Consider the following 72,089-nt stretch of genomic DNA (forward strand, 5'->3'; position numbering starts at 1 on the left):
AAAATTTGTGTCTTTCTTCTCCACTGTAACTAGCTGTAGCTCCATAAAGACTTCTTCAGGACCGACCTCCTTCCTTTGCTGGGTTCTTCAGGCCTCAGACATGGCCAGAGTTGGGTTCAGGATGTGACCCTATGACTCAACAGCTGACCTGAAATTACACTAAGAATTTTAGACTATAAAAGGGGAAGTTTAAGCAAAGTGCTTTCCTTTCTCCTTGCCTGGGAGAAGTGTATGTTTCTAGAACAATTACTGGCACATAGATTAGCAGTTTCCATTTGGTCACATTATAACCAATGATGAACAAATGGCAGGGGGTGTCCTATGCTGAATTTCACTAGGTTGTGAAATTGTCTATGTGTACAAAGTCTGCCTGTAGATGTCTGTATTTTGATGTTTGGTATTCACCAGTCAGACACTGAACATAAAAGAACTCATTATTACAGTTCCTTAAGAAATAACCCACTTTTGGGGCGCCTGGGTGGATCAGTTGGTTAAGCATCCAACTTCGGCTCAGGTCATGATCTCACGGTCCGTGAGTTCAAGCCCTGCGTCGGGCTCTGTGCTGACAGCTCAGAGCCTGGAGCCTGTTTCAGATTCTGTGTCTCCCTCTCTCTGACCCTCCCCTGTTCATGCTCTGTCTCTCTATGTCTCAAAAATAAATAAACATTAAAAAAAAAAAAAGAAATAACCCACTTTTTACCAACTCTACTCCTGGATATGACCGGCAACTCTGGGCCTGCTTGCTGCTAACCCAGCATAGTGCAGGTGGGCACTTTAAGTAAAACACACATGTGATTTGAGGCTTCCTTTAAGTGGGTCATTTTGGGTTTCCGTATAAGAGGAAGCTTGGTGGTGGTGATACATGTTTAAGGCAAAATAGGAAGAATGCCGAAGGAAAAATACTTATCTAGAATTGTGGCAGAAAGTAGTGTTTAAGGCATGCACTTTTACATTGACAAAACTCAGCAAAGAATTCACACTTACTAAGCACTTACTATGCTCCAGGTGCTAAAAGCTAAAAGCTTTCCATTGATTATTTCATTCATTTCCTCCCACTAATTCTGTGAGGTAAGCGTTCTTACAACCTCTGTTCCACTAGTCAGGAAGAAGAGTCTCAGGGAGGATAAGTGACCTGCAGAACATCACATGCCCTGAAGTTGCACGTGACAAGATTCAAATCCAGGCAGTCTGACTACGGGTCTGTGCTCCTAACCTCACCTACTATAGCAGCTTATTTAGGGTTCAAGCTCCTGATTATCGGGGGCAAAGGCATAAGGGGCATCTGGCTCTTTCACCGAGGACATGGTACAGAGCTCCGTTCGTAGACACATCTATGCCTTTACAGGTGGGGTCATGCAAATCCTTTCCTTCTCAGTCCCTGGGTTTATCACTGGACCTGGCATATTTATGAGTAAATTTGTGCTTGTAATTAGATTAAATATCCAACATTCTTCCATAAAAGCCAAGTGCAAAGTAAGCGGTCGAGGGAAACCAAGGCCAGAGATAAGGGACTTGGAAGACATTTGCTGGATCCTTCCAGGCACCAGATGTTGAGGCTGAAAATGATCATAATATGATATGCCTCAATCTACTGGGAAAAAACCTTGTTTAATCACCCATCCCTCAATAAAAATGTAAAAATAAGGCAGTACATTCTTTGAGAGCAGACCTTTTATAATTCTCCCCACACATCTTGTGGATGTCAATTAAAAAAATCTTCAGTGTAAGAACTTACGATGGCTTCTAAGTTATGTAAAATTTCTCTATTGACTTAAAATTGTTTGCTATCTACTTTCTAGAGTCCCGGTTTCTACTTAATATTAGTAGCAAGGGCTGCTCTTTGCAGTGGAAGATGGTGCCAGTGGCTCACTTTCTGGAGGGCCACATGCTCTGAGTGGCTTCTCCTCGTGGGAAGGATTTGCATCCTTTACATTTGGAGGTTGATGTTCTTCCCCATGTAAGGTGAATAGGTCATCGTGGGACTCAAACCTTAAACTCAGCATTGACACCACACTGTTTCCATGGACTAAGAAAAACACTAATGACAATATATGTTGAACCCTAAATGAAATACCTATTTTAAAATGATTATACCATGAAAAAGATTCATGAACATTTAATCCCAGAAGGGACGTTGAAAATCACCTACTGTAATCACCAGGGGCACCCAGGTGGCTCAGTTGGTTGAGCATTTGACTTCAGCTCAGGTCATGATCTCGTGGGTTCGTGAGTTTGAGCCCCACTTCGGGCTCGCTGCTCTCAGCTTGTCAGGGCAAAGCCTCTGTCCCCCTCACTCTGCCTCTCCCCTGCTTGTACTCTCCCCCCAAATAAATAAATATTAAAAAAAAAATCACCTACTGTAAGCTTATATTTTTATACTGGCAGTAAGAGCTTTTAACAAATAACTCTTTTTTAATTTATTTACTTAAGGATTTTTTTAAAACATTTATTCATTTTTGAGGGACTGAGACAGAGCACGAGTGGGGGAGGGGCAGAGAGAGAGAGGGAGACACAGAATCTGAAGCAGGTTCCAGGCTCCATGCTGTCAGCACAGAGCCCAGCATGGGGCTCAAACTTGTGAACCGTGAGATCATGACCTGAGCTGAAGTCGGACACTCAACTGACTGAGCCACCCAAATACTTTTTTTTTTTTTTTAAATGGGTGAGAACAATAAGCACCCAGAGGAATGTGATGTGCCCAAGATCCTATTGCTACTAGTAATCAACCCTGACTGCACAATGGAGTAACTGGAAGAGTTCTTTAAAAATACTGATGCTTGGGTCACACTGTAGACAGATGAATCAGAATTTCTGGGTCTCTACCCTGGGTGGTGGCACTTTTTAAAAAGCTCCCAGGTGTCTTACTCTGAAGCCAAGAGTTGAGAACCACTGAGCTAGGCAAGAACCTAGAGTAATCAAATCCACTGTAGTCTGTCATGCCTCATCCCTGAGCCCATGACAGACTTGCTTAGTGGATCATGGAATGCTTTCCTGCTGTGCCTCACCTGGCCTCCTCCTCATACTGCTCCTGGAAGCTACCACCTGCCCATCGGCATTGGGTGACAACCTGAGACCTAGCTATTTCTGGGCACTCACGGTATCTTGCTTCCTCTAAACAAAATTCTAGAAAATATCTGAAGGTATTATTCTGGTCAAACCAGGATCGTATATTCTCATAGTCCAGTGTTTTCATCTGTTTGTCCGTCAGGGCTCCGCGAGGGCATACCAGGGTGAAGGCCGTGGATTACTCAACTAAGGTTCTGCTCTAGCTCATCCTGTGGAAAGTAATTTTCCCTTTCCCTCCACACACAGATGCAGTTGGGTTGATCTAGGTTTTTAAAAAATTATTTATTTTTAATTTATTTTAGGGAGAGAGAGAGAGAGAGAGCACGAGTCGGGGGGAGGTGTAGGGGGGAGAGAGAATCCTAAGCAGGCTCTATGCTCAGTGCAGAGCCCAATGCAGGGCTTGATTCCCATGACCCTGGGACCATGACCTGAGCAGAAATCAACAGTTGGATGTTCAATCGATTGAGCCACACAGGCACCCCAGGTTGATTGAGGTTTGAATCCTACTCTGCTATTTACAACCCATATGATTTTGGGCAAGTTCTTTATGTGTCAGTTTCCTCAACCCTTAGTAAGAATAATGATGAAACTGTCTCATGGGTTCATTCTTCTTGCCTCTCTTCTGGTATTGGTCTCTAGCAAATTGAGGCCTTCTTTATCTGAACCCTCTGGGCTCCTTGATAACAGCTTGTTCTGATGAACAAATTCTTGACAAGAAAGGATTGGTGCTTAGGCCTCACTCCCTAGTACTCCAAGAGCCTATAATGGCCTTCTGAAGACAACGACTATGTTTCAACACATTTTTTTCTTGGGGACTTTGTACTCCCCTAGCCAGAGATAAGCTTCGAAATTTCCTAACAATCTGGATTATTTGAATCGATTCTATTCAAAACTGAGAGCAAAGGATGCAGACTTTTGATCCAGATGCAGGAAACAGCAGTCCAGCAGCCTGGGTCACCACTCAGGGCCATGAGAGAGTCATGCAGACACTGCCTTGTTTCTAATTGGAACCAGAGTTTCATTTAGATCCTTGAGACAGGCCAATCCCCCAGAGCTCTGATCCCTATTGTTTTTTGGTTGAAGTGTGAAGTTCCTTCCAGCCTCTGCTTTCAACACTGCTCCATTCTTGGCCAACTCTGTTCACCACGAGTTCTGGAACTCCTGTTCTATGGTAAACTCCACATGCTCTCCCTCTGCCTTCACTGAACATAGCTTTCCTGGGAATGCCTCCTTAAGGTTCTTTCATTGTCAGGGTGTGGGATATCATTCTTAACCCTCTGAGCTCAACAGGTGAGGATGTGCAGTCCTCTTGGAGGGAGGGGAAAGAGTGTGAACAAGAGCACCACACACACTCATATCCCTCAGAAAAAGTGTTTGTCAGCTTTCTCTCTCAGCTGCTTCTCCCTGTTAGTTCAATTTCTATTCCATAGGACTGTAATGGACAGGTTTCCTCATTCAACCCTACTCGCCTGGGTAGCCTCAGATCTTACTGCTGCATTCCTCCACCCACATTCACTACAAAAAATCAAACCATATCAATTTACTTGTAATTCTTCAAACACGTCAAGACAGCTTGAGAATAATCTTCTCCAAGGAGGAAGAACCTTCTTCTCTCCCAACCTGATTTAAATGCCTGTCCTCTGTAAGGACCCTGTTTACTTCTGAGAGCAGTCATGGTCTCTGTAGTAAGTGGTTCACTTGTTTCCCCCACTGACTGAAGGCTCTAAGAGGATGCATAGTGTCTTTTTGAAACCCATGTTTCTCTGACCCTAGAATCTGGGTACTTCTCCATTACAAGTACTGCACCTCTCAGTGTATGGATGGTACAACACTGGGTCCCCAAGTCCTTTTAAGAGGAACAGTATTCATACCATTTTCAACCCAAAAGGAAACATGTTATTAAATCCAACTCTTATTTTATACATGGGCCAAAGACACAGTGGCTTCCCCGTGGTGCCCCAGGAAGTTAGTGGCACAGCTGTCTCAGACAGTTCCTCATATACCAGTGAGAGATCATTCAAGACTTTAAAGAACTTGAAATCTAATCTTCAGGATGACTATAGTAAGCCACAAAAAATACAAGGTATTATATGAGAAAAAGAAAGTTTGAAAGCAGATGAAAGGGGGAGAAATCATATCTTCAGGCTGGCATGGGGTGTGGGTAAGGAGGATACAAAGGATTTGTAGAACAGCTCTCAACCTCTTTGGTCTCAAGACCCTTTTACACTCTTAAAAATTATGTGAACCCCAAAGAGCTTGTTTTTTGCGGTTATATCTATTGATATTTATATTATAAATTAAAACTGAGAACATTATTAAAAACTATTTAAAAGTAATGAACAATTATGTTATATTTTTATGAAAATAACTATATTTTACAAAACAAATATAGTTAGAAGAGTGGAAATTTGGATTAACGGATGGCTCAGTTGGTTAAGCATTTGACTCTTAATTTTGGCTCAGGTCATGATCTCACAGTCATGGGTTCAAGCCCTGTGTCGGGCTCTGCACTGATAGCGCAAAGTCTACTTGGGATTCTGTCTCCCTCTCTCTTTTTCTCAAGATAAATAAACTTAAAAAAAAAAAGTGGCATTTAATGTTTCTGCCAATCCCTTTAACTCTGACTTACTAGAAGACAGCTAGGGTCTCATATCTACCACTGCCTTCAGTCTCTTGAGATCTTGTTTTGGTTGAAGACTTAGACGAAAATTCAGCCTCATGTAGACATGTATTTGGAAAAGGGAAGAGTATTTTAAGAGCCTTTTCAGGTAACTGTGGCTCTTCTTCAATACTATATCAAAACTCGAAAAGTGCTAGTTTCTTAAAAGCCAGTTACCCTGTGGAAACGGAAATCCTATCGATGAACTTTTAGTACTCTCTTACATTAAAATCCATTGGTCTATCTTGTGTCTTATTTGTATGTATATATGTATGTATGTATGTATGTATGTATGTATGTGTGTATGTTTATCTTTGAGACAGAGAGACAGAGCATGAGGGGGGGAGGGGCAGAGAGAGAGGGAGACAGAATCCGAAGCAGGCTCCAGGCTCTGAGCTGTCAGCACAGAGCCTGACACGGAGCTCAAACCTACTGTGAGATCATGACCTGAACCAAAGTCGGAGGCTTAACTGACTGAGCCACCCAGGTGCCCCATATCTTTCATTTTAAATGCATAGTTTTGTGATATCATGCGTTGGCCATTTAGCAATGTTGATTTGCTGAATTATACAGATTTTCCAAATATTTTCACATTTCATTACATAGTATGGAAAAAAAATCACTTGTCTATATCACCACTAGTCTCATCAGGAAAGTCTTTAAGTATTCAGGATGATGTCATACAGTGCTCAATACCTTTTCCAGAATTCTTATTTTTGCTTTGAAGACTTGAATTTTATCATTGGCAACAAACACTGTCAGTTATTTTTTGGAGGTGACTCACTCAGTTAATTTTTGAGAAAACATATGCCAAATATTCGAGTCTGATTTTGCAGTGTTCTTTCACACAAAAATGAATGCGATGGAAAAAGTGGTTTGTTCAGCTCACAACTCAATTGCACCAGTGCTTTTGGTGAACTCCCCATTTAGTCACACAGTGTATTAAAAAGATACGTTCTTGAAGACCAAGATTAATAATTTTTACTGCCTTTACCAAGGACATTCTTAAGTAAAACTGGCTTTTTCTACTGCATATGCCTGTGCCACTCACTACTTTATATCATGCTCAATAAGGTGTCAGGAGGTGGGCCTACATTTGCACAGTCAGTATGAATGTCAACACAGGGAAAAGGGAAGTTAATGTCTTCGCGTTATGAAAATAGGTTTGATCGTGTGGACCCTCTCCTGAGAGTGGACAAGGCTCTGACAACTATAAAAGGTACAGACTTTGAAAAATGAGTCAGATTTTGATAGGATAAGATGAAGGAGAGTAGGAACATCAAGAGGCTGTAAAACGTGAGGCGTATCTAAGGAATAGTGGGTAGGATATATGTCTGGTTGGAAGAGGAGGGAAGCAGAGGCAGATAAGCTGAGGAGACACCCTGAAATGCCCAGATGCCTTCATGACAGTTATTTAGGTTTAAACCAGACAGGAAGAGGAGGCTAGGGTGAGTGGTTTTTTTCTTTTGTTTTGTTTCTGAAAGCTTTAGTTTCAAGTTATGTAAAAATAAAGCTTGCCATGTTTACATTTGCTAGTTATGAAATAAAAATGAAAGCATAGTTGTTTTCCTCATAAGTAATGTTAGGGAATGAAAAATAAACATGTGGTCAAACGCTTTGCTGTACAAAACATGCTGCACTATTTGATTTAGACAGTATTATTTTCAGAAGGAAAAAGAATGAGAACATTTATTAAGCACTTATTGTGAACTAAACACAATGCTAGTCACTTTTTGTATAATTTAATCCTTACAACAAGCTTATAAAAGACAGATCATTCATACAGATGAGGCAGAAAAACCCCAGAGAGTTGAGTAACTTTCCAAGGGACATGACTCAACTCTGATTTAGTAACATTTCATATTGTCACCTATTATTTCAACACATTTGGGGAGAGTTTGAAAACAAATTAACAACCACATACACATCAATATATTCATATATCCATTCAATCTTTCAAAATAGGGTATAAAATGGTGTCACAAACCCAAATAAATACATTAAATCTTTAAAAAGATGCATATTTTGCATTTTTCTTCCCTTCAAAAACTATTTTTTAAACAATAGGTAAAGCTGTATTACTAGTAGTGTGTTGGCTGACAGAAGTTTTGTTAAAATGTAGCATACGAGGGGTGCCTGGCTGGTCAGTTGGTAGAGCATGCGACTCTTGACTCTTGACCTTTTGACTCTTGATCTCAGAGTTGTGAGTTTGAGCCCCAGAGTGGGCATGGAGATTGCTTAAAAATAAAATCTTAAAAAAAAAAAAAAAAAAAAAAGTAACAACAGAGAAAAGTCAGCATTTGAAAGTTACTGCTAAGCTTTACCACAGGACTTACTGGATGCAAACACCTTTTTATTCCATATTTTAAAATATCACAGAGAAAAGGAGGGAAAGCAATTCAAAATCATAGTCTGATGCAATCTTCTTTGGCCCAAGAGAAAAAAGACGCCGAGTTCACAGACGTCAACAAGGGTGTAGACGTATACCACCATACCAACATGGCTCGTTCTTGTACTTGGACCTGCTCCTTTGAATGTCGGTGCTCCAGAAGCTCCCCGCACAGTGTGGTTGTGTTTGCAGCCTGTGTGAGGAGGCACTTTGGAACCAGTCTCCTGGTGAGCAGCACACAGAAACCTGGAGCCGGTGGAGCCCACACCTAACCTGGAGCCCAGAAGGCTGTGAAGACAGTACCATTTCCTCAGTGGTGGACTGCTGCAGTAAGAATGTCTTTCCCCTCTCATTTGAGCTGCCCTCCCATGGGAATCCCAGCACTCCCATCAGGGATCCCGCCCCTACAGTTCCTGGCTTTCCTCCACCTGTACCTCCAGGGACTCCAATGAGTCTTGTACCAATGAACATTATGGCTGCTGCTGCTCCAAAGGTCTTAGTACCCACTGTGTCTATGGTTGGAAAGCATTTGGGAGTAAGAAAGGATTATCCAGGCTTAAAGACTAAAGAAAATGATGAAAACTGTGATCCCACCACTACAGTTTTTTTGGTAACACTTCTGAGTAAGCCTTGGACATGCTTATAAGACAACTCCTTGCTAAATGTGGCTTGGTTTTGAGCTGGAAGAGAGTACAAGGTGAATCTGGAAAACTTCAAGCCTTCAGATTCTGTGAGTATAAAGAGCCTGAATCTATCCCTATGGCATTCAGGTTATGGCATGATCTGCAGATTGGATGGTAGAAGCTACTTGTTAAAGTAGATGCAAAGACAAAGGCACAACTGGATGAGTGGAAAACAAAGAAGAAAGCTTCTGATGGAAATGCCAGGCCAGAAACTCACTAACGATAAGAAGCCTCAGATGAAGAAGCAAAGAGATCAAATGGGCCTTTGGGCCTTTGAACTTTTAATACTGAATACTCCAGTGAACTCAATGCCCCCCTCACAAGAATTTGACTCTCACCCCATGAAGAAGAAAAGCAGCACATTTTCCTCAGACTTCCAGCGGCTCCACTAATCCCTTACCCACTCACCACTAAGGAGGATATAAATGCTATAGAAATGTTAGAAGACAAGAGACCTGAGATCAGTAAATTCAGACACACACACAAGAACCTGGGAGAAAGGAAAAAAGGAAATGGAGAGACAGGAAATTGACAAAAGACAGAGAGAAGGAGAGAAAGAATGTGAAGGGGAGCAAGAAAGGTGAGAGTGGGCATGAAAAAGGGAGAGAACGTGAATGAGGAGAGAATGGGCGAATGGGATAGGGACCATGACTATGATTGGGAGAGGAGCTCACATAGGAATAAGCATTGGAGTTGATCAGGAGAAAAGAGCAGAGATCCTGAAAGGGAATGGGGAGAAAGAATGTAGAGAGAGAAAGGAAGTGGGAGTGCAGGGGGAGAAGACAAGAAGCAGGACTGTGAAGAGGGTGAAGATGCAGATGAATGAAGAAAACCTGAAAACTTTGAGAGAAAGACTTCTTACCAAGAGTGCCTTAAGAATTGGGAATGCAGAGGGGCGCCTGGGTGGCGCAGTCGGTTAAGCGTCCGACTTCAGCCAGGTCACGATCTCGAGATCCGTGAGTTCGAGCCCCGCGTCAGGCTCTGGGCTGATGGCTCGGAGCCTGGAGCCTGTTTCCGATTCTGTGTCTCCCTCTCTCTCTGCCCCTCCCCCGTTCATGCTCTGTCTCTCTCTGTCCCAAAAATAAATAAAAAAACGTTGAAAAAAAAATTAAAAAAAAAAAAAAAAAAAAAAAAAAAGAATTGGGAATGCAGAGACTGGAAGAAAACCCAGGAGTATGAGAAAGAGGCTGAAAGAGAAGAGAGAAGAGAAATGGCAAAAGAAACTGAATGCCTAACGGAATTCTTGGAAGATTATGATGGTAAAGATGACGGAGTATTACAGAGGAGCTTCCTTCAGAAAAGGGTGCATGATAGGGAAAAGGAAATGGAAGCAGATGAACGGGATTGAGGAGAGAGAAGGAAGAACTAGAGGAAATCAGGAAGGGCCTTCTGGCTGAAGGGCGCCAGGATCCAGATGAAGAGCTCCAGAGGACGCAATGAGAGGGTGAGAGGGCGCAGACAAGTACAAGAAAAGCAAGAACCAGAACCAGAGGAAGGAGAAAAGCAAGAAAAAGAAGAAAAATGAGAAGAACCCATGAAAGAGGAAGAGCCAGAGCAAAAGCCTGGTCTCAAACTCACTCTGAGGCCATCAGTTCTGCCCCATCTGTTCCCTCTGCCAGTGGCAATGCAACCCCCAAAAGTCTTGGGGATGAGTCTCCCTGTGATATTATTATTGCTCATGAAGACTCCCCAGATCAACAACAACCTGAAGAACATAGGCCAAACAATAGGGCTAAGTCTTTTTTTTTTTTTTTTTTTTAATATTAATGTTTACTTATTTTTTTGTGGGGGGCAGAGAGAGAGGGAGATACAGAATCCAAAGCAGGTTCCAGGCTCTGAGTGGCCAGCACAGAGCCCCACGTGGGGCTCAAACTCACAAACCATGAGATAATGAAATGAGCTGAAGTCGGATGCCTACCCAGCTGAGCCAGACAGGTACCCATGAGTAGGGCTAAGTCTTTTTTTTCTTTTTTTTAACGTTTATTTATTTTGGAGACAGAGAGAGACAGAGCATGAACGGGGGAGGGTCACAGAGAGAGGGAGACACAGAATCTGAAACAGGCTCCAGGCTCTGAGCTGTCAGCACAGAGCCCGACGCGGGGCTCGAACTCACGGACCGCGAGATCATGACCTGAGCCGAAGTCGGTCGCTCAACCGACTGAGCCACCCAGGCGCCCCTAGTAGGGCTAAGTCTTAAATGGGGTACTTCCAACAGTCCTGGTCAGTCTAATTCTGTGAAGGGAGAGAAACTCCCCACAGATGGTGTCTTAAACAAATTTGAGGATGAAGTCAGTGATGATATACTATGAAAAAGGAAACTTGGATTACCGTGAGGATGACAAAATGCTGCCCAAAGGCACGGTAAACACTGAAGAAAAGCACAAATGTGTAAGAGTCTCACTGAGAAGATCCTTACAACCAAACCTGAGCTCTCTGCGTATCTCCCAGGTTGGTCTATTGTGGATTCTCTATTGACAGAAGGACAGATTAGACCATTGATTAATAAGAAAATCATAGAAGGGGCATCTGGGTGGTTCACTCAGTTGAGTGTCTGGCTCTTGGTTTCACCCCAGGTCATGATCCCAGTGTTGTAAGATCGAGTCCCGTGTCGGGCTCCTTGCTGAGCATGGAGCCTGCTTAAGATTCTCCCTTTCCCTCTGCCTCTCTCCCCTGATCACTCTTTCTCTCTTAAAAATAAATAAATAAATAAATAAATGAAAATCATAGAATACATAGATGAAAAAGGAGCTACATGAGTTGTTTTTGTCTGTTCCAAGGTTATGGCTCACAGTTTACCTCTAAGTATTTTCGATGATGTTGCCATGGCACTTGATAAAGAAACAGGAAGTTTTTATATCAAAACGTGGAGATTACTGATATATGAAACAAAAAAATTGGTCTTGTGAAGTGAGACTCTTTTTCACATTAGAAAAAAAATACCACTGCTCTTTTTATCATACATGTACACACACACACTTAAACTTATGGCATGTTTCTCTTCTCCAATGTAAATAAATAAATTCTCTGCTCAACTGGATGGTTTGAAACTCTTGTTATCATTTTAAAAGAAATTACCGAAATTATTTCAAATTAATCCTCATATGAATATTTTACTATAAAATAAAACAACTAAATACAGAATAAAGCTATTTATTATTTATAGGCAGGATTTATTATTTATTTATTACTCTAGGCAGGATAAGGATCTGAGAGTATAATACAGCTCAAGGAAAGTAGCTACCTAGCTTGACAAAAAATAGGTAATTGCTAAAGTAGAAAATGAGAAATAATGAAAACAAATAGGTAAAACATCTTGAAAGTTTTATAGACTTTGCATTTTAAAATTATAACTTATCAGAAACTATACTTTTCTTATGCATTGTTACTAAAATAGTTGCATTTTGGCTTAAATTATTTATCCATCAGTATACAAACATAATATTCTTTCTACATTTTAGATTACAGATTGTACAACTGCCAACAACAATGTGAGCTCATATATACATTTCTGACATTGGGGAATTATGTTATGGAATGCCAAACATGAGCAACGTATCTAGGATATAGAATAGGTATGAAACAATAAAAAAGAAAAAAAATTTCAAATTAATGATTTAGTAAATTTGCACATTTGAATATAAAGAAAACGTCATCATTATGACCAATGGTTTCTCAATCAAATCCTCTTGTTTCTCATATAATTACACACAGATAAAATTTTAGGGAGTAAAAACTTTTTATTCAAAAATAAAGTAAGTAAGGTCTGTATACATTGTCAATACAAAAATGTAAGCATCTGCCACTATGAGTTCACTATGTGTTCCGTTGCAATGCTAGACCTACTAGAGTAAGTTTTACAGGTAAGCAAATGTGTCACGGCTAGGAAAAGGATTTTAATGGCTGATCTTTCTTCTTACTTGAATCAGGTGACTGGAATGGATTCAGCTTAAGACTAAGCAATCACAACTTTGCTTCAATTACTCTTTTTCAGCATACCTTGTGTCATACATTTGATTGATATCTTAGACACATGCAATAAAGAGCTTATGGTAGATTGCAAAGCCCCCAAAATTTCTTGATGGTGCTGGGAACTGATAGTTTTTAGGTAACTGACTTCCTGAATGGGCTGCTATTGTAGGGTTTCTCAAGTCTCAGTGATGTAAAGGAGAAGCCTAACAGATCACCTGTTGATTCAATTATGCTTTACCTCTCTTTCATGCACTCCTGTAGTAAATAATATATTAACCTGATCCTACCAAAAAATCAACAGGCTGCTTGAGAAAATATCTTACTTGATGTTCACTTGATGGAATTTTAGGCACTGAAGGCTAGAAAATACTTGGAAAAAATCTAACAATGATCTATCTGTATTAGGATTTTTCCTTGTGATTTTAGGTGCATCGAAAAAAATTTTTTTTATATATAAATGGATTATTTGTTAAAAGAGCAAACTAAGTAACTTTTGATATCTAAATCAACAAAAGAAGAAATAAGTTAAAACTAGTAATACATATTTATCATTATTATGCATATCACTGTGAGTTGTTGGGGTAAGGTCAGATATAGGCAGTGTTTTCATTTACAGCATACCAGTACTCCTAAAAATCCTTCAGTGAGCCACTGATCACATGGTTTCTGCCATGTATAAATTATGATCTTTGGCAACAATAGATTTGACCGGAGGGGATGATGTATACACCCCTCAGTGACCTCTCTACACTGGCTGGCTTTATCCCCTTTAAATATTATACGTGAGGAATATTTAGCAAATGTATTAGCAGTGACTAATACTGCAGTTGCTAATGAATGGCTATATGTTTGTATAAAACATCATAATTAAACTTCCATTTAACAGGAGATAGGTTAGCAAAGAATTTGGATGAACTGCTATCTTATTTACTAAGTAAAATGCCCATATATCGAAAAGAAATAATTCCAAAATTATTGGACACATTATCTTCTCAAGTCCATTTGGTCTTTGAAAATCTATGCTGTATAGCCATTAAATGAAATTTCCTGTCTTTTTCCAAAGGGCATGATACTGCTATGTACCTTTACCTAAATATGATGATGATTAGTGGAGATTGCTCTCACGGATACATTTGTTTAAACACAAAAAGTTTGTATTCTTAATGTTTACCACAAACCCAACGAAGCTGATGATCGGTCTGAAGGTCAGTCAGTTCTTCAATAGTTCTCCAGCTGCACTGGCAGGCATATGCCCGTGTTCCTTTCTTCTTTACCAACTTTGTTCTTAATTTGTGGAATTCTGGCATGTTGTTCCTATTAATAAAAAATGAAGATTTTAGCATAGTGGCTTTGTCTTATCAGAGATGACATGATATGAGAAGAGAGTAGGAGGGATGGTGGTTCATCTCCTACCTCAAATACTCACCTATACCATATATATATATATTTTTTCAACGTTTTTTTATTTATTTTTGGGACAGAGAGAGACAGAGCATGAACGGGGGAGGGGCAGAGAGAGAGGGAGACACAGAATCGGAAACAGGCTCCAGGCTCCGAGCCATCAGCCCAGAGCCTGACGCGGGGCTCGAACTCACGGAGTGCGAGATCGTGACCTGGCTGAAGTCGGACGCTTAACCGACTGCGCCACCCAGGCGCCCCTACCATATTTTTAAAAGCCTGCAATATAGTCAGTGGAAGGCATATAAGAGGCATAAAGACAATAGGCTTCTGATGGGTTAACTATAGCAATTTCTCATTAATAGAGAAAAAGTGCCTGTTCTTTCTATTTGTTGAACTAATACTGTATCTTTCATTTATCAGCAAGATATACTATTAGCAACAGAATAAATGTCTATGCTGCATTAATGTTTATTCATTTTTGAGAGAGACAGAGAGACAGAGCATGAGCTGGGGGAGGAGCAGAGAGAGAGGGAGACACAGAACCTGAAGCAGGCTCCAGGCTCTGAGCTGTCAGCACAGAGCCTGACATGGGGCTCGAACTCACGAATTGTGAGATCATGACCTGAGCCAAAGTCGCATGCTTAACTGACTGAGCCATCCAGGAACCCCTGTCAGTAATGTTAAAACAATTAAATCAATGGGCAGGACCATTAGAAAAAATGATAACTATCTGACTTGATGCTACTATAAAAAAAAAGTTAATTTAAGTTTAATTAACTGAAAATCAATTATGGTTTTCATGATAATCAATGTATTAAATTTATGTAACAGAAAAAAAGGAAAAATTCAAAATGAAGTGATGAAAAAGTACAAAGCAAAATTATGAAACACAGTATAAATATTAAAAAAAGAGACAAAAAGTGCTATTACTTTTGAGGTCACTGCAATGGAAGGCAGGCTACAAAGTGCCCTCTGGTGGCCAGTGGGCACCATACTCAGTACTGTATTGTACTAAACCCAGGCATAATTTAGGTTTGAATCTAACAAAATCTCAGAGATTTTCCTGGCCAACTTTGTTTTCAGGAAACTGACACTTTGACTAGGTAAGTGTTACAGCAAACTAGGGGAAGAAATGAATACTCTAAGTTTTATCAGAAAGGAAAAAACTCCACAAAACTGTGTTTAATGAAAACTAAGTGGTTAAATGAAGAAAAAAAAGTTTTTTATTCAAGCTGCAATATATTGTGACAAATTTAACATTTGATACTTGACTGAATCCTTAATTGGAGATTTTATGAGCAGGAATCATGAATAGCCAGGAAACTAATTAATGTATTCCGAATTTTTTTTAAGGAAGCACGTATCTTAAAAGCTTAGAGGGGTCCCTGCGGGGGGGGCTCAGTCAGTTAAGCATTCGACTTTGGCTCAGGTCGTGATCTCATGGTTTGCGAGTTTGAGCCCTACGTTGGGCTCTCTGCTGTCAGCACAGAGCCTGCTTTGGATCCTCTGTCTCCTTCTCTCTCTGCTCCTCCTCCACTTGTTCTCTCTCTCTGTTTCTCAAAGTAAACAAAAAAAAGCTTAGAAATATAATTTTCTGTAAAGAAAATGATTTAGTAGAAAAACAAAAGCATTTTATTTAGCTATTATGGCAGGATGATCAAATAGAGCTTATACTTCTCTTTGAAAATTCCAGAACTTGTCAAAGCTAGAATACACTATTTCTCTCATCTATAAAATAAGGACAATAAAACAAACCAAGGTACAGACTGATACCACTATAAATGGTTCCCTGTGTTCTGTCAGGCAATTAACGGCATCCTGCAAACGTTTTAACTTGCCTTCTTTGGTGACCACCTACTTGTGCTTTTCTTCAGCTGTGATTCCCTACCCTCCTCAAGTGTTTCATCTTCCCTCCAGTCCTTTACTTTCTGTAGATCACATCCTCATTCAGACAGCTAGGTCATCAAATGTGAAAAATCTTCCATTTCCTAGCTTTCCCCCTGAATACATCACTATTTTACCTCCCTCTACTCAGTCACAGAGGGCTCATCCCAGCATTGATACTACATGCATTCTATTATTCTACACTAGTTTTATAAAAATTCATGGTTTATACTGGTGACATATGGGAGTTACTGACCACTCATTACATTAACCGGAAATTAGTATAGAGCAGAGGATTGAGAAAAGTCAGAAATGGCAAAATGGATCTGAAATCACAAGCTAACTTTTCCAACTCTAGAATTAACAAGTGGGCTAACCTGATCTGGGATTTGGGGACTTTACTAGGCTTTATTTGGGTTGGGAAATGTGAAACCTCTCAAATTGTAATTTTTCCATGTACCTGTATATTTGAAGTTTTGTGGAGCGGATTCAAAGTTTTCATAAGATTTTGAAAGCGGTTTGATGTGAGACAGTTTAAAAATAATTCAAGTAGATAAGATTCCTATGGATTTACGTGAGAATGGCTGCCAAAAGAGGTGCAGAAGAAACTCTCACCTTTTTCCTTCTCTTCACTACTGGAGACAGCTGCAATATATTCTGATTACTTGTATCAGAAAATACAATTCTTATTCAGGCCCAGGTTTGGGTGGGGGAGGGGGGGTGCAAAATGCATGCCTTTTATTAGTTTTTAGCTCTTAATTTTTATTTGAAAATGTGATGTACAATTCAGATACATTTTTATAACTTACATCATCTTAAAAATGTTAGGTATGGTGTAAGTATTCAAGAATTTACACACTGTGGGGCACCTGGGTGGCTCAGTCAGTTAAGGGTTTGACTCTTGATTTCAGCTCAGGTCATGATTTCACGGTTCATGAGTTTGAGCCCCGTATCGGGCTCTGCGCTGACAGCGAGGAGCCTGCTTGGGATTCTCTCTCTCTGCCCTTCTACCACTCACACCAGTGCACTCTCTCTCTCTCTGAAAAGAGTCTGCCACTCGCACCAGTGCACTCTCTCTCTCAAAAGTAAATAAACATAAAAAAAAAAATGTGCAAACTGCAAAATATGAGTAAGACACTATCCTGAGCACAAGGAGGAAGGCAGACGTATACGAACTAAGATTTTCAATCTTCTATTTCAGTGAGTGCTATGATAGGTACAAAGTGCTGTGGAGACACAGGAAAAAACGAAATTACTTCCAAGTTGACAGGAGTAGTGAGGGAATCATGGAAGACACGCAATGAACTGTACCCTGAGGGGCAGTTCAGGTTTAAGTAGATAAATGGTGGGATGGTGGGAAGGTGTCCCAGGACGGGAAGAGCTTGCATTGTCTGAAGAAATGGCAGTACTGAGTACTCTGACGCAGCAAAAATCTTGTGAAGGTGAGAAGTAAACTGGGGAAGGGCAAGGTGGATGACAGACAGATGGGGGCTGGCTTGTGAAGCGTCTTGCTCTGTACTAAGGAACCTGGACATGCTTCCATAAGCAGAAGACTTTTGGGCAAGAGAATGGCACACTCAGAGTTATGCTTTAATTTTCAGCAAGGAAAGGGTGGTCAGAAAGAAGAGAAGTAGGCAGAAAAATCAGTGAGGAGGTTCTTTCTACACTCCTGCCAGAAGTAACAAATCATCACATAGCCTGACAGCAGATGGAGAGATGAAATGGTCAAGAGGTGGAGGCTACATGATCTTGCCAAGTCCACCAAGAGACGTTAGAACAAAATAAGAAATAAAAAGGTATACTGGTACGTTTTTTCACAGAGGGAAGTTCTCTGGAAACATACCTGAAAAACAGATAATCGCATGATTTGTCCCACATAAAGTCGTCGTAGCTTACTACCCAGAAATCACATGCTACACAACGCAGATGGTCACAAGCTCTGTTCAGAGAAAAAGAACAGTACATTAAAGATTACTGGTAAAATTAAATAGGGAATTCTCATGATTTATTAATAGGATACACCACATATTAGAGATGACTGAGTAAACAACAGAAAAGTAAAGATTAATATGATTACATCTTATTTTTTAACTAAAGGACTGATTATTTTTCAGATAAAAATTTTCAGGTTAAATTTCTGCACAAACTTGCAAGTTTGATTTCTGTACAAACCTACATATTTTACTAAGATCTTACATACTGATACATACGCACACATGCATACTGTACAGATATAAGACAGACAAAAGGGATGTGCAGATCTTTTAGTTCAGTGGTTTTCAAATTGTGTCTGAGGGAGATCTTCACTTAGGATAACTTCTTTAAGTTGCTTCCCTTCCTATTGAAAATTCCAGGGGTGTCCCTATCACAGAATTTGCCACATTATATGGAAATAAATCTATCACCCCATAAGCTACTTAAATGCTGGGACAGTATCTTACTTGCTTCAGTTGCCCCACTATTTGGCATTAATGTATTCATTCAGTCACTTAAAAGATATTTACCCAAAGCATACTATGTACTGATAATACTCTGTCCTCATGGAGCTTAGATTCTAATGAGAGAAGAAATAAACAATACTCATAATAACTAAATAATATAGTATGTTAGAAGGTGAAAAGTGTTTCCAGTTTTTGAAATGATAAGTAGAGTAAATAAAATTGGGAGTATCGGGAGGGAGCGGATTGCAATTTTAAGTAGAGTAGTCTGCACAGGCCTCACTGAGAAGTACATCTGAGCAGGTTCTTTAAAGGGAGTGAGAGGTGGTTAAGAAAACGGGTTAAGAGAAGGTTATATTTAAGAAGCCAGGAAAAAAAGCATATTTTTATGTTGATGGTAAAGATACAGAGAAAAGAAAAACACTGATGATACAGGAGAAAGAGGGTAGAATGACTGGAATGACACTTAACAGGTACTAGGTGCTTACTGAAAATGTGAGGAATTGAAATGTCACGTTTCTCAAAACTCATACTACACAGTAAGTTTAGGAGTAAAATGACAATATGTGGAAATACTTATGAAATGCTGCTGCAAACAATTTGATTTGTATAGTGACTGTGATTTACTTTAAAAAAGACATTTCCTCCACTGTTTGAAGTATTTAAAAACTAGAATCAATGTACGGGGTGCCTGTGTGGCTCAGTTGGTTAAGTGCCATACTTCAGCTCAGGGCATGATCTCACGTCTTTGTGGGTTCGAGCCCTGAGTCAGGCTCTGTGCTGACAGCTTGGAGCCTGGAGCCTGCTTTGGATTCTGTGTCTCCCTCTCTCTCTGCCCCTCCCCCGCTCATTCATTTTCTCTCTCTCTCTCTTAAAAATAAATAAACATTAAAAAAAATTAAACAAATGTAGATACACATTTGATCATCTAAAAATTAAAAGGAAATAAAAAGAGGCTTTAAGATACCAAAAACAAAGTGAAAAGACCAGTGGTGATAGAGTGGAAGAAAATATTTTCAACACATTGCTGAATACTTAACGCTATAAAAGAGTGCTTACAAGTGACAACAACAACAAAAAACCCTTAAAAATATATTCAATCTCTCTAATACAGGCATCATAGTATAGACGTGGAGATAGACTGCCTAGCTTCAAATGTGATTCTACTATTTACTAGCTGTAGTCAAAAAACTTCATTGTGACTCAGTTTCCCACCTATAAAATGGGGGTAATAAGAATACTTCTATACCTCCTAGAATTATTATTGGGACCTAATGAGTTAATACCGGTAAAGTGCTAATAACAGTGCCTGGCATAGTGTTTGTTAAATAGTTAAAAAATAACATAATTAAAATTTAAAGCAACCACAAATAAATGTTTTAATCTAGCACTTTCAGACACTCCTGGTGGGTATGTAAATTGCTATAACCTTTTGGGAAAAATCTTAGCACTATCTTAAAATCAAAATTATTGCTAGCTGTTGCACTAGCAACCCCATTTTTGGGCACCTATTACATATAAACAAAAACATCAGTATATAAGCATTTATCAAGAATCTGTACTGAACTGCAGCACTGCTGAAGTGGCAAAAACAGGATAGCACCTGGATACCTATTAAAAAGGGAAAAGACTGAACAACATGAAATATATTTATACTATGGAATATTAGGTAGCTGGATGATAAAGAGAATTAGATTTATCTATTGACCTAGAGGGATGTCTAAAGTAAGGTGCACAGTTAACATATATGGCATGATCCTATTTTTGTAAAAACAACTGAAAAAATTTCCTATATAGGTGTTTGCAGGTTTGGAAGAACATGGAGAAAAGTGTGGAAGGTTATATACTATGCGACTAACACTGGCTGCCTCAGGGGTAGTGGGAATGGAGGGGAGAGAAGATTATTACCTTTCTCTTCATACATTTTTAAATTTCGTTTTTATTTTTTTTTTTTTAAATTTTTTTTTTTTTTCAACATTTTTTATTTATTTTTGGGACAGAGAGAGACAGAGCATGAACGGGGGAGGGGCAGAGAGAGAGGGAGACACAGAATCGGAAACAGGCTCCAGGCTCTGAGCCATCAGCCCAGAGCCTGACGCGGGGCTCGAACTCACGGACCGCGAGATCGTGACCTGGCTGAAGTCGGACGCTTAACCGACTGCGCCACCCAGGCGCCCATATTTCGTTTTTATTTTTTAAAATAAGCATTCAAGACATCTGCAATTAAAAAATAATAAAAAAACCCCATCATTATATATATTTTTCACTTCTCTCTAAAATTCAGATATGGTAACTTCAAAATTGCGAATATTTTTTGTGCTGACAATTTCTTTGAAAATAAATGCTTTACTTATAAAAATGATTACTCATAAAAAAAATAAACACTCAAAATCTATACAAGTTTCATAAACAATTCTGTATTTTCTTTCAAACTGTTAACAATTTATAGGGTTGTATTTGTACATATGGAAATTTAACACAATTACATTCGTACGTATTTGAACTTGGAGTTTGAACGTACAAGTCAGGAAATGCAAAATGATGATTCCCAAAGCTGCCGTAACTTGCTTTCTTATGCATATGTAGTTTATTACATGATTGCACAGAGTGTTAACTTTAATGCCTTAATACATATGTGCAATTTGGCTAAATTATTGCTGTTGCGGGAACTATAATTTAGAATCTCCTGACATTTTGTATGTGTAAAATCTCAACCATAATGTTAAATATAGCTTTTTAATTTAATTTAAAATTTAGTAGTTTATTCAAATCTACTCACACTACCACATTTTCCTACAAACACTGCCCTGTGAGAAAAATAAAACTAACTTGCAGCTAAGAAATCATTCTGCTGCTACGATTCACTCTATTAGATTATAATTAGTAGCAGCCTATGAAATAATCCAGTCTTACAAGTAGTTTAAAAAATAGGAGAGTAAAATTCGATCTGGCTTGAAAATAACACTTTGGTTTTATCTATACTTTACTAATGCCACCATGCTTCCTGCTACTACTCTTTCTCCTTTCCACCAACTGGGTAAAAGACTCAAATCTTTACACTCTAAATTCATTCAGCATTACTCCCAAACCAGAGCTTCAGCTAGAAATCAGACAAATAAAACATATGGAAAATTAGACTCAATTTCCTTTATGCCCTTGGCATGTAAATAAGTGCTTATTTTTAGGGCTTAAATACATTTCTCTCTCATAACTATGTACATATTAGAGCACCTCTAAAAAAAAAAGGCATGATTCTAATGAAAGATAAATTGTCAGGATTCTTCCTCCAAAATGTGGAGGGAACTCAAATACCAAGTTGTCACCATCAGCTTTGTCCTTTTGTCCAGTTAGTAAGTATAATCTTTACAATTTTAAAGATGTTCATGATGGGAATACCCAAAATACAGTCCAATATAGTCTTCTGCTTAGACTCTGGTTCTCAGTTAAATCCTGTCAGATATGCACAGTGGACTAGGAAGCCTTGACGTTTGGCAGTTGGAAAATGACAGTAGCAGCAATAGAAAAAACATCTAAGATTCATCCCTTTTGCATATATTACATGGTCTTCTGCAAACTGGTATATTAGAAAGCATCATAGGCCAAGAACACATTACATATTTGAGTCCTTGATTTGTAATAATTTTTGTGACCTTGGCAAGGCACATTACTTGGGGTGTCATTCTTGACAATGTTCTCTCTTAATTCCTCAGTTCTAGATTCTAAATAGCATAGACATGACACCTTTTCCCTACAGCTACTGTCACCACTCAGGTTACAGCTACCATCACTGTCTCTTTCCTGGAGCACCATAACTACTACCTGCTGACTGGTCTCCCTGTGTCCTCACCAGTCTTGTCCCTCCAACTTCTTATCTATGTTCCATTCAGCAGCCAAAATGACTTCCTTTAGCAATACAAATACGATTGTCACTCCATCTGCTAAAAACAAAATCCAGTCCCCCTTCCTCAAACAAAACAACTAATGGCTTCCACTGCATGTATCAATACATTTTCTAAAATCCTCCAGAGGGCTACAGGACCCCAAACAAAAATGTCCCTCAACTACCTTGCCAGCCCCATCAAGATCCATTCTCTCCCCCACTCACTATACTCCAGCTCACCTGGCTGTCCTGTGCTACTCCAAAACTCCTTCCCAGCTCAGGGATCATCTAACACCATGTGCCCTCTGGCTCTAATGGTCTCCTCTCTTTGCTAATTCATTTTTCATACTCTAGTCTGGTTAAATGTTATTTGCTTAGGGAAGCATTCTCTAACCCTTCCTATTAACTGGGTGCTAATTATCTATGCTTATAGTATCCTGCACTTTCCCTTCAAATTATGTATTATATGGAAATTAAATACTTATTTGTGGAATTACCCATTTAAAGTCTTTCTTATCTAGACTGATAACTCACTGAGGGCAGAGAAGTGTGCATTTATTTATCACTGACAACCTAGGACCTAGTAAACAGGTGGCTAATATGTGTTCAATGAATTTGACACCAGTGTCTCAACTTCCTTATTTATAAAATGGGGTTAAAAAATCTTGCTCTCTTTGCATCCTGGTTTTTTTCCTGTGGAGTTGAACCAATAAGCATATTTAGAACAGTGCTCTGGACAGCATAAACTACTTCACACATAAAATGTTTTACATGCATATGAACAGGTCTATCCTTACCCTCCTGTGGGTATAGATCTGTGTTATGAAGAGGATGGTCTATGAGGGTATCTTTGTAATGGTAAGGAAGAAAAGATCCATGAATATAAACATTTATCTATGCATATATATGCTAACAGTATGTGTTTTTTCCTTTTGTAGCTGTGCAGAAAGTAGGAAGGGGTTTGATGGATATTGGCATGCTCATGGGTCAATATTATCTAATAGGATCCTCCAGGTACAAAAATAGGCTGTTCTTTTGTCTACTTAAATTCCATCTGGAGCAAGACTCTTCTGTGCTAGAACCAAAGTACATGTAAAAAACACTATATAAAAGAAAATCTTCATGAAATATTTACTTTTTGGAAGTGAACCAGAATGTATTATCTTAGAGACCATTTGTAAAATCAGAAGACACCTGTAAGTAAACACTGATACATATTTCCTGAGATAAAATGGAAAAGTAGTAGGAAAATATAGGATTAGCAGCACTGCCATTTGAGAAAGACCCACAAATAATTGCAAACTATTACTCAAAGTATCTTAGCTATGTTTTGCACCATCGGCATACTCTAATGTACCATTGCATTTAATCCTCACGATATCTCCATGGAGTATGTTCAGTTTTTACAGGTGAGGAAAATGAAGTTTTAGAAGATAGATCCCTTCTCTCAAGGCTTCCCATCTCGCAAGTGGCACAGTGAAGGATCTGAACTCAGGCATTCTGCCATCAGGGCCCTTTCTCTTCATGCTCTGCAGGGGTCATCATTTGCTTCTTTACCAGTTCCTCTCCTGGATAGGGTTGTATGTATGTATGTATGTATGTATGTATGTATGTATGTATGTATGTATTATTTTTGGCATCTAGTATTTAGCATAAGGGCTGGGACCTGCTGGGCATTTTAAGAATACCATATAAAGAAAAGAAAAAAGAAGCTCAAATAGAATGAGAAAAAAATTTGTAGATAAGCAAAGACAGCAAGGACATACATTAGAAAGGACAGTCATTCTAGAAAAAGGAATAAATATGAAAAACATTCAGAGGCAGAAAAATGTAAGTGGAAAGTAGAGGATAACAAATGTTCTGGTAGAAGTGAAGTATCCTAACCTGGCTTTCACTGGAGGTGAAGCCAGGAAGAACACGATCTGGCAAAGCAAATAATGACTCTAGAGTTAATGTGAGATGAATGGTAGCTTTCATTTTCCCTCTGAACAGGGGAGATGTGCTCAAAAGAGTATGTTAGGGATATTATCCTTCATGTTATATATGGGCGAAGCTAGAGAAGAAGGAGTGGGTGGTAACGGGGAAACTACTGCAGTTCCTAGGTGATCTGAGAGAAGCTGGGGTTGGAGGGAGTGTGGTCTGGAAACACGGAGACAAGTCCCAGTGGCTCCACATGGGTAAGTAAGGACTGCCAGCAAGCAGACTGTACTCTTCTGTGAGGGCCAGCTTGTGTTTCTAATTCTTTGAATAGATGGCCCTCAACGCACAATGATTCAAGTGCTATTAATTGTTATTTACAGCCTTTACAGCAGACAGCACCCTGGGGGACTTCTAGTAGCCCATCTGAGCCATTCTGCTGCCTGGTGTTTCCAATACAGGGTTCCCCACACTCCCAACCTCCCTTCAGTCCCATGGCCTTTCTTTCTAGGCTTCCTAGGATCTAGGCCAGCACCATTACAAACCCTCCTACAATGACGTTTTAGATCCCACTTCTATTATTCAATATAACCATTATTCCTCCTAAAATGTGGTCAACATGCAATTATATATCTCATTCTTTTTTTTCTTAAAAAATTAACAGAAAGTAGAAAAGTGTTTTAGAAATGACTAGACAAAATATAATAATCTAGACAAACAGGCCTCTGCAAAAACAGAATCAACAGTCTCAGGACAACAGAAAGATATGCTTAAACCAATTTGTTTCCCTACATTATGACAATGATGATGGACTATGCTAGCAGTAATGGGGTGGGTGGTATCAGGACCATAAGACTGTCCTGAAAGAAGTAATGAATGAGACAGTGGGTGTAAGGGGTGGGGAAGAGACAAAGAAAGGAGGGTTTCTGCTTTTTAAGCATGTAATATCAAGCGACTATGTTTGAGAACTTTCTGGGTACTGAAGACCCAGCTTTCTTATGCTGTTTGGCCAAGATAGTGGGTAACACATCATGTAGCTGCACGGCCACATTTGCCTGTCTCATCCACTGGCTTCTACTGCCCAGAAGGCAAAAATGGCAAGGCGGAAGCTCTCTCTTGGTGTCCTGTGGAAAGCAGACTTGGATGGGAGTGAACCGGGCACTTCAAGTGGGGCTTAGAAATGGGCATCAACACAATGAACAGCACACACCCAACATCACAGCTTTCAACAGCTATCGCCCAGAATAACAAACATTTCAGTACAGTGTTCTTAACCTAATAAAATACACCTCTCATTACAAAACAGTTGGATGCCAAGATGAGAAGAGCTACATTTTAAGGACAGGGTATCAACTGGGAAAAACCTACTTAAGAAAGATAATCTATTTCTGACCTCCTACCTCTGTGAAGTATTTGTTCCAATTCCACATGGAGCAGTGCTTCCACCAAGGTACACTGGGCTGCAGCTAGACATGTTCAATAGATGGGAGAAAAAATTACAATAAAAAAACATGAGAAGTGAGTTTGGCCTCATTGACTCTATATACTTGTAATCAAATAGTATATTTTCCTGATCAGGCTAACTTTCAAAGAAGAGGTATTTATTCCAGGATCATTGTGTTATTGGATATAACCTGTACATTCCGGAACACTCAAGGAGTTAAAATGAGTCACAGAAAAATGTGTTTGCCAAATAATATAAGGGACAAAGTAAACACTGAAGAATATAACAGAACATTAATTTTGAGGAACTGTTCACACTTATTTTTTTTTTCATGTGGCAGAAAATTATTTACAATGCAATAATCTTCCATTCAAGTTCTTTTACACTGTGGGGTCACAGACCGTAAGAACACCGAAGATATTGCTATTGGTCTTTCTCTTGAAAACCAACCAGTGCTTTGTTGTTCAATGTCACTGTTGTTTAAATGCTTACAAAATCTACTAGACTATGCTCATAGTGTTTGCTCACTAGTGTGTATAATTCACTAAAGCAATCTCAACTTACCTTTTACCAAGGCCTTGAATGGGAGCTCTGACAGATGTGTTACCTGAAGATTTAGATTTTAATTTCTGTTAAAAAAACAAAACAATAAAGGCCAAGGGTAACTTGAAGAATTCTAACATAAAATCTAATATTCTTTATTTTATAACAAGAATATTTTTTAAATGACTTAAATAAAAATTTTGTATAATTTTAAAGTTACTGAAATAAAAACAATGATCAAAACCTTTTAAAGGCAAAAGGGAAGTAGACCTCCCTAAGGAATTTGTAAATTACTCAGCTTTTAGTCTAGGAAACTGATATACTGCCATTATTAGCATGCTAAGATTTAGAGTCACTTTATAACTCTTCAGTTAATACTAAGTTCAATGATTTAATATGAAGGACCTGCTATTTAAAACTTCATCCTGGAAAAATTCAATTGAGGAGGAAAAAAACCTCAGACTCATTTTTAAAGGCTGTAAATGGTACTCACCTGAACTGAAAATAAACTAACCAAACTCCTGGGTAACTTCAGAAATATTAATTTTGATCAAATGGAATGGTACCAACCAATAGACATTCAAGGAAATTGTAGAACTACCTAGTTACAACCATACAGTAGTTCCTATATGGTTACATAACATCATCATTATTAGCAAGCATTTATTAAGTGTTAACTGGTATATGGTACCAAACAACATAAACCAACCACATACCAGGACCACCGCCAAGGAAAGGAAGTAAGATGGAGAAAATGCAATTTAAACTATGCAGAGACATGCCTTTATTTTACCTAGTAGGTGAGGAAATTTAACGGAGGCAGAAGTATTTTGTTTCACTATTTCTTTTTTATTTGATGTTAAACAGAACTGGAAAAGTTTTTGATGCGTGCCTAAAAGATAAAAACGTGGATGAGTCTTTTTTTTTTTATTTGGGGGAACATGTTTCATGTACCATCCAGGCTTGCACGCACAGTATTTGTTGTTCTCGGGCTTTCTTGTGTGGGTCTGAGAGCAGTTCAGAAATTCAATAGGAGTGAGCAATGGGGGAGGAAGCAGTGCTCTCTTCTCTGGAAGATGAGCTGCTAAGAATAAGGTGGGCACAGATACCTCTTCAAAGACACCTCTCTTCCTCACCCAATCCATGTTTTACATAGATCTGCTCTCCTCCAGAAGTTTATTTAGTTTTTTCCCCTCACGATCTGGAGAACTGGATACAATAACTAAAAAAAGGGAGTATCAGAAAAAATGCAAAGAAGTTCATCTACCCACAATTGTAGAAATTATTATTTCAATTCAGTGTATTTTAAAGCCAAAGCAGAGAAGTATTTCCGTCTCCTTCTGAACTGTCTTGAATTAAAGAGATAGTACCTCACATACAGATACATGCCCTATGGTACTTAGTAACAAATTGTTCAGATGATCCTTGAATAACAAGAACATCATGCAGTTTTATCCTACTATTGATTAAATTAGCATTGCTATTTGGCATTTATGATGCATTCTTGTTTGCAGAGTACTCATCATTCTTACTATGTTGATATGTTAATCAACTAGGTCATCAGCCTATTAATTTACCATCTGCTTATGAACAGAAAATGTTAAATTTAGAGAAATAAAGATCTTAAGCTCTATACTAGTCATTTGATTTTTAGTCTGGCTACCAAAAATAAAAGTGGCTCTTACCTGTATCCTTACCACCACCACTGCCTAGTAATTTTCCCCCTTAAAAAAAAACCTCTTTGAGGGGCGCTTGGGTGGCTCAGTTGGTTGAGCGTCTGACTTTGACTTTGGCCTGGGTCATGATCTCACAGTTTGTGAGTTCGAGCTCTGCACTGACAGCTCAGCGCCTGGAGCTGCTACAGATTCTGTCTCCCTTTCTCTTCCTTCCTCAGCTTGTGCTCTCTCAAAAATAAACAAACATTAAAAAAGCCCTCTATGATAATATATTTTTCTTTCTTTTTTTAATGTTTATTTTTTGAGAGCAAGCAAGCGAGCGTGAGCACACAAGCAGGGGAATGGCAGAGAGAGGGACAGAAGATCTGAAGTGGACTCTGTGACTGATAGCAGAGAGCCTGATGTGGGGCTCCAACTTATGAACCATGAGATCATGACCTGAGCTGAAATCAGGAGTCAGATGCTTAATTGAGCCACCCAAGCACCCCTGGTATTATATTTATCTCTTAGATTTTTTTTTTCCCTTCGTGGTCCTTGTAATTGAGACTTCCATCTGGCCTCCTTCTCTTAAATTTCACAAATGTATTTTCACCAAACCAGTAAAAATTAATGTATACAGACTCTCATCCACTGCTGGCCACAATAGAAATGGTATAGTCACTTTAGAAAACATTTTGGCAATGGGTAGAAAAGTTGAAGATAAGCACACCTTATGACCTAAGCAATTCCTCCTCTAGGTTTGTACACCCTAGAGAAACTCTCGTACATGGATAAAAGAAGCCATGCAAAGAATATTTGAAGAAGCAATGTTCCTAAATGCAACAACTGGTCACAATCTAAAGGTCTATTACCAGGGAAGTGGGTAAACAAACTGTGGCAGAATTACATAATGGACTATTGTACATCAGTTAAAATGGTTTAGGATTATATAAGTATGTAATTAAAATATAAAAGTATAGATGGAAAGGATAGGTTACCTGTGGGAAGGAAGGCAGTAGAGTAGGATTTGGAGTTCTTAAACTATAATTTTTATTTCTTTAAAAATAAATCCAGAGAAGCGAATATGACAAAACATTAAGATATGTTCACTATGGGTGGTAAGTATATAGCTGGCTGTTATATTATTTTATAAGCTTTTTATGAAGTTGATAGATAGAAAAGCACTTAAACATTAAAATACAAACAATGTACTCATTGGCTCATGGGATAACAGCAATGTCATTGCATCTGAAACATTAAGCATATTTCTATAATTAAAGCTGTTTTCAATCTTCTATTTATTTTTATTTTGTTTTTAGAGAGACAGAGCACGGATAGGGGAGAGGGGCAGGGAGACAGGGGTAGAGGGACACAAGAGACAGACACACAAGAGAAGAACACAAGAGACAGACAACCTTAAACGGGCTCCACATGGGGCTCAATCCCACAACCCCGGATCATGACCTGAGCAGAAATCAAGGATCTGATGCCCAGGTACCCGTTTTCAGTCTTTTAGAAAAGTGTTCTTAGAGTATACAAATAAATGTAAGAAACCTATTTCATCTGTGAGCTGACTTCTGCTCTATCAGCTTTTCTAGTTTCATTCTTGCTGAGAAATGCTGAGAAATGAACAGCGAAACACATACTGAGAGTTTTTAGTATTTTATTTTTTCTATAACTCTGAGTAGAATAATTCCTTTAAAATAATTGTATTTCTCAGAATTCAAAGGACTACAGATACTTGTGCATTCTATACATTTACAGACTATTCTAAACATGTCTTGAAATAATGAAAGAATTACTGCACATTTATAATACTTGACTTACAAAAGGTTTTTTGTCAAAGTTGGGCTCTTCAAATATTTCACTAATAAGACTGTCAAGATCATCTTCTTTTGCAAATGTTTCTGTTGATCTGAAAACAAAACAGCTGAAGCTTAAGTGCAGATAAAGTCAGTCAGTATCAGAAGAATTTTGTCTAATTGGTTTATTATTAGAGTTGATAACAGGAGGATAAGTGTGACGTTAATTATTTTCTTCTATAGACATAGTTGAAGACTGTTGACACAAAGATGCAGTTTATCAGGTACAAATTCACATATGTACTTTACTATTTCACACTTAAAATAAGACATTTAAAGCTATATTCAAGGGGTGCCTGGGTGGCGCAGTCGGTTAAGCGTCCGACTTCAGCCAGGTCACGATCTCGCGGTCCGTGAGTTCGAGCCCCGCGTCAGGCTCTGGGCCGATGGCTCGGAGCCTGGAGCCTGTTTCCGATTCTGTGTCTCCCTCTCTCTCTGCCCCTCCCCCGTTCATGCTCTGTCTCTCTCTGTCCCAAAAATAAATAAAAAAACAAACAAAAAAAAAAAAAAACAAAAAAAAAAAACGTTGAAAGCTATATTCAAGAGAAAGCTGGGCATTACCTTTCTAAATTACATCAACCACTTATTTAAAGAACACAAGATACGTACAATTATAAGTAGAACCTGAGAATTATAAACAAAGATAATTTTAATTAGTCTTTCTAATTGTTTCCCTAAGAGTTCCATTGTAAGTCAATAACCATATCTCTTAACTACAGGCGCTGAATGTTATATAATCAAATGATCTATATCTATCTATCTATCTATCTATCTATCTATCTATCTATCTATCTATCTATCTATGCTATCTATCTATCAAGAGCATTCACTTGACAGAATATCTCAACTACCTTTCTACTTTGTGCAGGGAAAGCCATCACAGGATTATTGATATGAACTGTTACTGCACAAAACTCTTTAATAGCTAACTAACATTTACTGAATACTTACTATATAGATGAAGAAGCAGGGACTGAGAAATTCAGAAACTCACCCAAGATCATACAACTAGTGGGAAGAGAGGTTTGGAATTCAATCTAGGGCAGTCTGCACACCTAATGCTAAACAAGAGGAACTCATTTTAGAGTTTGTTACAGATGCTTTATATCAACTTCATAACTTCATTAGACCATTAAAGTATATATTTTATTTTTTTTTAAAAATCTTTTTTCAACGTTTTTTTATTTATTTTTGGGACAGAGAGAGACAGAGCATGAACGGGGGAGGGGCAGAGAGAGAGGGAGACACAGAATTGGAAACAGGCTCCAGGCTCCGAGCCATCGGCCCAGAGCCTGACGCGGGGCTCGAACTCACGGACCGCGAGATCGTGACCTGGCTGAAGTCGGACGCTTAACCGACTGCGCCACCCAGGCGCCCCTAAAGTATATATTTTAGAAGATAAGTTTAGTCAGACTGATTTCAGAAATGTATCTACTCTGAAAATTCTTTTATTTATTTATTTATTTATTTATTTATTTATTTATTTATTTATTTATTTATCTTAGAGAGAGACTCTTCAGCAGGTTTCACACTCAGCACAGAGCCTGATGTGGGGCTCGATCACATGACCTTGGGATCATGACCTGAGCTGAAATCAGGAGTTGGATGCTCAACCAACTGAGCTACCCAAGTGCTCCTGAAAATTCTTAACTTCAGGATTATAATCCTTCTTTGTTATTGCCTGGAGTAATTAACCCAATGTAAGAAAATCCAGACACTGAATGTCTGATTCCATCTATCTCCAGGCTTTGTCTATTCAGCTGTTCCCTCTATAACTTTTACCCTTAAATTCTTCCACTCTATACTGGCTTGTTCCCTTGACTTACAAATATATACAGGACTCCAAAAATTCTCTTGAGCTGCCACCCTCTCACTCACTCCTGAAGTCTATATCCATTATTTCTACTCTCTCACAAATATATGGGATGGTGATCTGGGTGAGGGTTTCTCAAACATAGAACTACTGACATTTGGGACCACATCATTCTTTGGTGTGTGTGTGTGTGTGTGTGTGTGGTGGTGGTGGTAGAAGCAGGGCTGTTGTGCACTGCAGGATGTTTTATAGCATCCCTAACTTCTACTCAATAGATGCCAGTAGCATACCCCTCCCCAGTTGTGACAAATATGCCAAGACATTGCCAAATGCCCTTGAGTGGTAAAATCATCACTGGTTGAGAGCTACTGACCTAGTTTAAACTTTTTAACCTCTCTGAACCTCAGATATTTTACCTGTAAAAATGAGATCTAGATAACTATTTAAGACTTTTTCCAGGTTTAATATACTATCTCTGGCCTCTACATCCCTCAACTGTAGTGAAACTTTTCTCTCAAATGTCAACACTGCCTACATCACAAAATTTAATGGCTGTTTTCAGTTCCACCCCCCTTTAATCTTTCAAAAATGCCCAAGGCTGTGAGGCCTTGGCCAATTCCTTCAATTTCTTTTATGACAGCAGGTTGCTAAGTTGTTCTCCTGAAATTCTCTCCTCCTTTAGTTTTTAGGATATTCACAGTTTCAAGAATCAGATGCACTCAAACTTTATGAACCCAATAGAACTACTAGGGATCCACACTTACATAAGAGTCTGGTCTGTTATACCATTTCATGATGCATACAATTGACTATGCTGTATTATAGAAATGAAAAAAAGAAGAAAAGAATGCCATTATTTCAGTGAGAACTCATACAAATTTTAATGGACCCTATAATACTTTTTTTTGGTCTTTTGATGCTATAATACAGTAATCTTTTTTTTAGTTCATTTACTTATTTTTTTAGTAATCTCTACATCCAACATGGGGCTTGAATTCATGACCCCAAGATCAAGAGTTGCATGCTTTTCCAACTGAGCCACGAGGCATTCCTATAATACAATAATCTTTTTTTTTTTTAATGTTTTTTAATTAATTTTGAAACAGAGAGAGTCAGAGCATGAGCAGGGGAGGGGCAGAGAGAGAGGGAGACACAGAATCCGAAGCAGGCTCCAGGCTCTGCGCTGTCAGTCCAGAGCCCGACGTGGGGCTCGAACCCACAGACCGTGAGATCATGACCTGAGCCGAAGCCGGATGCGTAACCAACTGAGCCACCCAGGCGCCCCACAATAATCTTAATCAAAGGTTAATAAACACTTATTGGTCCCCCCCAACTTGGCTTCTTATATTCTAATCTTGATTAAAGATACAGTTTTTGTCAAAAGTAAAAGGCATACTCTAAAATACACACACACACACACACATACACACACACACACACAAACAGTTGAGACCCAAATTAAATGTAAACGGCATATATAAAAGCTTAAATCTAGATCTACAATATCCTGGTAGACCTGGAAATATGACCTTGGGCAAGTAACTTTTAGTTTGGTCAGTGAAATGGGGATAATAATATTATTTACCTCACAGGGTTGTGGATATTAAATGATATGACACATACAAAGCACTTCGCATATATAAATGACTCAATAAATGTTGGCTATTATTATAGCTATCATCTAGGAGGTTATGATATTATCTGTAAATATTCCCATCTGTATCATCCTGAACCACTTTAGTCCTATTGCAGTTCAACCCAGTTTTTTTTTTTAAATTAACCAGTCCTTCTCTTTATCATTTTGAATACTTCAACAAATTGTATAGGTTTTGACCTCTTACATAAGCAGTTGTTCCTGGTATCCAGATGTAGCATGGTCATTTATTATTTGTGGAGCTATCATTTTAAGAGACAATTTCAGTATTTTAACTCTTATAAGGGGAAGAGATACTGGCTACATTGCTGTACAATTGACAGGTAGTCTGTTAACAAATTCATAATATAAATAGGTTCCTAATTTTTTTTAAACATTAAAAAAAAATTTTATTTATTTTTGAGAGAGTGAGAGACAGAGTGAGAGCAGGAGAGGAACAGAGAGAGAGGGAGACACAGACTCTGAAGCAGGCTCCAGGCTCTGAGCGGTCAGCACAGAGCCTGACATGGGGCTCAAACTCACGGACTATGAGATCATGACCTGAGCTGAAGTCGGACGCTCAACGACTGAGCCACCCAGGTGCCCCGGTTCCTAATTTTTAGTATCAGTTTTGGCTCATGATAAAATTTTAATGTTTGACCTCATATACCAGGTAGGGACTGTATTTGGTTTTAGGTTTAGGGCCTTTGCTGCTGTTTTTTGCATAATTTACCTTTACAAGTACATGGCCAAATGAAAAGTTTTAACACACAAATAACAGCAGTACTGGTTTGCTACAGCTTTTATAAAAGTATTACTTAAAAATTTGATGTAGTAAGATGGGGTGGGATGCTAGAAACATTATGGATGGATTTTAGTAGTGCAAGAACAGGCCATGGAGAGGCATAAAGGACCCGTTTTTAAAGAGGATCCACCTTAGCAGCCCTTTCTATTTTGAGCAGCATGCTCCAAGACATCCTATCCATCTGCATGCTAGCTCTCCTAAGATGAAGGCTTTGGAAAGCTCTTTGATAAATTCTCTCCATCCCCCAAAGGAATGAATAAAAAGAACCAAAGAAATTGCAAAATAACATTGCTGTGGAATGTGGACGGTGGGATGTACTGGGAATGAGTACATAAGACCTCCAGCATACAAGGCAAAAATATATAAATTAACGAGTGATATTTGCATAACTGTTCAGTCAAATAAGTATTAGCCCCTTCAAAGTAGTCATTTTAGTTGGCTCTACATTTGTTTAGAATACTGCCCAGTACTTAACTAATTTTTAGAATTTGTTTCTGAACTTTAGAATCTTTTCAATGTTTTTATCTTCTGAGGGTCAATTTTTATAAACAAATGTCACTAGAGGTTAGGTCGGATAATTTGGGTACCAATGTTGGGTAAATACTTCTGGGAAATCATGCACCTGTACATCAAGGCCAAACAAAACCAAACTACAGACTCAGCCATAAATTGACAAGAATGACTTTCTTGAGTTGTTCCAAAGCTGCCTCTGTGTAATTACACAAACATTTCCAACGTAGTCACTACAGAGATTCCCAGGTCATCACTTTGAAGGGCAATATTCTGACACAAAAATTTTGACTTTTTGGGATTGAGGAAAAAGAAGTCTTATTATTTCATGATTATACAGAATCAAAAAGATGGACAAATTTGAAAGGTAGTTTTTAGGATCAAAACCCAGAATACTTAAGAAGTCTCCTGAAATTTCAATTTGGATGCCTGAGATTCCCTGAGATCCTTACCTGGGGGCCACTGGGAGAAGATAGGTGGCTGTACTAACATTGTATTCACAATAATTAACTATTTATCCAAAATTTAATATTACTCACTTCTCTGAGTTTAAAAAAAATGAGCTAATGATGACACAGTATAGAACGGAATCGTTTTCTCGAACAACCGGCCCAAGGATTATTCTGCCTGGGGAATTGGGTCAGAGGCGATAGACTGAGGTTCTCTGCACGAACGAATCTTACAGTGGGATGAGGACTCACGCTAAGGCAAACACCCTGGTCAGAGTGGCCCTCTAGGGCGGGTCTCAGGAGAGGACCCCAAAGCTGCACCTCGCACTCCCCCGCTCCATTTGGGCCCCCGGGACCTGTCTAGGTGAAAGAGACTGGCTGAGGGCTCTCACGGGCGGATCGCTGGTCCTTGCTAAGAAATGCCCAAATCCTCTCGGACAGAGAATTGACGTGTATGCTGCCCTAGGAGTGGGAGCTGAGGATCTCGGCCCGACTAGGGAGAGGAGCTGGAGATCGTGGGCAGCGGGCGGCTTTAGGGCGTGTAGCAGGCTTTACCAGGACAGCTCACCCCTCCCGCCTGTTAACCTGAGATTCTCTTTCGCTTCGGCTTGGTTCCGGTCGTTGCTGAGGATGCCGCCGACGCAGCCTCTGGGCCGCTCGACCATGCCCAGTCTGAGTGGGTCTGGTCTGCAAAACTTGGACTCGACCTCATCCAAGAGCTCGTCCAGGTCCTTCGCCATCTTGAATCGTTACGTCTTTCTCCCGTTCACGTCGCGACAGCGCCGGGTGGTTTCCAGGGGCAACGCGAGGATATTACAGCTCGCGCTCTCGCTCGCGGCCACTCCCGCGCATGCGCTTGTTGTCCCAAGGCAGCCCAGGCGTCCGAGTGGCCCGGACGCTGAAGCGCTCGCGCAAAAAGGCGCAGGGGGTCCGCGAGTCCTGGCGGAGCTGGCCAGCACGCGGGGCGGGAGGTCGGAGCTGTACCTTTTTGCGCGACCTCGCGACGCTTTGCTTTTCTTCACTCCATATTGGCGTGTTTTGTTCCGTCTCCCCCTCCTGGGCTCAGGTTGTAACCACAATCACGCGACACCCTAGCTCCCTCACGCGCTCCTTTTACGGTCCCACTGGGGTCCCCATTGTATTCCAACCGTTCAAAATTCCTTAAATAATCTGCGGGAAACACTGGGAAGAACTCTCCGAAACGAAAACAAGTATCGGCAGCAAAAGTTCACCTTCCCGTAGTCGGCAGGATTCGAACCTGCGCGGGGAGACCCCAATGGATTTCTAGTCCATCGCCTTAACCACTCGGCCACGACTACTGCTGCTGTTAATTTTGGCAGTGAGATCTATGTAGACTCTTCACACGAGTGTGTACAGTGTAACAGGTATGTTTGGATCGGGGAGAAAAACCATTCAAAGCTGTTCTGTCAGATAAAAGCGTATTTGAATGTTATGGTTCTAATTTATCTTTTTGAGGGATTCTTAGAGGATATCCCGTCCAACTCTTTTCTATCAGAAAAAACTGAGTTCTAGTCTGACTTCTTAAGTTAGAGTCAGAAAACAGGAGGGAGCTAGGAAAGCCTGGTACTATAACGTACACCTGCTTTCTCAGTAATGGAGCCGTTTCCGGGACGGAATCTGGAACCTAGGGGCTCTGGCCAGCTCTAGGCTTCCTTGCCTGGCTCCCAGTTCCTTCCTTACACTTCTCTCTTGTACAGATAGCTCCCAGGAATTTCTTTTCATGCACCAGACACTAGAATGCTATTATTACTCACCGATTTAAATTCACTACGCAGGATCAGACTGTCCCATTGTGCCCTAAACTTGAAGAGTGTAATGCGTGATACAAATGTAAGGTGTTGTCGTTTAATGGTATCCCTGTAAATACTACTCACAGTGTAACCCTTGGAATCCCTGAAAATAGTTTGATCCAGGTGATTTAGTAGCTTCATTTATTTGGTTTGTTGTTTGTTTAAAATGTCTTTAATGTCCCTGAAGAACAAAATGCAGTGGTGTGCTGGAGCCAATGGTACCTGCTCACTAGAGCCCACCTTTATATTTTTATGAATTTTGGGAGCCAATTGTTAAATGCAACCATTAATTAGAACTAAATTATATAAACTTACAATTAAAATAATGACACTAAAAACAACAGTAATGCTCAAAATTCACCATAGTCTAGTTATTTCCCCACATTTTATTATAATTTATGCTGTTGAGATTAGTTATGTCTGTGTCTGAAATATACAGAGGTTGTTATGGTGAATCTCATGCAGGGATATCACTTTGGGTAGTTTGAAATCAGCCTTCATGGGTGTAATAACACCAGGGAAATTGCAAATGCTATAAAACATGGCTTTTTCCTCCATAAGAGCTGATTGTCAAGCATCTACCAGCAACTACTAATGTTACTATCAGACCAACTGAATATTCCCAGCAAGGCAACACTCCTCTTATCCGTAGGGCTGCCCTGCTTATTCTCCCTGCAGCTTTGTTTTAGCCATAAGAATCCTGACATACTGTCTGATTTTCTACTCAGTTCTTTAAAGTTCCCCTCCCTTGCCCCCCCTCCAAGTTGCCTTACTAGGCGATTGTACTCGGAAATGGCCTCCAGCAGAAAGACAGGAGTAAGCCATTTGATACTGAAGTTGCCCTTGCAACGTGGGTTCCAGGGGGAGTAATGCACAGTCGCCATCCAGTTTAACAGGCTTAAATTAATGATTTGATTTTTCTCTAGAAATGATGACATCTGAGGTGGTATGGCCAATAGTTGAAAGATCTATTAGCATGTAGAAGATTTGCATGAAGGACCGTGAAAAGTTAAAAGTGGAAATGCTTGTAGTTGTGTGTTTTGTTTGTTATGAATATTAGAAAAAATTGGAGCTTGTTTCCATCTTCTTCCACTCACATCCTCATTTTAATAAAATACCACGTATGGATAGATCATCCAGAGGTTGGTGCTTTCAGAATTTTGCTTACAGCTCATTCAACTCTCCATTGGGTCTCTTGACTTTAGTCATGTTGTCTTTCTGGTTTGCCTTAGAGAAAAGTTCAGTGTTTACAAGGAGAAATGTCACATGTCACATATGTGTGTGGCTATGTGATAAACTGTAAATCATAGAGAGTAGACTATTAAAAATCTCTAGGTGTCAGGAGTGATACCAGGTGTGTGCTTCAGTGGACTGTAAACAATGGAAGTGGATGTACATGATGAATGTATACGTAGCTTTAGAAGATTCTACATTCATGCAAATCATATTAGATTAAAAAAACTATTATATATATATTTTTGGTATTTTCTTTTTGTTTTCCAAAGTGAGGAATGTTATTTATTATTTCTATAGTTGTTAATATGTGTAGACAGTTATGTAAATCCTTGTCCCCTAAGTCTTTCCTAGTTTTGGAAAGCGTAGTGTCAGATGTGTCGTAAGGGAGAATAGCCAAGTGTCTTCAGATGATACAATTATTAAACATGGTAAAAGGAGCATGCTGTGTATTATTACATTACTTAGTATTCCAAGGAAGTATTTTAGGAAAAAAGTGTCCAAAATAAGAAAATAAAGCCCTGTTGGCTTTTCCAAGTAACTGAAGAAAGCTCTGAGCCTGCCTTCTTGCTAGCACTGTTCTAAATGAGTTAGGGGTGGTGATACAGCTGGTTCTGTTGTCCCACACAGCTCCAGGCCAACCTCTTCAGTTACAAGGTGTTTTATAATCCTCCTGGCCATTCACATAATGAATTGCAAGGCCTCTTTAAATTCCCATGTACTTGAGTTTAATTTCCCCAGCCCTGCTTTTCACCCACACACCCCAGACCTTCTAAATGAACATCCACTGTTGCCCAATGACAGTGGTGCGAGGGGAGGCATCCTCCCAGAACATTTGCCAGCCCCCCAGCAGCTGATGCTGTGGAAGAAACAGAACAGCACTGAGGCAGCTCCGGTTCTTTTAAGTGGTCCCTGAGTTAGGCCTCGATGTCGTGTAGGTAAATTCAGTCCAGAACACGCAGGATCTTTATTGGAATTTGCCCATTCTACTCTCACAGCTGTGGAGAGTTTAGACTAATCACAACCCTCACTGGGATACTATCATCTTCATAATTTGAAAAAGGATCAGGAGCCTGCAGGCTTGGAACATCTTGAGAAAACTCTGGCCCCCAAATACATCATCACACGTGGGGGACACAACTCACAGCATCATCGCAGAGGGCTTAAGAATGCTGAAATCAAGTATTTCTCTGGCGTGATTTCAAATGGCCTGAGAAATCTGAGAACTGCTTTTTTTTTTTTTTTATCTTTAAATCTTTTTTTACTGCAAAACAGATTCTTTCCTCTTCCATCAACCCTGTTGCTGTCAATGTGTCCGATGTTAGGTGCCAGAAATGAGCATAGCCTCTTAATGATAACAATGCCAAGGTTAACATGGCCACCAGGGGCTCTCTCAGAAATCTGTTAGGGTGTATTTTGATCCACAGACACGTTCGGAAGGCGTGCACCTCCTTAGTCTTTCCAGTCTCAGTACATTTCTCTTCAGCAGCCTGGATAAAACCTGTCACTTTTTGCCAGACCTTCTCATGCTTGGGGGCCCTTGGACACTATTTTTCATTGACCCCATGTGACCATATGGCAGAGCTAGGTTCAAAGTTGGTATTTGGGAAGCAGCCTCTGACAGCACAGAAGCCTGGTGAACTATGGTCATTTGTTCAAAAGGCCAGTATTCACAGATGTGCTCTAAGAGTGTAATACAATTTTTGACCCCACCCAAATAGATATTTTATCACCCTCCATATAGCAACCAACCAACAGATCAGTCTGAGGAGGCCAGTGCTAATGTATGTGGCTCAAACCACTTAGCCCTCTGAGGAGTCAGTAGTCCAGCCTTTCTTTTGAGGCTTAAACATTACCATGTTCCTTTCAGTTCTACAGTTCTCTGAGTACAGCTCCCTTTCCCCCAATTCCTTGTTTCATATTAGTTTTTTCTTTATGATTTTCAACCTTCAGAAAGTTAAACCTGACTCAAGAGAAAAAAAAAAAAAGGATCGATTGGAGAACTATGTGGGAGGGAGAGTAGGAATTACAGCTGGGTGTTAGAATGAAAGCAAAGTGAGAACGAAACTGACCGAGGCAATCAGAAATGTCTCAAGGCCAGGGCTTAAGTTTTGTGTCTATCAGTCTTCCATTCCCTGATTGGCCATATTGCCTTTTAGGGAGGAACCCAGAGTTTTAAGCAGACCTGTCTGCTCTATTTTCTCAGTCACATTTCCACATGTCAGCCATTCTATGGCCTTAAAAAAAGATGTCTATAGGTTTCTGAAAATCCAAAAGTTCTCCACATCCACAAAAAACTCGTGGGAGTCCCTAAGGATAAAGCCAACAGGGCTATCTCTCTTATGGTAAACTGCCCAAAGAATATTTGGAAGCTGGAAAAGACTTTGGTGATTATGTATAAAACTCCTCCATTTTTTAGAAGGAGCAATCACGGCCAGATAATTGAAACAATCAAAAAAATTTTTTTTGATTAAAATTTTGATTAAAATTTTGATTTTTTTTAATGTTTATTTATTTTTGAGACAGAGACAGAGCATGAATGGGGGGAGGGTCAGAGAGAGAGGGAGACACAGAGTCTGAAGCAGGCTCCAGGCTCTGAGCTGTCAGCCCAGAGCCCGATGTGGGGCTTGAACTCATGGACCAAGAGATCATGACCTGAGCTGAAGTCAGACAGTTAACTGACTGAGCCACCCAGGCGTCCCTTAAAAAATTTTTTTTAACATTTATTTATTTTTTTGAGAGACAGATAGAGGCAGAGCATGAGCACGGGAGGGGGAGAGAGATACAGAATCTGAAGCAGGCTCCAGGCTCTGAGCTGTTTGTTAGCACAGAGACTGACATGGGGCTCGAATTCATGAACTGCAAGACCGTGACCTGAGCTGAAGTTAGACACTCAACCGACTGAGCCACCCAGGCACCCCGAGAATTGAAATAATTTAGAAATTCTTTGATTATTAAGAGCTTTTCATTGCAGCCATTACATTGTCTTATTTCATTATCATGCTGGGTTATTCTGGATAAGACTCTTTCTGGTGGCCATGAATGATGATACAAGTTTAATATCAGATTGCCACATTTAGGAACCCTTTCATGCCTGCATTGATATATCAATAAAAACATCTCTTATCCCTTCAAGTTCTTTAATCTCTGATTGTCTGTGTCACTCTAATGTACCCACTGCTTTATAGTTTAGTGGTTATGTGTAGACCTCATATTATATATGAGAGCACAGGCTCCTTGAAGTACAGGGATGCATCTCTGTTTGTATGCAGATGTAACTGATGCATATCTGTTTCTTTTGTAGTGCCTAGGAGGGAGAAGTATGGCTTTTGAGAAAATCTAAGCTGGAATCCTATTATAATGGTACTTTTAGGGGTCAGGGAATCCTGCTATCTTCTAACAATAAGACAGATTCTGTGACTTGTGACTTGGAAGCCTATAGAGATGGTCAGTTCTTCCTTTCCCTGATTCTTCTTTCTTGCTAACATGGGCATAAAATGCCACAGAAACTTTTGGCTGACTGAAGGAGAATGAGTCTTGTCGCACATGCAGGGAGGTCTTGTTCTAAGAGAGACTGTGGGGGCTACAGGGGGGGACTGACCGGAGGTGGAGCTCCGGAGGGCAAAGCCTGGCCTCATCTCTGTGCCTCTAGTGCTGACATGTGCCTAGCATGTGACTTCTCCATTGTAGGAGAAGCATGTTTTGTGGCTTTTTTATCCCTCCGCCGAAACCAACTCATCTTAGACTGCATATGACCAGGTTCTACAAGATATTTATCATTTATTAGCAGAACATCACTGATTGCTCTGTCCATTCCTGTTTGCCTGCTCTCCTGTGGGTACTGAAATATCTCACCTGAAGGATGAACTCCACCAGCCTCTGAGTCAGCTCAGCACTTGCTCACTCTTCTCCATCAGGGTTCAATATGGAATTGGTCTGGATAGCCTAACTCTGGTATCTGGTAAGTGAAAGGCCATGCTGCTGTCTGCCCCATGAACTCCTGTGTGATGGACTTCTCTTCTACCATTAGATTGAACTCTGTTTCTATTCTTGGGCTTGAACTTCACCCAAACCTCAAACCACTGTCCAGGGCTGCAGTAGTTTGCTAGTGCTGCCAATAACAAATTGCCACAAACTTGGTGGTTTAAAAGAACAGAAATTATTCTCTCAGTTCTGGAGGCCAGATGTCTGAAATCAAGTTGTGGGCAAGACCACACTCCGTCTGAAGGTTCAAGGAACAATCTATTCCTTGCCTCTTCCAGCTTCCCATGGCTATTAGCATTCCTTGGCTTATAGGCTCATCACTACAATCTCTGCCTCTGTCTTCACACTGCCTTCTCCTCTGTGTATCTTCTCCTTTGTGTCAGTTTTAAAGGAGACATGTGATTGCCTTTAGGTACTCCCAGATAATCCAGGATGAGCTCCTCCTTTCAGGATTCTTAACTTAATTACATCTGCAGAGACCCCCCCCCCCCCTTTTCTAAATAAGGTAACATTTATAGAGTCCAGGGGTTTAACATGGATAGGTTTTTGGGGGCCATTTCTTTTTTTTTTTTAATTTTTAAAAATGTTTTTATTTATTTTTGAGACAGAGAGAGACAGAGCATGAGCAGGGGAGGGGCAGAGAGAGAGGGAGACACAGAATCCGAAGCAGGCTCCAGGCTCTGAGCTGTCAGCACAGAGCCTGACGTGGGGCTCGACCTCACGGACTGTGAGATAATGACCTGAGCCAAAGTTGGATGCTCAACCGACTGAGCCACCCAGGCACCCCTTTTGGGGCCATTTCTTAGCTTACCATAAGGACCCTGACAAACTCCTGGCCCATGCTGACCTCTTGTCTCTTGTGGTTATGACATTCAACATGAATGAGTCTGTCTGGAATCAAATTCTGTCATCCACTTAACTATGAATATCTCCACACCTCACACATTCTTACTGCCTTTCCAGGCCTCCACTTCCATCCTCTTGGGTATCAGTGTCAGGCTGGATCAGATCCAAGGTTGCCTTTGAATACTATGATTTTTTTCCTGGTGGACTCCTTTTCTACAAATAAGTCCAGAGTCAGGTCAGTTCTTTTAGCCTCAGCCAAACTGCAATGGTTTTTATCCTCTTGTCAGCCTGGCAGTGAGGTGTCCACATGCCTCAGGGCAGTGATCATTTGGGTGTAGTAGTCTCATGTCTATAATATAATTTATTGTATGTACACTTACCATTTTCTGATGTCTTTCTATAACTTATTTTATTTAATTGTCACAGCTGAAGAACTAGGGACAGAGAGGTAGAGTTACTTGCCCAAAGTCATATAGCTTGGGTTTTGAAATTGGGTCTAAGTCATGTTCATTTTACCATGTCATACTATAGTTTACATGTTTTCATTATTTATTTTAAGGTTATTTTTTCTCCTCCCCATTAAAAAAAGAAACTGAGGCAAGGGTAGGAATTTGCTTTCTTTTTTTGTTTTTAAAGTTTATTTATTTATTTTGAGAGTGAGAGAGAGAGACCATGCGCGTGCCAGTGAGGGAAAGGGCAAAGAGAGAAAATCCCAAGCAGGCTCTGAACTGACAGTGGGGCTTGAACTCACAAACCACGAGATCATGACCTGAGCCAAAATCAAGAATCGGATGTGTAACCGACAAAGCCACCCAGGTGCTCCAGACAACTTAATTCTTAAAAAAATTTTTTTTAAACATTTATTTATTTTTGAGAGAGAGAGAGAGACAGAGCGCAAACAGGGAAGAGGCAGACAGAGAGGGAGACAGAGAATCCAAAGCAGGCTCCAGGCTCCGAACTGTCAGCACAGAGCCTGATGTGGAGCTCAAACTCATGAACTGAGAAATCATGACCTGAGCTGAAGTCAGACGCTTACCTGACTGAGCCACCCAGGCGCCCCAGACAACTTAATTCTTAAATTTTGTCTGTGGGAGATCTTTTTAGTTCAGGGTCTTTGAGTGTATATAAATTTATACGTCTCTTCCTAGTTGACATTATTCCACAGTTATTGCGATTCCCCACTGTGTGTAGAATCTGTCTGTACTCTCTTAACATTCTCCAGCAACCATCCTGTGTACACGGAGAGGATGAGATGTAGTGTGAAGGAAAATGCTAACAAGTTCAATCAGCCAGAAAGAGTTTAAAAGTGTATTTCAGGGAAGAAGTTGTGCAATGAATTTACACACTGGCTTCTGACAAATTCAGACCAATGTCTATGCTCTGAGTACAGTTAGATTAAAATTCTTTGAACCAACAGCTGTTTGTCACTTAGCCTTGCTAGCCTTGGTCTTGGATCTAGCTCTGTCACTGGCTTATGTCTTAGACGAGACATTGAAACTTCTTGTTTTTTAGTCTTCCGATTGAATACCCGATATGCTTCCATACCTTAGCTTTCTGTGGTACAGTACAATAAAATCAATCTTAAAAAATTTAAGCTTTCCTAATATAAAGGAAACATAATCTAATGAAAGGCAGTGTGCCAATGGTGGTAAACACGTGACCTTAGAAGTCACATGGACCTGGGTTGCAATCTCATTTCTCCTCTTTACTAGCTGAGGGTGGTGGGTACTTGAAGACATTGCTTATCTTCTCTGTCAGTTTCTTCATCTGTTAAAAAATGGAGTTACTAATATAGTACTTATGTGGCAAGGATGCTGTGAGGGCCAAATGGGAGCCCAGGGTGGAGGCAACAGAAGTGCAGAGCTACTGAGAGAGTCAGGAAGGCCTCTAATGATGAGCCCAAGAGGAAAAGACCATCTTCAGGGCCATCCACCTCTCTGGGCTTGTCTAATGTTTTGTCCCCAAAGCCAGGATATATTTTGTAACAGACAGGTTACTGGACAAATGAGAGAGGAGTTACTTTCATTATTTTAAAACAACCCTACACGTCAGTGACTGCTTTGCTTGAGCTCTGGGGAGGGGTGCAACGTGGAAGTTAAGTCTTCTGCTAGGAAATAGGCAGGCAAGTCAGAAGGGGCTTTCAAAGGACCCCTGTAGAGGGCACAGAGAACAGGAGAATGAGGTCGAGTGTAGATGAAGTCAGAGAAAACATGCATGTATTACACAAAACCCTTTCTGTTGAATCCAGCTGCTATCACCCAATTCAGTCTTCTCCATGACTAAAATATCTACAAATATCCTCTCACTGGTTTCCCTGCCCTCAGACACTCTTCCTCTAATCAGATCAGTATGCTTGCACTCCTGGCAATCTTCTTAGAGCTGATGGCTTCCCACTTTTGGACCCTGACCTACAGTAAGAAGGATGGATCTATCCATCCATCCATCCATCCATCCATCCATCCAATCACTTACTTACTTACCTGTATGTTACCTATCTAAAGTGAGACAGAAGTTTTATAAAATTGTATTTTAGTCAACAAGAGATGCATTCTAATATTTTCTATTTCAATCTGTTCTTTTTATTAAAAAAAGGTGCTAGTTAAAACCCACTTAAATAGATCCCATGATGTAATAATAAATAGTAATCCACAGTTTGAGGTATTCTGTTCTTAGAGCATTGCTCTGATTATGTCCTTAGTTTCTTACTAAATCTTTGATGTCCTTACTTTGCCTGCCATATGAAGTCCAGGCATCTAGTACCCCCTCAGATCCATTTCCCATTACCCCTGGCAGGTGACATTAGAGTGTAGTGGGGCCTTTAGAGTCAGATGGGCCACAACTGAAGGCTGGTCAGTGACACCAGTGCTGTGGCCTTGAACAAGTTAACTTAATTTTTTATATCCCTGTACCCTTACCTGTAAGGGAATAATGGTGTCTACCTCGTCAGGCTGTTGTGAGGATCAGATGAGAATGTACACACTAAATACTGAGTAAATGTTAATGGTGTCGTTATTCTGCTCAGTATATGCTCCAGTTTCTAACATACTCCATTATTGGCTATTTTCCAGAAGCATTTGGTGTTTTCCATGACTCCTTCCCTGACCATACTGTCTTTTTTTGGGAAATCTTATCAATCTTTTATTATTCAGCTAAAAGAGACCACTACTTTAGTCTTCCCTGACCAGTCGATGAGAAGTATTTCACTCCTGTCTTGAGTATCTGTACCCCTATAACTACATTGTGGCACTTATTATTATTGTCTGTCATCGTTATTTCTTTTTTTTTTTTTAATGTTTATTTTTGAGAGAGACAGAATGTGAGTGGGGGAGGGGCAGAGAGAGAGAGAGAGAGAGAGACACAGACTCTGAAGCCGGCTCCAGCCCGATACAGGGCTCCAACCCTCGAACCGTGAAATCATGACCTGAGCCAAAGTCAGACGCTTAACCAACTGAGCCATCCAGGCACCCCTGTCATTGTTACTTCTGATGTCACAGGGATGTGAGATCCATGAGGATGGGGAATGTTTTCATCCCATGTGTGCTTCCCTAGTGTACACCCCCTCAAAACAGCTAGCACAGATAATATGGTGAACGATCATATAGAATTGCCACTTGCTATAGGAGGCTGAGGTGAGCATGGCTCCAAGTTTTCCAGTTAAAATAGAATGTCTGATACTGTGTATCTGAGGAGGTCTCGCTTACCCTGTATTTTTAATTCCACTAGAAATAAAGTAAAAATAATCTTTGGTTGTCTGAACTTTTCATATAGACACAAACTACCCAGGTAAATGACCAGCTTGTGGCTGGTTTTATATCAATAATATCAATACTGTCAATACTGATTGTCATTCCTAGAACTGTCTTGTGTGCATGTGTATATTTGTGCTCTAACTCTTGTAACAATGCATGGTGGGGGAAATGAGTTAGCAAAACAACAGAATGGCACAGTTCTGGAATGAATCCTGGCTTAAGAACACAGGGTGGTGGTTATGGGTTAGGCTCTGGGCCTAAACCTCCTGAATTTAAACCCTATTTTAAGGGACATCTGGGTGGCTCAGTCCCTTTAGCATCTGACTTTGGCTCAGGTCCTGATCTCATGGTTTGTGGGTTTGAGCCTGTGTTGGGCTCTGCCTGGAGCCTGGAGCCTGCTTCGGATTCTCTGTCTCCTTCTCTCTCTGCCCTTCCCCCACTTGTGTGTGTGTGCTCCCTCTCTCTCTCAAATAGGTAAACGTTTAAAAAATAAACCATATTTAAATAGAATTCATCTATTTACTGGCTGTGTTATTTAACCTATTTAATTTTCAGAGCTTCTATTTCTGCTTCTGTAAAAATGGGGACCAATGATATCACTCTCACTGTTAGGTCTGTTACGTGGATTCAGTGAATTAATACATGTGAAGCACTTAAACCGTATTTGGTTAGTGTCTGCTAGTGGAACAATGCATATCGTATGTCCTGGCAATTCCACTTCTAGGTGTATATATAATATATATGAATACATGTATTTACCAAAAGACATGTTTTAGAATGTTCACAGTTGCAGGATTTATAATAGCCTCAAACTGGAAGCTACCAAATGCCCATCAACAGTGGAATGGATAAATGGCAGTGTATTTATGTAATAGAATATTATATGGCAACAATAATGAATAAACTGTATGTACTTGCAAAAAAATAAATGAATCTTGGGGTACCTGGGTGGCTCAGTCGGTTAAGCATCTGATTCTGGATTTCGGCTCAGGTCATGATCTCATGTTTAATGAGTTTGAGCCCTGAGTCAGGCTCTGTGCTGACAGTGCAGATCCTGCTTGGGATTTTCTCTTTCTCCCTCTTTCTCTGCCCCTCCCTGGCTTGTGCTCTCTCTCTCTCTCTCTCTCTCTCTCAAAATAAATAAATAAACTTAAAAAAATATTAAGAAACATGGATGAATCTCACAAGTGTATTGTAGAATAAAAGAAACCAGATACAAAAGGTAAATGCAGTGTGATTTTATTTATATAAAGATCAGAAACAGGCAAAACTAGAAAATAGGATAGTGACTGCCCTAGTTAGGGAGAATGACTAGCTAGTGGCATGAGGAGGGTTTCTGGGGGTGCTAGAAATGTTGTGTTCCCTGTTGTGGTACTGACTACGTGGGTGTGCTCAGTTTTTGAAAATTCACCAAGCTGCATATTTGTGATTTGTGTACTTTTCTGTATGTACATTAATTAAAAAAATTTTTTTAGAGTACATGGTGATATAAAGTGCTTAATGCACATTAGATATTATTATTATCAGCCAAAAAGCCCAAGTTTCGAGTGCTGACTTTGTGGTTATTGAGATGGCCCAATTTTTTATTTAAATTTAAATTAAATTAAATTAAATTTTTAAATATAATTTATTGTCAAGTTAGCTAACATACAGTGTATACAGTGTGTTCTTGGTTTCGGGAGTAGATTTCCATGATTCATCGCTTACATATAATACCCAGGGCTCATCCCAACAAGTGCCCTCCTCAGTGCCCATCATCCATTTTCTCTCCCCAACCCCCCCAACCCCCGCCTCATTATACGAATCTCTTATGGTTTGATTCCCTCTCTGTTTGAAACTATTTTCTCCCCTTCCCTTCCCCCATGGTCTTCTGTTAAGTTTCTCAACTTCCACATATGAATGAAAACATTTGATATCTGTCTTTCTCTGACTGACTTATTTCACTTAGCATAATACTCTCCAGTTCCATCCACATTGCTGCAAATGGCAAGATTTCATTCTTTCTCATTGCCAAGTAGTATTTCATTGTATCTATAAACCACATCTTTATCTATTCATCAGTTGATGGACATTTGGAGACAGCCCCATGTTTTAATTCTTCCTTTTTAAAACTCCTCCTTTAAAATTCTTTTAAATTCTTCCCTTCTAAAACAATAAACAGAAATCATGATGCCTGTCTTGAGGAGATTTAGGTGCTATTGAGAACTAGTGAGATGAGATTTTTACACACTTTTAAAAAAAGTTTTATTTATTTTGAGAGAGAGCGAGAGAGAGAGGGAAAGAGAGAGATATTAAGCACACATGCAAGCAGGGGAGGGGTAGAGAGAGAATCCCAAGCAGGCTCTGCACTATCAGTGCAGAATCCAATAGGTGGGGCTCAAGCTCATGAACCGAGAGATCATGACCTGAGCTGAAATCAAGAGTCAGACCCGTAATCGACTGAACCATCAAGGTGCCCTGGTGAGATGAAATTTTTAAAATGGAACCAGCCTCTCACATCCACCAGCAGCCGTAGAGCCAATTTTTATTATAATAGGAAAAGTCATGTGAGTGCCTCCCTTAGTTGTGAAAAAGTAAGGCCAGTAACCTCTTACCCCTGAGGTAATATTATTAAGGGATTTTTGTTTATGGTTTGACAAAGGTAGCCCCCTCACCATAGAACTTGGTAAATAGAACTGATCTTGAGTAGAAGTTGGTGATTTTGCCAATGTTTAGTATGCCCATGATGTAGCCACGAAAGCAATGGTACCTGGTGAGCTAGTAGAACATTCTAGTTATTTTGCTCATCTGGCATTTGGAAGTATGATTGACCTTTTATTTTACTTATTTATTTTAAATGTTTATTATTTATTTATTTAATGTTTATTTTTATTTTTGAGACAGAGAGAGACAGAGCATGAATGGGGGAGGGTCAGAGAGAGAGGGAGACACAGAATCCGAAACAAGCTCCAGGCTCTGAGCAGTCAGCACAGAGCCCGACACGGGGCTCGAACTAACGGACCACGAGATCATGACCTGAGCTGAAGTCGGACGCTTAACCAACTGAGCCACCCAGGCGCCCCTAAATGTTTATTTTTGACAGAGACAGAGTGGGGGAGGAGCAGGGGGAGGGGGAGGGGCAGAGAGAGAGGGAGACACAGAATCCCAAGCAGCCTCCAGGCTGTCAGCACAGAGCCCGAAGCAGGGCTTGAATTCATGAATCGTGAGATCATGACCTGAGCTGAAGTCAGACACTCAACCAACTGAACCAACCAGATGCCGCTGATTGACCTTTTAGAACTGAAAAAGGCTCTAGGATGTTGGGCCTTGTAAGGATGGAGGAATGGGGAAGGCCCTAAGAAAGGAGTTCCAGACTTCCTGCTGATCTCAAGCAGTTCTTTGGGTCTCCAGCAGTTCACTAGAAGGTTAAAATGTATTCTGAGCTAGTAAAGCATACATACTGGTTAAGAATAATAGCTCTGGGGCACCTGGATGGCTCAGTGGGTTAAGCATCTGACTTTGGCTCAGGTCATGATCTTGTGGTCCATGAGTTCAAGCCCTGTATTGGGTTCTGTGCTGACACCTCAGAGCCTGGAACCTGTTTTGAGTTCTGCGTCTCCCCATCTCTGCCCTTCCCTGCTCGCTCTCTGTCTGTCTCAAGAATAAGTGAACATTAAAAAAAATAATTATAGCTCTACTAAAAGCTATCATTTATTGGACACTTACTGGGTGTCCAGCATGGAGACTGATTTTTGTTCACCACAATTTGTCCTCTCCTCCTTCCTAGACATGTGACTAGACTAACTTTCTCAACATCCTTTGAATTACCTGTCATTCTGTGACTAATTTCAGAGGAGCAACATTGTATAGTACTTCTGGTGTTAGACCTCAGGGCAATTGAAGGTTCTCCTCTGGTGCTCTCTTCTCCTGCTGCTGTTTGGACTCCATAGTTATCCAGGCAGTAGTTAGCAATGTCCTAGGGATGACAGAGCAACATAAAGGAAAGAAGCTGGGTCCCTGAATGACTGTGTGGAGTTAGGCTTCCCTGCTACTCTGCACAGGAACTGTTATGAGAGGAAAAATAAATTTCTTTGATTTCTGAGCTTGCATTTCCCAGCTTTAAGGGGCACAAGAATCACTTGGGGATCTTGTTAAAGTGCAAATCCTGATTCAGTAGGTCTTGACTGGGGGTTTGAGTGGGGCTTGAGAGTCTGCATTTCTAATGAGTTCCTAAGTGATATTAGTGATATTAATGATGTTGGTAGTCCATGTGTACTTTAAATCCTTCCCCTAGGAATTTGGATTTAATTCGCTGGGGTGGGGTTCAGGGACATATGGTACTAATCGCCTTCCACCCCCACCCCTCCCCAGGTGATTCTAATTTACAGACAGGATTACAACCCACTGGATGGGAGGAATATTTTCTGAGGGTTCAGGAATCCTTTTCCTTTCCTGGTGCCCTTCAGAGGAGGAGATTATTCCTTACAGCTCTTCTAAGCGACCTTGTCATCCTATCTTTTTATTAACCACTTATGGGTAATGCTTCTGGTTACTTGTCTGCACTGTTGGGAGTACTTGTCTTCCTAAACTTCATTTCAGCCAGAAACTTCTTTTTTTTGACATCTTCTTGTTTGACATCTTGTTTTGGATGCTCAGCCTTGTCTTTGAACAAAATAATTCAAGATGGTGATGTACAGAGAAGCTGATTGTTGGCTCTTCCCAAAACCTGCCTTTAGGGACCACATATTAGGCACTGAGTCTTCAACCCTGCAGCAACAGTCTAACCTGGGATCTTAGTGCTGAGACAGACACTCTCCATTATGGAGATGGATGATGTAATAATTAAACTACTATTTTGTGCAATCAGTTTCACCTGAAGGTTCTAAAGCCTTAAGAACATCTGGTGGCAATTTGTAGTTAACACAACATTATTTTGCATTTATTAAGTGTTGAGAATGCCCTAGGTGTTGTTACAGAATACAATCCCTGTTCAGAGGTCAAGACAGAGGGCAAATATGTCCCATAAGAAAGGAGGTGAGGCTCATAATAGTTAAGGACTTTTCCTAAAAACCCCTCTATCTAGGTTAGTTGAAACTTTATAATTTTGGAAAAGGCTGCCATTTGTATAGATTTTCTGCAGTTTATAAAATGTTTTTACATAGATTGTCTAATTTTAGGTAATGTCTATTTCATAGGGGAGGGGTGACCTACAGTGACAGGCTTGGGTGCCTGAACCAATTACTGGCAAGGAAGGATGGGATTATTATGATTGGCATAGACTATTCAGGATCCACTCTTGGAGCTGAGCATGGAGTTCATTACCCTTGGGTCACATGGAGCGGGGGAGATGAATGGATAAAGTCAGGGTACTGATAGAAAATAAGCAGGGGGGAATGGTTGCTGGTAAGTCTCAATGGGGTGTAGTCCAAGTATTTGGTGTCACTTTATAGAGGAAAAACACCTGGGGTTATGGAAGTTGAGTGACTGCCCAAGTTAGGTGGGTGGCAGAACAGAGACTTATTACAAACTGTTGTCCATCTTAATGGTAGAACCAACACAAGGTGCTCCTCAAAGCGGAGGTTTGTCTGAAGTGCCTCCTTTCCTCCTACTCTCTCAACCTGTTTCCCTTACAGTTTAGGGGGAAAAAGCATTTACTGGCATTGTTGTGTCCTCCCAGCCTATACAGTGATGCTCTCAGCTAAAAATGCCTGAGGCATTTGCCAAGCCCAGCTGGTATTATTTGTAGGAAGCCCCTGCAGACATTTCCCTAGCCTGGGCCAATGTTGTGGCTGTACTGGCCCTTGTGGTTTTTATTATGATTATGGCATGCACTCAGCAAAACCATCAGGGAATTTTGAGGATCAGGGTTTATTACTCATGAGTCCTGAAGGGTACACGGCACACCCAAAGGCCACAGTGAAGTGAAAAGCAAGAGGGTGAGGTGGAGAGAGAGAGAGAGGGTGGTGGGGGTGCAGGGAGGGGAGAGGAAATGAACCTGGGATTTTGTTTTGGTTAGGGTCTGAGGGTAAGATGTCCAAGGTTTGCAAGTTCACTTTTTATTGGCTAATTTACAGCACAAGAGCAGGAATTAGGGTGTGGGAAGGATGAAGCAAGGTCACTCAGGTGGTCAGTTATTTGGGTTACCCAGGGCTTTCTGAAAGATCAAACTTCATGGTGGGGGCAGCCTAATTCCTTATCTGGTTGTTTTGCTGGTACCTGTTTCACATAGCTGATAATATATTTTTTTAAGATGGATGTCTTTTAAAATGGATGCCTTGGCAATCAAAAACTTAATGTTAGGCACTCACAGTATAGGCATGAAGATACCAGTATCTGCACTGTCATGAACCCTAGACCTTTGGGCACATTATTTTGATTCTTTGGGTTTCCATTCTTCAAGGAGGGCATTAGAACTATTGTAGCATTTGCTGAGAATTCCAATTTTCATGCATTTTATAATTCTTTCCTCCCTCATCCCCCATTTCCCCTGAAGCCTCTATTTATGAGTGGTTTCAGACTTTTTTGGTAAATACACATGGTCAGGTGTGTATTTTATAGAAAGACTTAGTGCATGTGTGGACACACATATACACAAACGCCCCTGAATTAAAAACTTCATTGAACAATATTTATTCTTAGTATAGAATGTAATTCACTCTTCTAGTATAGTCTATTGTAGTTTACTTTATATCTTACCCTGTCTTAACCTATTCTATTCCATCTTATCTTATTACTATTTTTTTTTTTTAATTCTGGAGAAAAATGGACTACATTGATTTCATGACCCTTCCATGGATCTCAAGCTGTAGTAAATCTTCCAGGGTCAACCTTTGACTCTTTGGGCCTTAGACTTGGCAAGTCTGTACTCTCTCAGTCTCCCTATCCAGTACCTGACACTTGACACCAAATTTCTCAATCTTGCATTTTATTTCCTTGCCATTATGGCTCCTGCTTTGCCCTGTGACAATTTGTTAGATACACTGGCTCACCATTGTGCTCTAACAATCTTTATTCTGCCCAACCCTCTCTGGCCCAAAGTATTATGGAAGCCACTGGTTAGATCTGGTTGAGTCCTCACAGGGCATTTAGTTACAGTTGGGTCTCTCTTGACTTCTGATAACTATAAGTCATAAATGAGACAGAAAGAAACTTCTTTTTTAGAAGAGATAAAAGACTAGATTAAAGCATTAAGAAAAGTGAACCACTTCTTTCCTCAGAATTCTGTAAAATCAGCTCCTCTCTTTCTTCTTTTTCTACTTCACTCCATGCCCTTCATCTTTTCCTCTCCTCAGAGTGAGGTGGTCAAGTCTAAGATTTAGTAATGGTTTATCCCACCTAAATATTGAACCTCATCGCCATGAAACTTTGATGTTTGGTTTGCCTGTAGAACTGTAGCTCTGCCTAGAATTCCTGCAGAAATGCTGGATTCGTGCAGGTTCACCAGCAACTTTCACCCCCAGAAATCAAGTCCAGTCTAGCTATTCGTAAGTACATAAATCATTTTAGGGAAGGTGAAAGTTCATCTGGCCCAATATTTCTCCTCTGTTTTTGGTTTATCTTAATCCCGTTTTGCTGTTTTTTCACCACGCCCTCAATCTTCTCTGTCTCCAAAAGAAGCATAACTGCCCCTCCTCAACTTTTACAAACTCTGTTAGAGCCACTTTCTTCAGTAACTTATTCCATATGTTGCATCCGCAAGCTCCATCAGGATCCTCCCTCCCCTGCTCTGCTTCCCTATTTTGGTATGGCATCCCTCAGTGTTTGAATCATTACAAGTAAGGGTAGAAAATACTCTCCAATCCCACAGCAATGGGACCTTTCTCTTTGGTGTGTTCAGTCATTTAAAAGGCTTTGTGGAAATTTTTCTTTTTTTATTTAAATGTTTATTATTTATTTTGAGATAGAGACAGTGTGAGGGAGAGTGGGAGTGCACACGGGGGAGGGGCAGAGAGAGGCTCCACCGTCAGTGAGGAGCTGTATGTAGGGCTCTATGCAGGGCTTGATCTCATGACCAGGAAATCACTACCTGAGTAGTGATATCAAGAGTCAGAAGCTTAACCGACTGAGCCACCCAGGTGCCTTCACTGTCCTCCTTCTTCCCTTAAAAGCCACATGTGGCTTGGGTGGTACTGCTCCCTGCTCAGGACACTGTGCTTCCTAGGATAAAGGACAGAATAGGCCTCCCTCTTCCTTATAGGGGTCCAATAAGAACTCTGAGCAGACACAGGACACCTCTCTGGTATTCCAGTCAATTCCTTTTGTAAACATACTTCCAGATTTTAGCTGTTTTTCAATGCAACTGGATATGGGACTGATGATTTTTTAAAACAGATTTTTTTTTTCTGTTTCTAAATAGCTACACTTCTTTCCATTTTGGTTCTTTTTCTGATCTGTGCCCAGATTTAACTGTTCCAGGAGAGACATGCTCTGTTGTCTCTCTGCTCCCAGAGTATTCCATTGTCTTCTAGTAATAATTACTTTTCCCTTTCAGGTAGATATAGTTTCTGCTTGTGATGAGATCTTTTCTGTGCACAGCAGGCTTTATCACCCTTTATCTCCTTCCAAATCTCTCTGAAACGGGGCTTTGCCCACCCTGCCCTGAGGCCAGGGCCCCACAGGTGCCAGGAGCTGCCAACAGTTCACAGGGCCTGGCAGGGCTGCAGGCAGGGAGTTGCACTTCATTATTGTTGATTTGTAAGTCTGACCTTTCTTCTACACTGCCAGGAAGCTACTTTAGAGTATTTGCCATGCCTCAGAGGCATGGCACCCTGTGGATGTGGTCAGCCTATAGAGGCTGTACCAAGGTTTATGAAAGGGAGAGTGATGAGTGGTATTTTTTCACAGTACCAAATTCTTCCTTCCTTTTCCCCTCAGTCTTCTATTTTTTAATTTTTAAATGTTTATTTATTTTGGGAGAGAGAACTCGTGAGCAGGGAGGGGCAGAGAGAGGAGAGAGAGTATCTGAAGCAGGATCTACACTTTTAGCACAGAGCCTGACACAGGTCTCGATCCCATGAACTGAGAGATCATGACCTGAGCCTGAGCTGAAATCAAGAGTTGAATGCTCAACCCACCAGCCACCCATGTGCCCCGCCCCTTTCCAGTTTTGGTTTGCTCCACAGGTCCAAATGACTAACCTCTTTACAAACACTGCCCTTATATGTGCTGATGCTCATTGTTGGAGGCACTTTAAAGGCAAAGGGGATTTGATAGATTGCTTTCTCATTTGACCCCATAGTGCATTTATTTAAGTGGATTCTTTTGTTTAGCCCCCTAATACAGTATTTAAATAAATAAACTCTGACACCGTACTGCCTAGATAAAATATCCCAGCTCTGCTACTTACTGTGGATCTTGGGGAAGTTAATTTTTTATCTCAGTTTCCTCACCTGTAAGATGAGGCTGATTATACTACTCTCCTGAGAAATAAAGGGGTTAATGTATGAGAGTGCTTAGAAGAGGGCCTGGCACACAGTAGGCATCCAGCACATCTTGGCTATTGTTATTTGGCATTTCTGAGTTCTAGCTCCATTCTCCAGCCCATCCCTCCAACCCCTGACACATTCATGAATGGACAGTTAGGAGAGCTCTGTTAGGTCACAGTGGTCCCTGGAAATGTATTATTTTTTCCTATCTCTGGTTTTATTTTGCTAACTTCTGAGGTTCTAGACTTATGCATAGTTTGGACACAGGATTTTTGCATTTGTGACTCCCTGTAGGGAAAACAAAAGAAGTGTTCAGCCAGTCTCTGTCTCTCCAGGGAGGCAGTTATATCATTTCCCCAGTTGACTCAAGGGAATCAGTTCCATCCAGGTGTCTCTGCCTAATTACCCCTTATTACCTGCTCTGATTCAGCTGTAACTTTGGTATTTATTAATTATGCTGCGACCGGTATGTCTTTTGTTTATGCAACTTAGCCAGGATCATGTTTTGGGGTGGTAATGATAAACAGCTGCTATAGCTTGACTCTCTAAGCTCTTTCCATACCTAACTTTTAGTTTATGTTGGTAATTTATGAAATAATGTAATCACTTTCTAACCCTTGTGTATTTCCCTGGGTGAACTGCCATTTTAATTGGCCAGTGAGCCATAGGTAAAATCTGTGGTTATCACAAAGCGTGTCGAATACCTTTGACTGAATTGAACACAAAGTTAACTGAATCTTTTACTAAATTGGGAAGTTAATTGAATGAATTAATTGATTTATTCGTTTCTGCAGTCAACTTTCTTGAGTAGTTGGTTTGTTATCATATACATAGAACCTGCAATAGTTTTACTTCCCCTAGCTTCTTGTAAACACAAGTATTGATTTGCTGTGGTTTCTCAAGCAGCACTTCTCAAAACCCTGCTTCAGGGGATATTTTCAGATACCATTACATGGATTGTCTTTGGAACTCTTCTTACTCCATGTGTGAATCAGTTCATCAGAATAACAGATTGTCTGAACCACCAGGCAGTTTCTCTGACTTGAATCATTTGTCAAGTCGTTTTGACCTTGAAGGGCAAAACTTAGCATCGGCATGTGTCCTTTCTTTATCACCAAGCAGACCAATTCTATAGGCACTTGGGGGCAAGAGAAGTCTCTGAAGATGGCTTATTTCTTAGCTTGGGTATGCTATTGTGTCAGTGTTTGTGGGTAACTCAGTTCTTATGGTTATAGGGTCTGCCTTCTAGCTTTATAGGCCTCAATATTTGTTAATTTCCAGGCAGTGATAATAACTACAACATAACCCTTACTATGTAGGCACAGCTCTAAGTACTTTAGATGTGTTTCTCCTTTTTCAACAGCCCTATGTTTTCAACAGCCCTATAAGGTAAGTTCTATTATTATACCCACTTCACAGATGAGGAAACAAAAAGTGCCTCAGAGAGATGAGGTTCTGCCTGAGGTCCTATAGCAAGTAAATGGTAAAATCCAAAGTTTCAGAGCTAGTGAGGGTAGTGCTAGGATTTAAACTCAAGCAGTCTGGTTCTGAGTCATATATACTATACTGAGGGGCTGATTTAACTCCTGCTGAAACCAGAATGGAAGTTGATTTTGCAACAGGAGATGTAATAAGTGGTTATTTTCTCTGGTCACTTCCTTCCATTGAGAAAATCCACTTGAAAGTCCAAGTCATGATCAACTGTTGCAAGATGAGCATAAAATCAGAACAAAGACATTAAAAAAATGAACTGGATTGGATGGATATGGAACCAGGGACCTACGTTGGTCCCTCTGGACTCCAGGTCACAGGGCCTCAGCCTTCTTTTTTAGAGACATCAGTGTTTGGAGCTGAGAGGTGATGTCTGGGTCTTACTTCACAAAGTCTCAGGTCAGTGCCAAGAGTTTGGGGCACTGTTACCAGCTCCACCCTGGGAAATAAGCAGAGGGGGAGCCAAGGTGAGAAGCCAAGAGAACTGAGAACCATGTGTGATGTGTGAGAAGGCTCCAGGCAGGCTATGTGGAGGTATTCTGGAAGAATTTCCTGAGGCCAAGTCCAGTGTTTGCCATGGCTTTTTATGTGTGTCTCTGGTGTGGGTATCCTGGGAAGAGCTAAAGGAGCTGCCAGAGAGGAGGCTTGATTTCTAGGACTCTGAGGAAACTGCATGGGTCAACCTTCTTCCTTCTAGGGATGTGCTTAGAACTCTCATGATGGTCCCAGAATCAGACCATCTTCTATCTTGGGTAGATCAAACTCACAAAAACACTCTTATTCTCAAATCCCTTTCCAAAAATCTTTTTATTTTGAAATAATTATAGATTCATTGGAAGTTGTAAAAATAGTACAGTGAGGTCCTTCACTCCATTTTCCCAATGGTAACATTTTACCTAATTAGAGTACAGTATCAACCAGGGAGTTGACACTGGTACAATCCACAGAACTTTTTCAGACTTTACCTGTTTTACATGCACTTATTTGTGTGTGTGAATTGCTCTTTTCAGTTTTACCACATTTGTAGCTTTGTGTAAACACCATAATCAAGATACAGAACTCTTTCATTACTGCAAAGACCCCCAGATTCCCTTTAAAGAGGAAGAATCCACTCCTGAAATCAGTAGCTCATGTGGCTGTAATGCAATTGAAGGGTTGGAGTTTCCTTTATATCCTTTACATTTCATTAATGTTTTTGTGTAGATATATCCTGTTCACCTCTAAGGACCTAAAAACCCTTGGATCTTTTTGACTGGATTGGGAAATTGAGTCCCATTATCATCATAACCTTAGGCAAGCCACCTAAGGAGGCAGGCATTGGTCTGTCTTTACCACTCTTTCCAGAAGCACTTAGGACAGGGCAGAACACACAGGAGGCACCCAATAAACATTTCTGAGATGAATTAACTCATTCTGTCTTGATTCTTACTAACTAATGCTCTTAGTGAGGGGACCTCCCTCAAACCCGTATAGTTCTGTCCCAGAACCTTGGTTGACCTTGATTTTGGGTCTGATTCCATCCTACAACTTTTACTACATGCTATTGTAATAGAATCTTGTCTCTAATGGACTACTATGCACTTTTAACAAAATTTTATTTTTATTTTATTTTTTTTTTATTATTTATTTTTGGGACAGAGAGAGACAAAGCATGAACGGGGGAGGGGCAGAGAGAGAGGGAGACACAGAATCGGAAACAGGCTCCAGGCTCTGAGCCATCAGCCCAGAGCCTGATGCGGGGCTCGAACTCACGGACCACGAGATCGTGACCTGGCTGAAGTCGGACGCTTAACCGACTGCGCCACCCAGGCACCCCAAAATTTTAATAAAATTTTTATAAAATTAAAGGATTTTTATTTAAACATTTTAAAAATATATATATATTTTTGAGAGATAGAGAGAGAGAGACAGAGTGTAAGTTGGTGAGGAGCAGAGAGAGAGGGAGACACAGAATTTGAAGCAGGCTCCATCCAGGCTCTGAGCTGTCAGGACAGAGCCCAACACGGGGCTCAAACTCACAGAACACGAGATCATGACTGAGCCGAAGTCAGATGCTTAACCTACTGAGCCACCCAGGCGCCCCCAAAATTAAAGAAATTTTAAACAAAATTGCTGTTAAAAATTGTTAAGCTGAGAGTAAATGTGTTTGACAAATATAAATGGGCACTGCTTGTATGCCTGTCCCTCTCCCTTTTCATCTGCCCGCTAGCCTGTTTCTTCTTACAGCTCTTTATTTTTTTATTTTTTAAAATTTTTTTAACGCTTATTTATTTTTGAGACAGAGAGAGAACATGAACGGGGGAGGGTCAGAGAGAGGGAGACACAGAATCTGAAACAGGCTCCAGGCTCTGAGCTGTCAGCACAGAGCCCGACGTGGGGCTCGAACTCACGGGCCGCGAGATCATGACCTGAGCCGAAGTCAGCTGCTTAACCGACTGAGCCACCCAGGCGCCCCTACAGCTCTTTATTTCATTGAGCTAAAATATCTACCAATTCAATGACATCCATGCTCCCCTCTCCCCCAATATAAGTTCTAATGAAAAATCTCATTAGCAGAGAGGGTGGAGCAAATTACATTTTTTTTTTTAAGTTCCGATGGTTTGAGTTTCACGATACCTGCTCTTGCTAAGGTGATGCACATCCAGTCACTGGACAAATGGATCAGAACTTGTTTTCATGACTGGACTAGAGTTATTTCATAGTTATTGAATGTCCCAGGCTGAGTGACTGCTGGTTGCGAAGGGAAACCTGTAGGTGGAATGAGGAGAGGTGGAAGGCCAGAATGGAAAATCACTAATAGAAGGGCAAAGATACTCTTTAACCATGGAGATATATACCTGACTTCTCTCACTGATACTGAAAATACAGGCAATTTGTTCATGGTTCAACAAAGTGCAGGCCTCAGATATTCAAATATACATTGGTTAAAGCTGCCATTTAAGCTAGCTTTTCTTTCCAGTATTCTCAGTTTGGACAGAGGCTTTTTTTCCTGCTCTGATTTTGATATCTGATTGAAATTCTCTATGCTTAGTATATTAGTTCCCATTGGTTCTCCCTCTGACACTGCCTTCACCTAATGTCCAGACTCTTGAAACTGTGTGTCTAAATGGTATCCTGACTTCAGAAACCACCCCTCCCTGCTTTCATACCCATAGGTACTGCCCATTATTTCCAGCTTAACCTTTAAAAAACCCAGCTTTAATCAAGGTTCCAAGAGCCTTGGACCATTGGACTTCCCATTGGACCAAGTCAAGTCAAAATTCCTGTCATTCACAGCTCTCCTCTTTAATCTGACCCCCTACCCTATGTCCCTGAAGTCTGTATGCTCCTTTGATGGTCCTCTTCACACAACATCTCACTCCTGTTAATATACACACCAAAGTGATGCACAATAGGTAGTAAATTTATAGTATTAATTTCCTAGGACTGCTATAACAAATTACCCAAACTTGGTGGCTTCAAACAATACAGATTTATTCTTTTCACAGTTTTGGAGCCCACAGGTCGAAAATCAAGGTATCTGAAGGGCTGTGTTCCCTCTGAAGGCTCTAGGGGAGATTCCTTCCTTCCCTCTTTCAGTTTCTGATGGCTGCATGTGTTCCTTGACTTGTGACCATTTTGCTCCATGGCCTTCTCTTTTCTCTGTCTCCCCTGAGTGTCTCTGATAAGGACATTTGTTATTAAATTTAGAGCCCACCCAGGTAATCCATGATGATTTCAAGATCTTTATAAATTAAATATATCTGCAAAGAGCCTTTTTTTTCACATAAGGTCACATGCACATGTTTTAGGGGCTAGGATGGGGATACCTCTTTTTGGCATTGCTATTCAACTGGCTGTAATAAATAAACTCAAAGAGCATTGATTCTGAGGTATCAACCGATGCAATTAAAATATTAGCAATTTGGACAAAAATATAAAACATGCTTGTTAAATTTGTGGTTAAGATAAAGCTGGGTTGGGTAGTTATACACTTGGAAACGGAAGAGATTTTTATAGGTTATAAGAATGAATTAAAATTAACAAAACGGACTTTTACTTTGTACTTATCTCTATTATATTCTTATGTGGTTCTGCTCACCCATCTGACTGGAAGTTACTTGACGGTGTGTCTCATGCCTAGCGTATCTGTTAAAAAAATTAATAAAGGAAGAAATGTGAAGTCTCAAATTGGGTTCAAATAATGAACCATAGAGGTATGGGCTATGGGGAAATCCAGCTTTTTAGGAATTTACATGGAGAATTATTCAGTAGACTTCAAGCTCAAAATAACAAAATAATGTGACATGGCTGCTAAAAAATGTTGCACAATCTTAGGGTGTATTATTTGAAGTCCAGAGTCCAGCTCATAGAGGTAATAATTATTTATAATTTACGGAGGCTAGAAGACATGTGAAAAGTCTTCTGAACCACACATGGTAAGGACCCTTTAAGTTTTTTATAAGTTGATAGCCCCTTTTAGAGAAAGTGAAGATTTGTGTTGCCTTCTTACTGGGATTTCTGAGCACCTAGGGAAAGGGAAGTCAATGATGAAAGTTGAAGGAGGCAGAGCTAATCACTTGTCACACAACTCCTATTTTCATCAGTGCTCAGGTAAAGATGTATTGATCTGCTGTCTGCTCCAGTTGAGCATAAAAGGGAAGGTGCTAGCTGTGGGCTCTATTACTAAGTCAAACATTCTCCGTGGTTGCAGTGGTTGGTTTTACGTGTTTTATGTGTCAATCTTGTACCTTGGTGTTGCTATGGAGGTGTTTTGTGGATGTGATTAAGGCCCATGTCAGTTGACTTTAAGGGGGATTATCCCAGATAATCTGAGTGGGCCTGATTTAATCCACTGAAATGTCTTAAAAAGGCAAGGCCAAAGTTTCCCTGAGAGAGGAAATTTTTTCTAGGATAGTGTCTTTAGCTATGTAGCCTTCTCTTCCTGATGGCCTGTCCTATGGATTTAGGACTTGCCTAAGCAGCCCCACAATCTTGGAAGCCAGTTCCTTACAATAAATCTCTTAATAATATCTTTTTACCAGTTTTGTTTCTCTGGTTGAAACTGATACAGTGATTTCCAGGATCCCTGGTAATGGGCTGAGTGGCTGGAGAGGAACTGGGAGGCAGTAGAGTGTTTATCAGTGTTCCTTAAACTTTAAAGCAGTATGACTCATCTGGGGGGATCTTGTGAGTCAACAGGCCTGAGTGGACCCAGGTGATATTGTTGCTGCCTGTGGATTGTGCCTTGAGTGGTAAGGATGTACCTGTGGTTCTCAACTCAGGCTACATGTTAGAATCATCTGAAGGGCTTTTGAAATGCCTAGGCTGCCCCTCTAATGATTGATTTAATTGACCTGTTTTAAATGCAGACAACGGTATAGAAGCAAGAGTTCTCGAAGTGCAGTTCCCAGACAACAACATCACTTGGGAACCTGTTAGAAATGCAAATGATCAGACCTCATGCTAAGCCTTCTGAATCTGAAACTCTGGGATTTGGTCCTGGTAAGCTCGTGATTCCCTACAGGTGATTCTGATGCCCACTTAATGTTTGAGAACCACTGGCGCAGATGATAAGAATCTAGGTTATATAATCAGGTTTTCTTCTTGGGGCAGGCAGTTCAAGCTCACTGTACCTGTTTCTCATGTCTGTAAAACAGGCCCTTCTGCGCTGCTGGAGCTGGATCAGGGAATTGACCCGGAGATCATGGTCAGGGAGGCCAAGGTTCAAATGCCAGGAGAGCATAGGTAAGTGTTAAACCTGGAGGAGGTTTAGGGATAGGGATAGAGGCAAGGTTTATAGTAAGTGAGACAAGAGTGAGAGAAAGTAGTTCATGCCTCCTACTGGGGTACAGAACCAAGGTTCAGAACACTGAAGCTGAGGGAAAGAAACCAGGCTCTAACAGGACAGAGATGGGAGGACTAGAAAGTGAGCTAGTTTGGGGTTTGCTTTTTAGAGCCAATGGGAGGGAAATGCCTAAACCCCAAGGTTTAGGGACCGTTGATGTGGCAGACAAGCCCACCAGTCCAAACTCTAGCCCTTCTGAGGCTTATATGGTGCCAGAGCTGTTCTGAGGTCCCAGGCCAAGCCAGGATAGGAACTCTTGTCTACTTTCCTAAGGTCAGTGGTGGGAATGTAGGGGTGGAGGCAACGTCAGTGAATCCTGCCTCTCCATTTGTCCTACCGCATGGCCTTTTTAAAGTTGCAAATTGATTTCTTGGCTCCCCTCTTGGACAATAAAGTACCTTGGCTGTAAGCACATTGTGAGTCTAGTTTACTGCTAAGAAGTTAGAAGTTGGTGTAACTAAGAATGAAACAACTGTATCTGGAGTGGTTGCCATGATAAAGGAAAACTGGCTATGAAGCAAGGGGCTGCCAGAAAGTGAAGACTAGTTTCTCTTGTGATGTGTGAGGGGCACGAGAGAAGAGCTGCTGTTCTATCCACCTGAGTTTGGTACCCCAGGAGAACGGATGAATGTTAAACCTCCTTCCTGCCTTGAATTTATTTTTCTGTATTATTGCATTGGGCTGTTTCTGTATTATTGCATTGGGCTTTTCTTCCTCTTTGTCCTTTCCTTCCTTCTCTTCCATCTTTTTGATAAAAGAGAAGGGAAGGGGACTGGCCAATAATCTGAGTTAATAAAACCTGCTATGCTGTTTGAGAAAATGTGAATGCTGTATCCCAGACCTAAATAATTAAAAATCATTTACAACGTTAAACTAGTTGTTATGGAAATAATGCGTGTTGGGATTTGTTAGTGTGGAAAAAAAAACCCTATTTCAGCTTTGAGGAACAAGCAAAGCTTATTGTGGGTTGTAGAGAAACACAGCTCACCGGAAAGCCTATATGCCTGGGCAATGAGATGGTCTGGAGACTGGGACAGGCTGTGAGAAACCATGAAATGATCTAGCGGTCCAGAGCTTGACAGTGTGAAAAGGACCTCCTAACTATCTTTCAGTAACTGAAGATGATCAATTTTCAGGAGTATTTTAAGGAGTTTAAGAAGGCACAGGAAAATCAGTGATGGTCGTCTTGAAGGGACATTTATTGGCTGGTAGGCTCGGCTTCTGGTATTTAGCCAGTGGATCACATTAACGGATTAGTAGCTAGGAAGTAAAGCACCAAATCCTTTGTATCCATTGAAGCTTTCAGAATTTTTCCAGAGAAGCTGAAAGTTGAGTTTTACAAATGGTGCTCTCAGTACCCTGGAGTCAGGCTAGGTTCAAATTCAGTTACAGGTGCACTTGCTCCCAGGGTGAGTTATTTCTCAGAACCTTGTTTTTTTTTTTTTTCATCTTTGAAATGGGGATGATAATGGGAATGAAATAGAGTAATAACATGTGACTGTGGTTTGGAAAGTGCTATTCAGTACTACTTGTTATCCTTCCCAAGTCTTGTTTCTTAGACTAGAAGATTAAAAGAGACACCTTGAGAGGTCTCAGGTGTTTGTGTTTTCCTTGCACTTAGAGGCATACACAGAATGTATTCCAGCATCATCACCCCAACTGCAGTGGAACTCCTTGTCTTTCTTCCTTATCTATTAATGAATAAAGGAATAATTGCCGTCATTGCAAAGTTTTGTTAAAGCCAAGTTTTCCTCTCCTCCACATCAGGCTCTTTGAGTTGTGAGCCTGTGTGGAGAGAAAGGGAGGGCTTGGCTGGCTCCTCTGTTCCTCTCCTTGTTCTTCTACCTCAGCATCACTCCTTGGACTGCACTGGGTGGCAGTGGGAGGACATGAGCAAGAGCTGGAAGGTCTTATTTGACAGAACAGTTGTTATCTGGCATTGGGGTGCCTGGGTGGGTTGGATGCTACAGTGCTAGTATTTACTCCTGGGGAGAGGGAGGCTTTCAGTGAGTTTTCAGGGCTTCCAGTCATAGCATTTTGTCACCCACAGCTCCCCTGCTATGGGCAGTGGACATTTGTGTTTCTCAGTTCCTGACTCCTTGTTATGTCCCTATGTTGGGATCACTTTGACCTTCTAGGGGATCTATTTAAGATAAACCAAGTCTCTATTTATTTTTCTTCCATGCGGGTTTATGGTTGCCCAACAGGAAAGTCCTGAACATCTTTACCACACCAAACTCTGGAAAGGCTGGCTGTTCCTTTGTTGTCCTTGTCAGCAGGCAGGATACTTCAGCTAGTTTCTTACCTTTTAACACTTTAGGGACAAGTCCGGTGTCAGTCCTGCAGTCTCCAGGGAACAAAGGACAAACTCTAAGTTCTTTTGAAGAATCCCTCACTTCACAGAAAGTAGGGGTTGGGGGCGGGGAGGCACCACTTCCTCCTTGTCCATGATGAGGAGGACTCTTGGAGCACCAACTCTCTTAAAATATCTTCTACCTCCTAGCTCTGTTCTCTTCCAATGAATACATTGCTTTTTATATTGTCAGGACGTGGGTGATGAGCTCTCTTTGGAAAAAGAATTTCTTTGGTGACCCCCTTGCAAATCCTGTGGGGATGGCCTTGGCATCTATTTTCTAAGCTTTGGGACATGGCCCACACTTGGAGATGGGAGTGGTACCATCTGAACACCTTGCTACACTAGGGAAAATTTAAGTGTTCACAAATTCCTTCAGGGTCCTTCTATAATTCCTTCAGGGTCCTTCTGCTGCCCTTGGGTACCTAAAGGCCCCTGGAACCCAGGCCTCTGGGCCTCCCTTCTTGAACGTGCTCCAGATTCCTTAATGCAAGTCTTAAAACTTTCAGTCCCAGTTAACCCCAAACCAAGTTGTTAGTCAAAGCCAATCTGTTTCAAGGAAATTCCACTAAAGCAAATGTAAAACCAATGCATATAACTTTCCCAGAGTTATTTGCATGTTGAAAGAGAAAGAAAATTCATGAGGGGAAAAAAATCGGAGAATTTCAGCATAGGGTTTTTGGCAGATGAAATCAATGTTCTGTCCTATTATGACCACCCTTTCTGGGTTGGGGGCCAGGATGGGGCAGCCCTTAAGATTTGAGGCACTTTGTTCCCCCCACTTGTGGGGTTCTCTTCTTTCTGTCTGTAGTTTGGAGTTCTTTCCCTTCTACTGACACTGGATCCTCACCAATATGACTTAGAGGTATTTTCTGTAAGCTTGTAACTAGGGGAGTGTAGGTACCAAAATAATACCCAACTCGAAGGGCATATGGGGGGGAAAATCCCAGGCCTACCACAGAATGAATCTCTTAGCACCCTTTAGAAAGTCCCTACCATTCCCTCCATTCCTTCAACCTCTTCTTAAAATGACCAGTAGGGGGCACTGCAGGGTGAGATTCCCAGCACTTCCTCCCACATCTTACCCATGAAAAGTTACTGGAACACCAAGTATCAAATATAATACACCTATTTTAGTGAGAATAGTACAATTTTGGCTGCAGTGCTTGCTGAGAGATTATAAATTTAAGGTATCAGTTGCTCTTGGGATGTGATTAACTGAAGAAGGAAGTTTTAGCTTGACATGGGATACACTTCGGACATCAGAAGGATGTGAAGCACTGGGCCCTAATTGTCCCTGGAAGAACGGTTCCGACACCACCACGGTGGGACCATGATGCATTTGGCTAGAGCACTGAAAGAAGGATCTGGCAGCCTTAGGTTGGAGGATGTGAGGGAGCCAGAGATGTGAAAGCTGAGTGTTTTAAAACTTCAGGAAGCAGCTATCTTCTCTGCCCGACTTTATTGGATGCTGTGAGCTCAGGCAATTGAACTTAAAGCCAGCAGCAAGTTTATCATAAAATCAAATGGAGGGACAAATAGTTCTTTTTCTCAAGGAAGGGAAATTGAGGTACCCATGGAGAGTAAAGAGAAAATAAATCATAGATTTTAAGAGTCCTATACTAAAACAAAATTGAAGGCAGATTTTGAAACTGGGCTTTTTTTTTTTTTTTTTTTTTTAAACAAAACTGGTTTTCAATCAGAATACATTTGAACTGTTACTCAAATCAAAAGGTACAAAGAGGTTGATGAAAAAGTCTCCCACCCCTTTCTACTGGGCATAAATTTCCCCTCCCCATGGCTCTCTAGATATATTTCATGTATATATATAAATTATTCTCCTGGTTTTATGTTTTTAGTAGGACTATCACTTGGAGAGAATATTTTTAGTACTGAAGGTGTTTCCTCATTCTTCTTTTTAAGTAATAAAAATGTTTAATGTCTAATACAATGTTTCCAGCAACAACTGAAATTAAAAAACTTAAAACACAGCTATAGAACCTATAATCAAGTTCTTGAGTATGCTGAAATAAAGTTGAACAATAAATAAAAATGAATAAGCATTTGTAGCTAAGCTGTCATGGATGCTTCATATACTCTGGTGATAAGGAGCACATGTGTCAAATTGTGTGAGTTCACATGTTCATGGTTTAAGAGCAAGGAAACTTTTTGGTAAGACTCAATTGGGACATATCAAAATGCAATTTCAATAAAACACTTATGACAATGTTCAGGTTATTTGCCAGATTTTACACCTTGAACTACAGGTAAACTGAAATTTATTTCAGCAATACATAGGTCTGCATAGATCTACTTGCATACAGCCCTCTGTGTCCTGGGAAGTATTAAATATGCAATCAGCATTCCACAAATACTGATGCCATGGCATAGAAGAATATGTTTTTTCTTTTCCAGGAATCTTCATGCTTTCCTGTGCTGGATTGCCAGCTTAGATAAGCTGGGAATTAAATTTCTTAGACTCTCCTTCCCTATATAGTTCTGGGTTAAAATCATCCCAAAGCAGGGTTTAATTTATCCAGTAAAACGTCAAAACTGGCTACATAATTTTCAGGGACTAGTGCAAAATGAAGATATGGGGCTCTACATTAATTTGCAAGGGCTAACATAACAAAATCCCTCAGATTGGGTGGCTTGAATGACAAATTGTTTTCCCACAATTCGGGAGAGACTGGAAGTGCCAAGATTAAGGCGTCAGCAGGGTTGGTCTTTACAGAAGCTTTTCTCCTTGGCTTGCAAAGGCTCGCTTTCTCCATGTCCTCACACGGTCAGTCTTCCGTGTGATGTCTCTTTGTCCAATGTCTTCTCATAAAGCTATCAGTCCTATTGGGTTAGTACTCATCCTAAGGACCTGATTTTAACATAATTGCCTGTGTAAAGACCTTTTCTCCAAATACAGCCCTAGTCTGAAGGTACTGGTGATTAGGGCGTTAGCATATAAAATCATGCAGGACATAGTTCAGCTCATAACAGATCCCTTGTTCAGATAGCAGGAAAATAGTGCTGTTAAAGGCACTAAAATTAGAAAATGTTTCGCTTCTGCTGTCTTTCTCTTGACTTATAATGTTTACTTTCCTATTTAAGATCTCACTTTCAGGAATGTAGTGATAGTCTCTGGCCTCAGTCAGAGATTCTGCCCCGTGACTCAGTTTGCACACACACATGTACCTGCCAGCTGCTGGACCAACACACTAAATCCTGGCTGGGTGCAGAGAAGTCAGTTGACCCAGAGATCCCCTCCAGGTCCCTGTGCACAGGTCACTGCTGGGGGTGGAGAGCATGGAGGTCACTTGGTAGGGTGAGGGTAGGAAGGCCAGTCAAAGCCCAGAGCCATAGTACTTACCTTCTGAAGGTCTTTTGTCCTCATTCTTTATTACTATAAAATATTCCATTGTCCATGGATAGACCCCTGGATTATTTTCAGACATTCCCTATTAGGACTTGTGGGACATCTTAAAGAAGCTGGAGCTCTGGAGGGCATACTAAAGGTCTCCACAGTAGCCAACTCTGTCTGGCTGCTTCGAGGGGCCTGTCCTGGGGGGAATATGTTCACAGGGGGAGACCAGGACTCCAAAAAATGTTTATAAGCCCACCAACTTAAGGTTGTAAAGGTCTATAGATGTCAGCTCTGATCCCAGACTAAATCTTCATAAAGTTTTACATATACCATCATGTTGCTCTATGGATCCCAAGGAACTTTCTGCTTTAATTCTCTTCCTTTGTTTGCTCTGGCCTCAGTATATCCATCTGTAAGACCCGAAAATTGGAGTATAAGATGTTCTCAACCTTTTTCTTAAGGCATAGTACTTTTTTTTTTTTCTTCATCAGATGAAATATAGGAGGAACTCTAATAAGTGCTCTAGATGGAAGCAAGGAACAGTATGCTTTCATAGTTGCCTTATTTTTTTGGTGAACGGTTTTCTGTGCCAAAATACCTCTGAGAAGCTATGGGAATCTATGGAGGATTGGATGGAAAAATAAAAAGACATCAGGTTGAAGGCTTTCTGTTCATGTCTGTGACTACATTATAATGATGTCTGCCTAACTTTATTCATAGTGGCACAGGGGTCTGTTGAGTTTGTACCTTCCACCAGCTTCTATATAAATCATAATTATTAGATTGTCCAGTATGGAAAAGGCCAGAGACTTGGAATGTGAGAAGTATGTCTGGGTGGTTATGGTGGGGAGGTGGGTGGGAAGGAAAGAAAGAAAAGGTAAGAACTAGAGAAATAAGAGACATTCATGTGACCTTTAGATTCTTCAGGTGTTGAGCAGTAAGTACAGTTTTCCCCACTTATCTGGGGTTTCGCTTTCTGCAGTTTCAATTCCCCTGTGGTCAACTGCAGTCTGGAAGCACATAGTCTTCCTCCTGATGAATCATCTGAAGGTCAGTAGTAGCCTAACTCAATGTCACAGTGCCTATGTCCCTCAGCCTCCTTTCATCTCCTCACGTAGGCATTTTATTTCCCATCATCACAAGAAGAGTGAGTACTATAAAATAAGATACTTTGAGAGGGCCCTCATTCATATAACTTTTATTACAGTATATCATAATTGTTAGTCTCTTACCCTGCCTGACTCTTAAATTAAACTTTATCCTACGTACGTATGTAAAGGAAAACCATATATATGGTTTAGTACAATCTGTGGTTTCAGGCATCCACTGGGGAGGGTCTTGGAACATATCCCCCACGGGTAAGTGAGGTTTACTGTATCTTTGTGAGCTGATTCCTGCATATGGGAAGCTCGAGATGTAAAGGATGCTGCACAGGTTGCACAAAGATTGAGATGCTTATAGTTGAGATCTTAAAAACCTCATGTTTATTTTTCAGCAACATAAATGACTTCCATCTATGGACTTTTATTTATTTATTTATTTATTTTTATTTTTTTCCAACGTTTTTTAAAATTTATTTTTGGGACAGAGAGAGACAGAGCATGAACGGGGGAGGGGCAGAGAGAGAGGGAGACACAGAATCGGAAACAGGCTCCAGGCTCCGAGCCATCAGCCCGGAGCCTGACGCGGGGCTCGAACTCACGGACCGCGAGATCGTGACCTGGCTGAAGTCGGACGCTTAACCGACTGCGCCACCCAGGCGCCCCAACCATCTATGGACTTTTAGTTGGACACATTGTAAACATGGTATGGTTATATAGCCTGGTGGAAGCCTATTTCAACCATGTTCCATCTTGAGGAATCATAATGGGGGTGTGTTTTTGTTATATTGTAGGCAGATTGAACCATCAGTACTTGCCTGGGGGCTTGGCACCATTCACCCCTTACAAGTGTCCTCTGTGGATCTGTGGTACCTGGGGAAATTGGGCTGAGTCAGGCAGAGTTCAGTGGAGATTTAGCCTTAAAACACTCCAGAATGCATACGTGGGGCCTTGGCGCTTTGAATGATCGCCCAGGAATTGGAAAAGGGATTTGACTTGTGAGTCCTGTCTAAAAGTCCCTGAGCAGCTTCATTTTACTCCTCAATCATAACAAATTATCCCCCACATCCAAGTTAAGAAAGCCTGCCAGCATTGAAAAGCTAAATATCCACATTTCTAGAAAAACAAAACTTAGGAAATGTGAATATAGTAACTAAGAATAAGATCGGTGTTCTGAGCTCTTTTAATATTATGCTACCATTGCCACCACCTCTCCCTTCCTATAAGGTTTGCTGTCTGAGTTCTCTATCTGAATTTAACTTCAATCAGAAGAGGGAATGGGAAGTGCAAGGTGTGTGTGGGTGGGGAGGGGGCGTGTGTGTAGGAGGGAGGTGCGTGGTACAGTAGGCAAAAGAGTTAGGGCTTTAAACTTTATTCAGAGTTTCCTGAGTGTATCAGTATAGCAGCAACAAAGTTTGGTCCAAATAATGTCTTTCTTGACCTTTTAGTACTGTGTGGGATTATGAGAGATAATGGGATTTTTTTCCCCTGCAGCTATCTGGGAGGTTGTATGGATCTTCAAGGTAGGATTTAAAACTTTCTATGCAGCCTGTCATCTGTAAGCCATCCTGTCCAAGAAATGCTTTATCACAGTACAGGGGAATTGTGAAGTCTTTTGATTAAAATGCATTTGCGTAGACAAATAGCAAATAGCAGGAGAGTGCAGGAGATGAACCTGCCCTGAAAGGTCCTAGATTGGCTGATCAGCCTCTAAACTTGGGAGTAGAGAACTGACCAGGACAAGAATAGGGGTCTGATCTCCTCAGAGGCTGTTGAGGGATTTGCCAACCCCAGAACGAGCTTGCTGCTACTGTTCACAGAAGGGTAGGTTCAGAGAGTATCTTCCCACAACCATTGAAAATCTAGTTCAAAATTGTTACTAATGTTCGGTTGATGATATCTCTGTACAACAAGGAGAAAATGTTGTTGTTGAAGA

General features: G+C 40.6%; 1 protein-coding gene and 1 non-coding gene across 3 annotated transcripts; both read right to left on the minus strand.

The window, feature by feature from the left end:
• Positions 1 to 11,931: 11,931 nt before the first annotated feature.
• Positions 11,932 to 35,811, minus strand: CFAP418 (cilia and flagella associated protein 418). 2 transcript variants are annotated; one of them, XM_058698632.1, is made up of 6 exons: positions 35,586 to 35,787; positions 29,756 to 29,843; positions 26,295 to 26,359; positions 25,687 to 25,752; positions 17,895 to 17,990; positions 11,932 to 14,080 (listed from the first exon to the last, which is right to left on the minus strand). In XM_058698632.1, exons 1-6 carry the CDS (start codon positions 35,738 to 35,740, stop codon positions 13,927 to 13,929), a joined length of 624 nt encoding a protein of 207 aa, XP_058554615.1. In that variant the 5' UTR covers positions 35,741 to 35,787; the 3' UTR covers positions 11,932 to 13,926. The 2 variants fall into 2 exon arrangements, with proteins under 2 accessions (XP_058554615.1, XP_058554616.1); XM_058698633.1 differs by lacking the exon at positions 17,895 to 17,990 and having other exon boundaries at positions 35,586 to 35,811.
• Positions 35,812 to 36,237: 426 nt separating this feature from the next.
• On the minus strand, positions 36,238 to 36,319 carry TRNAS-AGA (transfer RNA serine (anticodon AGA)). The gene has a single exon. It is a non-coding gene; the product is annotated as a tRNA-Ser (tRNA).
• Positions 36,320 to 72,089: the final 35,770 nt, after the last annotated feature.

This window comes from Neofelis nebulosa, chromosome 14, assembly GCF_028018385.1.
Source record: "Neofelis nebulosa isolate mNeoNeb1 chromosome 14, mNeoNeb1.pri, whole genome shotgun sequence".
NCBI classification, from domain to species: Eukaryota; Metazoa; Chordata; class Mammalia; order Carnivora; family Felidae; genus Neofelis; species Neofelis nebulosa.

Bases quoted from the DNA above. Each gene is read 5' to 3' on its own strand.
- CFAP418 (XM_058698632.1), bottom strand. From the start codon at position 35,740: ATGGCGAAGGACCTGGACGAGCTCTTGGATGAGGTCGAGTCCAAGTTT. The intron at 17,991-25,686 runs GTAGGAGGTCAG...TTCTCTGAACAG, and splicing joins GGAACAAATACTTCACAGAG to AGCTTGTGACCATCTGCGTT. The intron at 14,081-17,894 runs GTATGTTTCCAG...TTTTATTAATAG, and splicing joins TGCGATTATCTGTTTTTCAG to GAACAACATGCCAGAATTCC.